Raw genomic sequence first — 70,563 nt, 5'->3', positions numbered from 1 at the left:
GGTGCCACGGACCTGTTCCCGTGCAACTTCTCCAAGAACGATGTGATGCTGAGCGCTGTGGTCATGACTTACTGGACTAACTTCGCAAAGACTGGGTAGGCCTCATGTCACAGTAGTGTAAACTGTACACGTTACTGTATGTTCTCTGATAGCCTTCTAGTCATCTTGAATACTTGAATCTGGGTTGCTAGTTTAATTCCCGTGTGGCTTTGAAGAATTGAACATACTGGTTCACCAAAAGCATCCAGATCCCAGAGCAGCCGGTTGGTCTTAGATAGTTTAAAGGTTGCACAGAGAATGGGCCTCCTGTCTGTATTCAGTGTATTGATGCCACATGTTACTTATAATGGAGACTGAATATAACTTTGAACTGAAACGTTTAACCTTTATGCTCCACCAGGGACCCCAACCTGCCCGTCCCTCAGGACACCGAGTTCATTCATACCAAGCCCAACCGCTTCGAGGAGGTCATCTGGACCAAGTTCAACTGGAAGGACAAGCAGTACCTTCACATCGGTTTGAAACCTCGTGTCAGAGACAACTACAGAGCTAACAAAGTGGCCTTTTGGCTGGAATTAGTCCCTCATCTTCACAGCCTGCACGACGTGCTCTTTCCCACCACTACGCGCTCCCCCGCAGGCCGTGACCCCGGCACCATGAGGCCCAGAAACAACGTTCCTCGAACCACTCGTCATCCTTACCCTACCTTCCCATCAGATCCTGAGCCCGAGGGCTCAGAGCGCCCGCCCCAGGACCTCTTTCCCAGACACACCCGCGACTACTCCACCGAACTGAGCGTGACAGTTGCAGTTGGAGCGTTGCTCTTCTTCCTCAACATCCTGGCCTTCGCCGCCCTTTACTACAAGCGTGACAAGCGGCACGAGATGCGCCGGCACCGGCTGTCCCCTCAGCGGGGCGGCCCCGCCAACGACCTGGCTCACAGCCAGGAGGAGGAGATCATGTCCCTGCAGATGAAGGACTGGGAGCACGACGCTCACCACGACATGGAGCCCCTGCGACCCCACGACATCCTGCGGCCCGCCTGCCCTCCCGACTACACCCTGGCGCTGCGCCGCGCCCCCGACAACGTGCCGCTGATGACGCCATACACCATCACCGTGATCCCCAGCACCATCACCAGCATGCAGCCTCTTCACGCCTTCAACACATTCCCCTCCACCGGCCACAACAACACCCTGCCCCACCCCCACTCCACCACCAGGGTATAGTAGGGACAGGCCCGACACAGCGCCACCTAGGGACCAGGAACACTGGCTCTGCTTCCGCTCTGGAAGGGAGGCCTCTAGACGTGGGCCTTCGTTCTGTCCTCTTATTCTCTTCTTTCTCCAAAAGCAACTACACCTGCTGCGTCATGTGCTGTGAAACTTGGCAGCTCCCTCCACTGGTGGCATGTGGAGGTGCAACTGAAGTGTCCAGCAGCAGATGAGCAGTTTGGGGTGGGTGACTCAGATCTTTCAAAGATACTGTTTTCAAAGACGGTCTGCTGTTTCCAGGCTCAAGACCTCCAACATTTGTCAAAGGGACGAATGCTCTCTCGCTCCTCGCTGTTTTCTCTTTTTTACATCTCTTTTTCCATCTCCTGTGTGTTATGTGCACATTATGCTTCTCTTTTCTACATCCGTGTTTTATTACTGCTCTCTTCCTCTCATTTGACACGCCTCCCTCCTGCTCTTCTCTAAAAATTCCCGATCTGCTGAGCAGTTTGGAGGCGGGAGGCGTACACTAAACATATAACTATGAAAACACTGATATCTTTCATTCGACCAGCATTTTTAGGTGCCAAGTAAGTACTGCTGTGTTTCATTTCTCATCGAGGGAGAAGAAAAACCAAAGAAAAATAGAGTTTCGCTATTTACCGTCAACTAACAGAGTTCTGTCATGTTCTCATGACAAAGTGCCAAACTGGCCTCAGTCGTGATTTTCTTTCTTCCATCTTCTCTCTTTTTGTTGTTTTGTTTGAAGCATTTGTTAAATTGTTGTTTTTTATTGTGTGGAAAGAATTTTTCTGAAAATATAGATATAGAGAAATGATATTATATATAGTTCTATATAAAATGTGTACAAAGGAGAAAGTATATAAAAGGGTTTTCTCAGTGGGGGATCTATGCATGAATTATTTTTAAAGACGCGGGGAAAAGGACACTGTACCTGTCGATGCACGTTTCCCAAAATCTAAACGAGTCATATCGCTCCATGTTTGCTACTTTTGGTTTTTGGTTTTCTCCCGCAGAGTAAGAGCATCGCAGGAGCATCGCAGGAGCATCGCAGGAGCATCGCAGGAGCATTGCAGGAGCTCCTGAAGTCAAACGACGCCTCCCAGCACTCATTTATTAAAACGGAGTCGATGCCAAAAGTCTTAAACGTTAGAATCAAAGCAACAGCTGTGAACTCAGTCATGGTGTCATGTGCAGCCTCCATCTTACTGTCACTACTTTTTCATTTTAGGGTACGTGAGGTAAAGCGTCCGTCGATGTAGCTTGATTGTACAAAATTATTTTTCTACGTTATTAACAAAACAGAGCAGAGACTGATGCTGCTCCTGTCTGACCCCTTTATGTCTGCCACATGTGTATTCTGACTTCATATCATCACTGCTCCCTCCCTCCTCCTCTCTCCATCCTACACCGCCTTTGTTATTTAACACCGACCCCCCCCAAACTGATAATCAGACAAATTCCCAAACAGCTGACTTCACTGTGTCGACACCGTTCCTGACTATTTCTGACCTCAGCTCAGCTCTGCTATTATCCTCACATTAAGGGTTCGTTCACCTGCCTGCAGATGATCTGTGAGCTCGTCGGTTGTAAATTAAACTCTAAGCACACTGAGGGTAACCGGGAGGCGTTCAGGGCCTGCAGTGCAGAGCTGCAACATGAAAAAAAGGGATGGGGGCTCAGATCTCCTGAACAGGGTGGAAACAACACGGTGGGTTTGTGCTGTTTGTGATTCCTGCTCCGTCACTCTGGTGGAGACCACTGCAGCTCAGCAGCGCTCCCTGCTGATCCTCTGATGAAGATGTCAACAGTATGTAAACTGAGCTGATGTGCTGCTGTTTGAGCCCACGTGGTAGCGTACGTCCAGTATGGGAGAACTTAGTCACCGGTGCTGTCTTTGCTTGTGCTCTAGCTTTAGCCTGTTTGATTGTTTGTTTTCTATTTTATTACTGCCTAAAAGGGGAGGTGGGGGAAACACATGCCTGACTTCTCCTGTCAGAGGTTTTGTAAGCTCAGTGGAAGGGAAACGTGCACAAAGTAAATCATAAAACAACTGAGTGGGGCTGTGCTGCAGGTGGATCAGTGCTGTGGACAGTAGTTGTGGAAAAGAGACTGGACAAAGACTCTCAGCCTTAAATACAGGACAGAGGATGATCCGATCATCTTTCAGCTAACAGTGTCGAGCAGAAGGACGGCCGGCTGATGCGTCCGTACGAACCCTTTTGTACTCACTCCTGTGTATAAGGAGGCGGCGAGGGGTTGTGTAGTTAACCTCAGCACCACACAGCTACAGCAGAGGAGAGAACACAAACGAGTCCTTTCATTCGGCTCTGTTCTTTCTCCTTGTCTGTTTTATAAGCTAACACTAGAGGGCGCCATTGTGGCACATTCAGCGCTCACTCTGAGGTCACTGGACAGAGAAGAAAATACCAAACTGGGAGACGGATGGAGTCGAAACATCTGGAAGAAGATCAGAGCTGTACATTTTTAAGTGTAAGAAAAAAAACAGACAAAATATTTGTAAATATTAAGTTTCTTGTTTATTTTGTTTTGTTTTGGGTTTTTTTTGGAGTGAATGAATGATATGCTTATTTTGTGATGACAAAAGACAACAGGTGCAGTTTGTAATGAGAAGAAAAAATGGCCGTTAGCTTGAGGTTTCAAATGAGTTCATCCTTACCACCGATCAGTTTTGTCTTTGTTTTTTCGACATTTATTTGATTTTTGTCATAACGTTGATCGTTATCATGTGACCATCCGGTAGCAGGAAGGTCGCTGTAGCAGAAGTCATCTCCACTGAAGCCCCCTCACAGCAGAGGGCCAGTCATGCTGTTTATTAGGATTTGCTAGTTTTCAGTGAGAGAAAACATTTTCATCAAGTTTTAAATCGTTTCGTTGCTCTTTTCTCTGCGATTGTCATAAAGTCGTCGTCCTCTTTTCAAGCCTTAGCTCGCTTTTATTTTGAAACATGAGTCTTGTGATCAGAGATGAATCTGTGCTGCATGATGTGCGTAACATCAGAGCGATAAAAGCCAGCTTTGCCTTTCAGTGATTCGCAGTAAGGACATAAATGACCTAAACTGAGACTGAAAAAAAGTGCAGTCAGTTAAATGTTAGCTCACCTAACATGTAGCAGTGTTTACATGTAGCCATGTTTGACAGACTCCAGGGCTTTGATACCATAAGATGCCTCATATCCTCACAGACTCATGAGATCACACAGGTGGTCTGACCTGCTCGTGTCACACTGTGCTGTCTGTCTGTCCGTTGTTTTTCTCCTGCAGTGATGTTATGTAGCAGAAAAACAGTTGGATGCTCGAAATGTGCAGAGCGATGGGTGACGTGTGGAGAACATCACAGTCTGTGTGCGTTCAACAGCTGTTAGAGCCACACTTTGTCCTTTCTGTTGTATAATAGGATCCAGTCCGTCGCAGTACGCCAGCATTTACTGCTGTATCGCACCAGAAGCTCAGGAGGGATTAATCCAACAAAACATCGGCTTAGCTTTATACGGGCTAGCGCCGCCCTGCAATCAATGTGCAGGTGGGTTCCCAATTAACCCGATCACCTGATACAAGGAGCGACTGCAGCGGAAAGAGAGCGAGGGTGGTAGAGCGAGCGAGAGAGAATGAGAGAAGAAAAAACGGAAGGCGAGTAGCCCATCTGGCTACATCGGCATGTTGGGTTCTTGTTCCGTCTCCTTTTCAGATTCTTCTGAGGAGGTATCAGTGGCCTGCTGGACAAATGAAACCTCTCCTCCATCAGAATCTGCTTCGTCCATTTTCTGAAGCAAAGCCAAAGCCTGTTGCGCGGAGAGGTTCTTCCTGCGTGGCAGTGATACGGAGGCCATCCTGATGTGCGTTCTCAGAAATGCGAACAAGAAATGATTCTCCCGTCTGGGTCGGTCTGCTTTTATGCACAGCACTGTGCTGTAGTCAAGCAATGCCACTCCCTCACATACACAGTCACAATGGAACAATGGAAGATCTGTGCTGAGAGTCAAGGAAGGTGTGAATGTGTGTCTTTTATATTTGCAGGTCAGTCAATGTGTGGGATATTTTGTATAGATACGGCAGGCATTTCTGAAAGTCGTAACACAGAGGTTTGGCCTGACTTGGATCTGAGCAACTCTGAGTGAGCAAATGCAAATGTGCCAGGCCTCAAGGATAATGGGTGGTTTGCACAACAAAAGCTGGAGGAGAAATGAGCTGACGACCTGTGAAAATCTCAGCAGGGGTGATTAACACCTCGGGACTTGCACCAGAAAATAAAAAAGCCAGTAATTCTAGGGGGTGTTGGGTTTAGGGAAGTTACGCAAATTTGCGCAGGTTTAGTAAATCTAGTGATAAATACGTGGTAGAAATCCCAAAAGGGTGATTCTGTTCACCTGGACGTAGCATTTTCAATGGGAGAAACGCCTCCTGAACTGAATTGTCTCAGTTGATGGCCATGCGGTTGGCCTCCTGAACTGTTTCTTTGGACTGTTTTTCCTCCTCTTCTGAGTTTTCCTTCCTGGAGCTCCAGCACCCACCCAGGTTTGGTGGAAATGTTCTAATTTTAAGAGTTTGATTGCAAAAGAATAAACTGCTGATGTCCGCAGAAGTTTTTAACTTTGGTTGAAAGGACAAACTATGAAAAATAATAGACCTTTGAGGATTTGAGCATACAAACATTATGCAAAGTTCCTCTTAATTGTAAAACACAAATCTGAGGATGTTGGAAGACATGTGTGGTTCTCATCAGCTTTGTGGCATGTAGATGCTCCTTTTATTAATATTCCTAAGTCCGGAAGAATACTCATAAACACTGAGGTCCTGCTATGTGCCAATGTGTATCTGGGCCATTACTAAACAAAGATGTGAAGCAATGTTAATAATTGTTGGTAATTTTTTTTTCATTTCCAGGTTTCAGTTACTGCTGTTGATATGTTAAGAGTAAGAATAAGTTCAGATTCTCTTAAAGATAACAACACTAATATGTTAACAATTGTTGGACTTGTGGAGGTATTTTGAGAACCCTTATAAACATCTGAAGGAAAAATATTCTTTAATCATAGATGCAGACTCATGGAAAAAATATTGATTAATCATTTTATTTGATTTTGTAGAGTTGGAACAAACAGATTGGATTCTCAAAATCAGTCAGTTTCTTGGGGTCTGAAGCAACAACAGAACAGGGCTCTGAATTTTTGGCAGAAGCCCTTTTTTTTCTTCTTTTTCTCCTTGATTTTAATGTTGTCAGACTTCTCTGAATTATTAGTAAAAGAGACAACTGGCTCAGACATGGATAGACATACAGAAGGGAGTTCCTCACTAGGAAGATCATCAGACGTTGCCAGACTTTCAGAAGCAGGCTCTTTAGTAGGAAGAACATCAGCCTTTGATGAACTTTCAAAAAGAGGTTCGGAAGTAGGAAGAACATCTGACTTCAGAACACTTTCCCAAGCAGGTTCTTGAGGTTCTTTAGGAGGAACAACATCTGGCTTCAGCAGATTTTTACAAGCAGGCTCTTTAGTCGGAAGAACATCAGCCTTTGTTGAACTTTCAAAAGGAGGTTCGGAAGTAAGAAGAACATCTGACTTTAGAACACGTTCAGGAGCAGGTTCGTGTGGTTCTTTAGTAGGAAGAACACCTGACTTCAGAACACTTTCACAAGCAGGTTCTTGTGGTTCTTTAGTAGGGAGAATATCTGACTTCAGAACACGTTCACGATCAGGTCCTTTTGGTTCTTTAGTAGGAACAACATCTGACTTCAGCAGATTTTCATGAGCAGGTTCTTTAGCTGGAAGAACATTGGCCTTTGTGGAACTTTCAAAAAGAGGTTCGGAAGTAGGAAGAACATCTGACTTCAGAACACGTTCACGATCAGGTCCTTTTGGTTCTTTAGTAGGAACAACATCTGACTTCAGCAGATTTTCATGAGCAGATTCTTTAGCTGGAAGAACATCAGCCTTTGTTGAACTTTTGGAAGGAGGTTCGTGAGTGGAAAAAATATCAGCAATTCGTGAACTTTCAACTGGAGGTTGGGAAGTGGGAAGAACATCTGACTTCAGCAGACCTTCAGGATGAGGTTCTTTAGTTGGAAGAACATCAGACACTACTGGACTTTCACAAGGGGGCTGGAAGATCTGGCATATGCTCGTCTTTGCTACATCAGAAATTGCCCTGAGTAGTCCTGGTGCAAAGTTTGCAATGTGGCTCAGCAGAATCTTTTCTGAATATTTCTCTCTGACTTCAGACAGGATACTTTGCACCATGTCATCTCTGATGGACCTTGAGAAGATGGCCTGGTTTTCCGTTGTTAGGAGAGATTTGGACACTCGATCCAAAGTGGCCTTTGTCACACTGGTGGAGAGGATGCTCAATTTTTGGGAGGACATGTTCAGTAGGGGGTAAGAAGGAAGCTTCCAGAAGCCATGCAGGACACGGGGAACCACCTCTATCACCACGTCTGTTGCAGTGAACAGTTTGGAGGTTTGTGCGTCCTGCTGCCTCTCTTTAAGGAGGTCAATGTACTTCCTGACATTGCTGAGGAGCTTAGGTGTTCTGCAGAATAAAGTTATAAGAATGATCTTTTACACCTATTTAAAAAAATAACAGAAATTTTGAAATACTGTAGCTGGACTGTTAATGATTTTATGTCAGAGGTGACTCACTGAAATTTAGGAGGTATGGCCTCTGGAAATTCCAGCAGCATCCGGGCTTGAAACTCGATGTCCCTCATTTTATTTATTGTGTTCACTGCCCACACCTGAAACAGAAAGCATGTTTACATTGCAGTTTTGTTGAGAGGTTATGTGATTGTAGTAAAAAAAAAAAAAAAGATCTCCAAATGACTAAAACTCTTGTGAGTTTTCTAGTCTTACCAGTTTCAGAAGAGGTTTGGCTTCTGTTTCTTCCAAACCCTCCAATTCAAACTCCCAAAGTCTTCAAAAGAAAACAAAAGAGAGGTTTTCTCTCAGCATTTACACTTCAGCACAAACAGTTTCAGGTGTGAGGTGGATGGTCTGTAGGTGTCACAGTAACTCACTGCTCTCTGACTGTCTCTTTGCTCCTCTCCACCAAAAGATCTCCCATATCTTCTGCAGTGAGGCTTGATGGTATTTGGTTTTCCTTCTGAAGTCTGAGGAATTCCATCATCATTGCAATCTAAAAATAAAAGGAGACATTTAATCAGCATCAGTCCCAGGTCTTCAGAAATCACCTGACATTTTATCTCAGTTTTGGTTTGGATGGATCTGGGTCTTACCTGAGCCCTGTAACCTGGTAGATACCAGCAGATCTCCACAGCTGTGTTATATATGGGTGTGTTGAACAGCACCTGTCAAAGAAATAAGAAATTACTCATTGTAACTTAAATTGATTCTCAGTTTGTCAGCTTTTTAAAACTACATCAAATTCTTCAAAAATGCAGTAAAAACAAAAAGTGTCACATACCCTGATGGGTTTGTAGATCCCTTTACTGGCTTCCATTAAAACGCTGCTGTTCTATCACAGTTGGGGAAGAGAAACTTTCCAAAACTCTTCAAAACTTGTGTAAGATCAAATGTAGATATGAAAATACTCCTGACTTGATGGTTTTTCTTGCACAGATGAGCTCTTTTTCAAGTCTGATGCAGATTTAAAAATACACAATTCTAAAACAGTCACCATGGAAACATTTGATCCCTGCTTTATGTCATTAAATTAAAAGAAAACACTCTATTTTACACCACATTACACTATATGTTGTTCATTATATAAGTAAATAAGGGTAGGCTACAGCCGTCCTTAGGTCACTCCTGTGAAAAGATGCATACAAACTGGTGAATCAGAAAAGAAAGAAAGCCAACCTGCAGCATTATGTCCTTTTATGTTATTTCAATTCACTTCAGTTTTATTGATACAGCACCAAATCACAACAACAGTCGGCTCAAGGTGCTTTACTTTGTAAGGTAGACTCTAAAATAATATACACAAGGAGAAAAACCCAACAATCATATGACCCCCTATGAGCAAGCACTTTGGCGACAGTGGAAAAAAACTCCCTTTTAACAGGGAGGAAGCGCCGGCAGTAACAGGCTCAGTGAGGGGCGGCCATCTGCCAGGAGTGGTTGGGGTGAGAGAACGAAGATGGGACAAGAGGCATGCTGTGGAAGAGAGACAGAGATTAATAACAAGTGTGATTCAATGCAGAGAGGTCTATTAACACATAGTGAGGGAGAAAGGTGACTGAAGAAGAAATACTCAATGCATCATGGGAATCCCCAGCAGCCTACACCCATTGCAGCATAACTAAGGGAGGATTCAGGGTCACCTGGTCCAGCCCTAACTATATGCTTTAGCAAAAATTAAAGTTTGAACCCTTATCTTAAAAGTAGAGATAGTGTATGTAAATATCTGGTTTCAACTGTGAATATACTGCTGTGTGTTGAAGTTCCTCTTGTTTTGCATAGAAATATACTGAACAACATCCAAGGCATAATATATAAAATAACATCTACCAGAGTTTTTTCTTTGAAAGAAGCTCCTTATGTCCATTCTTGTATATCAGTGCATTACTGAAACCGATTTATTTAGCCGTGGAGGGAAACAACTGAAATATGAAATAAACACACATGTAAGCTAAGACTCTCTAAAGAAACAGCATTGTTGTTGTTCGGCTTTTCATTTCGCCATTTGTTGATTCACTCTAAGAAAGAGAAACGTAATATGGGCCAAGTGATCAGTTTGATATCAATCTTTTGTGATAAACCGTCGTATTTACATTATTTGTACAGTACCAATGATTTGCTTTGGTACCTCCAGTTCTCCTCTGTCTGCCTGGCTGCGCTTCTCCAACAGCGCACTCGCCGGTACCAGCTGCCCCGCCCCCTCGCTCAGTCGCTTAGTGCCTGAGCTCGGATCATACCAATATTAGGGGGGATTTATGCACAGTCGTAAATTCCCACAGTGTGCACTATGTGCTTCGAATATTGTGTGTAGTTTTTGTTTTATAAAGTTGTCAGCCAGGCATCTAACTATGAAAAAATTACACTCCAAAAGACCCCGGGCTTCTGACAAAACAACCCGGGCTTAAGCCCAGTAAGTCACCCCCCCGCTCCGCCACTGATCTACACACAGGGTAGACTCTTGATGGAGTGATGAAGATCGGATATCTGCAGACATACCTAGGGGGTCAGAGGTAGTGATGTGTGATACCACTGATTTTCTTTCCGATCCGATACCAAGTAATATTCAGGGTGGTATCGACGATACTGATCTGATACCAATACTTTGTACAAAAACTTATTTTATTTATTGTATCTCAAATTATAGCGTCATAATGATTACAGGACATCAGATTTCTTGTTCTTATCACTTAATAATGCAGAGTTCATCATATAGAAATAAAAAAACTGAAGTTGTGCGCTGTTTGAACGCCTTGCCTGCCTGCAGCACTAAAGGACTCCGTGAGAGACGTCTGTCTCGCCCTAGCAGCGTCGTCCCTGTCCCTGTCCTCCTCTTCAGTTCGCCTCAACATACGCTCGTTATATTCTGTGATATGATTTACTCTGAGGTGTTTGCAAGGTTAGTGATGTTGCCACAACCATACATGCCAACTGAAGGAAAAAATGTCCATCCCGGTTTTCCCTCCAAGGCACGAGCGATAAGCAGAGTTCTGTCCTTTCCTTCTAAGATTCCTAATTATTTAAAGTAACACTCAGGTATGCCATTCAGCGTGTTAGTACGAGCTCGGGAGCAGCTTGGGAGAACAAGAAAACAGAGACTGCTTTAGGTTGCCTTCCCAATCGACTCAAAGGTTTATTTAGTACATAACAGCTTATATAGAGGAAAAAAAGGTTCGTGTGTCAGCAAGTTCTCAGTTCAAACCGGTACAGACCAAATAAGGAAACGTCTTCCTGCCTTGTGAGCAAAGAAGTATCCTGTGTGTAGTTTATCAGTTCAGCTACAATTTATGATCATCCCAGCAAAATACACTCCTAGACATAGAATACAGAGTTCTTTCATTAGTGAATTCTGAAACAAACCACCTGGCCTTTAACGAGCCTTTTTCTAAGAGATAAAGAAGGGAGGATGGGAGTAAGGAAGTGGTCTCGTCTCTGTGGTCTTTTCGACCTTGGGGTACCAGCCTGTGAGTCTTACACATCAATTCTTGGGTCAGAGAGAAAGAGAAAAACAACTATTAAATGGGCCTTATTGAGTAACTCTTTTCTGTATAATATCACAATAAAACAATATCCTGTAAATGCTACTGTGGTATCAAAATATCACAACAGTTCTCTCCTTTTATCATGAAATGATAACATAGTATAAAGACAGAATGTAATAACATAATATAAAGACAAATCATAACTGTAACTGGTCCTTCGAGCAAGCTTAATATCAAAAATTCTGAGAGCGTATACATGGTATCACACAACAGACAATAATCATCGAAAACATGCTGCAACGGTTACAAAGGCTACAATTAGTTCCTTCCATCTTCCAAACGTGTCCTGTAGCCACTTATCTAGCCACTGACCGTGGCCTGTATTGGCAATTAGTTCTATCTGCAATGCTTCAAGTTTATTCATAGCTTGTGTGAATGGACCGTTAGGAGCGGTATTATTGGGAATGAAAGTACAGCATACATCAACGGTCACTAGACCACAGGTACCGGTCCAATTAACAGGTAAAGCTAATCTAAGGGTATTATTGCACATCCAATAAGCGTGTGGGATTGGTCTGGTCAGGCGCGTGACCATGTGTGATTTAACTAACTCCCCCCAGTCAGTATCATTTAATACACCGTCTGGGGGAACAATGATCGAGTCTCTGCTCGAACTTGAACTGTGTGTGTGTTCCTCCAGATATGATACAACTTCAGCCATAGAGACAGCTAGCCATGTCTCATTACAGCGTGCACCTGGGGAGTCAGAGAAAAATGTGTAGTTATCCTTTGTATAATCTATGTGTGTGTCTGGGCCAGTTAACTTTAGTCTGCGCAGACATATCATACTAGTATTAAAATGGAGAGGGATCTGTCCTAAGGGCAGTGAGGGTTTTAACCTATTCTTAGGGCGTTTCATTGGGGCGCAGGTCCCTGCGGTGTCATTAGATAACTTCAATAATTCGCCTAATGGAGTCTCAGGGTTAGTTGGTGTGTGTGTGTGTCTAAGTAGGCAGTCGAGAGGGCTCAGAGTCAACTGTAAAGTGTCTTTAAGGAGAGCATTATCTCCACCGATTTCCTCTAGTCCCTCAGTGAGGGGGAAACCGGATATGGGGTATCCTACTATAACCTGTTCTGGATTAGCCTTTGAACAGACATAACAGTTACTGTTTCCTAAATCACGAGCGGCTGTTCTGGCATTTACATACCAGGAGTTGACTCCTGCTCTAGAGGGTGCATAAAATGGTTTATTAGTGGCGTCTATGTTGCCATTTACTGATTTTAGGGAACGTGAAGAGTGCATTAAGTAGGTGTCTCGCAAAATAGAGCATGAGGTATCGTCAGCAAAATATGACCTGCAGAAATGTGAACATGGTTGCAGTTTACAATACAAAATAGCAAAGAGAAATCCTAAGGTTAATGCGATAGATATGATAAATAACCTAAATATATAAGAAAGACAGTTCTTCAGTCGTCTCCTGGCCTGGTCCCAGGTTCGAGAGACACAGAATAAGCGTCGTGTGATGACAATGGGCATTTCATTTTCTCCATTATCAGGATGGAATGAGTCTAGCTTTATCAGGTTAGACATCATGTGGTACTTTTGGCTTTCTGTTCCTGCTGGATGTTTGAGTACCTTGTTGTTGTTCTTTCAGACGTTGTGTGTTAATCAGTGATTGCGTGTGTGTATGTACATTGGATCCGGGCGCTGGCTCGCCTGAGATGTCATCTACCCGTGTGTTTATTTGCTCTGGTTCCGGGCGTTGGCCCGCCGGAGATGTCATCTGCTTGATCCGACGCCTGAGATGGTCCGATTGGGCTGGTCTTAACCCTGCTGGCATGAATCCACTGAGGTTGTCCGTCCGTGAGGATGCTGGTTCTTCGTCACTGCCAGTACAGTCTGGGGCTGGAACACGCGCGGCCTCCCAGAGTGTCCTTGGTTTTAGTGACTTCTCCAACACGCATCTCCTTGTCTCCACTGGTGGAACTGTGGAGGGGAAAGGCTGAGAGAGACAAACTTTCTGATAGTTATTATTCAGTTTTTCTACCAGGTTGTGAACATCAGTGGACAATGCAATATACATCACCTTCTACTAGCGGTGCCCCTCTGGAAGCTGACCATGGTGTTGGAAATAATCTTATTTCAAATGGAGATAATTTGGTTACTGCAGATGGAGTCATTCTAATCTCACAGAGGACTTGAGGAAGTAATTTGACCCAGGTCATTAAAGTTTTAGCACACTTTTGAATTACTTCTAATGTGAATGAAGATCCTCTATCACTGTTAATCTGGTGAGGTATTCCGAATCTGGGTATTATTTCATTGCTCAACTTTTGACAGACTACTTCTGCAGTTTCTTTTGAGGTTGGATAAGCTTCTACTCATTTACTAAATTGATCCACTATTACCAGTAAGTACTTGATGCTTCCTTGTGCTGGCATATGTGTAAAATCAATTTGTAATGTATGAAATGGAAAATCTGGTTGTGGTAAATGCTGATGTTTTGCTTTTGATTTTCCTACATTAATTCGTGCACATGTTAGACAGGTTGCTAATATGCTTTTACTGCATGTGATGTTTTCTCAATTACAAATCTTGATTTTATTGCCCCTATTACCCCTCTTTGTCCGACATGACTCACACAGTGAAAATGTCGGGCAAGGACTGGCATCAGGGAATATGGGAGGGCAATCAAACCCTTAAGATTTTGTATAAGCCATCTCTGTCATCTAAGGTACAGTCATTATTCTCCCAATAGGTGTAATCACATGCAGAGGCTTGCTCTTGTATGAATTTTAAATCAACATTTGTGTCTAAATAGTCTGGGAGTGTAACAAGTGGCAGCTGTAGGGGCACAGATAATACTTCCTGCGGAGGTGGGAGCTGTGATGCAGCTGCAGCCTTGGCTGTCACGTCTGCTAAGGCATTACCTGTTGCTTCGTCTGTGTCAGCTGTACTGTGTCCTTTCGTTTTTACAACTGCAACGGCCGATGGTAGCTGTATAGCCTGAAAAAGTCTTTGAACAAAATCAGAATTTAGCAATTTATTTTCCATCAGCAGATCTAAATCCTCTCTGTCTCCACAATGTGCCAAAGTCATGCACAATGCCAAATGCATAGCGGCTGTCTGCGTAAATTGTCATACGCTTATCCAAATGGAGCTCACAGGCGCGTATTAAAGCCATGAGCTCTGCTTTTTGTGCTGAGTGAAATGGTAATGAGTGAGCCTCTAGTATGATGTCAGGCAATGTTACCACTGAATAGCCACAAAGAAATGAGTTGTCACTCGGCCTTGAATAGGACCCGTCCACATAAACCGTGGCTGAGTCTGGGATAGGTGTTTGCTCTAAATCTGGACGTGGTGCTGTGGATTCCTGTATACGTGTCATGCAGTCATGATCGTCAAGCCTGTCTGAGCCATCCTGACGGTCAGAAGAACACAGCATAGGATCAATAAATGTGCTGGCGAATCAGGTGTGCTGCTCGCTTTTATAGTGAGATTTGCATATGTTGTGTAGTTATGTTTGCTAGAATGGTCGTGACCTGGTGATTGGTGTGTAGAATAGTGTCATGTGAGAGTGTAAGCTTCTCGCAGTCCCTTATCATGATAGAGCAAGCTGCTACTGCCCTCAGGCAGGCCGGCATTCCCTGAACAATTCAGGCAGCACCTTTGAGTGGCGGAGGTCAGCACTCCCTTTAATGCATTGAAGGAGGCAGTCATTTCTGTGGACCACAGTATTCGAGGAGGCTTGTCTTTTTTACAACAGTCACGCAGAATGTGGTCATGAAAAGAACAGTCTGGTATCCACTGTCTGCAATAGTTCACCATGCCCAGGAAGGACAACATTTCCTTCTGTGTAGTGGGCCGAGGGACAGAGGTCACAGCTTTGACCCTGTCTGCAGTCATGGAACGTTTTCCGTGAGACAGTGTGAATCCCAAATATTGAACAGAAGTCTGACAGTACTGCATTTTCTTTGCTGATGCTTTGTGGCCAGTCTTTTGGAGGTGCTGGAGAAGCATGTGTGTAGCAGTTTGACATAGTTTTTCACTTTCAGCACAGAGGAGGAGGTCATCCACATGTGGATCAGGGTGCAGCCCTGGAGGAGTGAAGCACCATTGAGAAAGCAGCAGGGCTGTCTATCATGCCTTGAGGCAAACGAGTCCAAGTGTACTGCTTATTTCTATGTGTGAATGCAAATAACGGCTGTGTGTCTTCATGCACAGGTACTGAGAAAAAGGAGCGGAGCATAAATCCACCACGGTAAAATGTGTATGCAATGCATGTCAATATGCTGTGAACATCTGAAACGACAGGTGGCAGAGGAATGTTGACTGCATTAATTTGCCTTAAGTCTTGTATGAAACGCCATACGCCAGGTTTGTTAGGCTTTGGCACAGGATTGACAGGAGTGTGGGCTTTATTACTCCTGTAGTCAATAAATATCCTATCATGACATCTAGGGCTGCGGCTTTTTCGGCAGAAATGGGATGTTGCTTGACATATACTGGCTTGTTGTGTTTTAATAGGTGTACGTGATAAAGTGTACAGTCAATAAATCCTATATCATTCTCACTTTTTGACCATAATGTCATATTCTGGTATTCAGCTGGCAATGTAACTGCAGAAATAGTACAGTGGATAGGGTAGGTTAGATCTATGTGACGACATGGTGTAGTTATGTCATAACCTATGTCTGAGTTATGTGACAAAATCACTGTTTGACCTTAGAGAAACAAAAGTGTGGCTCCCAGTCATGGGATTACCTGGTAGTGGCGTCTGTACACGTTTTTTTTTTTTTTTTTTGGCACAGTGTGTGACATAGAGTACCGGACAAAAAGGATGTTGAGTTCATTCTCTGCTGAGGGTCCAGCTGACACAGAGGATGTTCCTTCTCCATCATGTCGGTACATAGGGCAGAGAAAACATAAGCTGTTATCAGTGTCAGCAAACATTTCACCCTTTATGTTAAATGAAATACACAAATTCATTTTTGCTCTGGGTGTCTGCGGCTGCTGGAAAACTGAGCTAAATTTGCACCTCTAGCTTGTCCAACAGTGCATAAAGCGTTTTATGAATACTAGGATAGATTCATCAGGCTTCTGTTTACACATAGTTACTGCATTTAAGTCAATTTTGTCTCTGGACATTGTTAGCAGGAATTTCTTTAGATTCTTAAAGAAATCGGTGATTTTGTCATTATTTACCCACAAAAACTCTGCAGTTGTGGATGCTTTATCATGCTTTGGGTCTAATTCACCTATCTCTCTTATGAGTTGTGACTCGGTTACTCCAGGAATGCATTGACACAATATGTACCTGTAATCCGGACCACCCAAATGGTGATATCTGGTACTTCTCTGTAGTGCAGAGACAAAGGCTGTAGGATTTTTAAGAGGATCGGGAAGCTCTTTAATAGTTGTCACTAATTCTGAGATTTTAGGGGGCTGAATACAACACTGATCTCCTATTATCATAAAGGGGTAAGTGTCATTGACGTCACTAGATTTTGGTTCTGTTTGTTTACTACCGCGAGTGTTGGCGTGAGGACCTTTGTCATTCCGGCTTTGTTTTTCCTTTTTTCCTTTTAGATAAGTCTTTATTAAAGTTCGGGTAACAGGTATTTCTTTAGCTACCTCTAAACCTCTAGCTACGATATCGTGGCGTTTCATGTGGGTGTCTATCGTGGACACTGCCTGATGCAAACGTTTTTCTTCATAGTCGTCTAAATTGTTTTTCATAAGTTCCTCACATTCTTCTTTCAAAAGTTTTTCTCTTTTTCTATGTTCTGCTAATTCTTCCTTGCGGCGTATATATTGTTTTTCCTGATCTTGTTCAATTAGGTGGCTGAGACCCGTTGCATGTGATTCAGGTTTTTTGTCACTGTCTTTTAAGCTGGTTGGATCAAAGCGCTGACGCTGTTTGCATGCGGCTGCGGCAGCAACTATTAATTCGGTCTCATCTTCGTAAGGCGGCGGGGCTGTAGGCTGAATGGCTGAGCATGCAAGACTAGCTTTTCCCGCAGTAGATTTATTTTCTATGCTGGAGCCTGCACTAGTTTTATTTGATGTTAAAGCATCTACACCTGGTTCCGGTCCCTTTTTCCATAGCGGTAACATTTGATGCATCACGTCGCGGCATTCTATCATGTATTTTCTACAGGACTTTTTAAGCAGACTACTTTTCTTATCACAAATGATATTCAACATTTCTACTGACCTGTTTTCTGGCGATAATCGTTCGGGATAAGGCTCCGGAAATAAATTAGAATGCATTGTACTTACAGTTCTTAAGTTGTAAACAAAGTCAGTCACATAAGCACTTCCGCATGTTCTGGATACGTAATCATGGAAGTCTTCGCCGATTCGTGGACGTGGGTTACACGTAACCGGAAATGGGAGTTGTACTGAGCCGTTATTTGAGACTTTATTTTGTATTTTATTAATTTTTGGTTTTACAGGTACTTTAGATTTTTTATCGGACCTGTCTGTGGTCTTTGAATAATTCTGACCCATGTTCAGTGATTTCCAGAGGGGTTTACACGCTAGGAGGATTTAGGTTAGTATTTTCGCTGCGGCACAGCTGAGGTCACTTTAAATTTATTGCTAGCAATTTTTGTTTGGGTGAGCAACTCTCACTTAACGAGCAACTTCTCGCTTAACGAGCAACTTCTCGTAAAACAACAGGCAACTTCCTGTGTCTTTCTGCTTTTAATTTACTGCTTTTAACCCTTGAGACCCGTTTTTTTTTTTTTTTTTTTTTTTTTAACAAAATTAAAATATTCAAGACAACAGGCAACTTCCTGTGTCACTTTTTGGTGAGCAACTTCTCACTTAACTCTGAGTGAGCAACTTCTCACTTTTTAACGTACGTTTCAAGACAACAGGCAACTTCCTGTGTCTTTCTGAGCGGGTCCACCAACACCACACAAGGGTTAATTTACTTTATTCGGGGACTGAGGAAGTCGTCAGTGTATCTCTCTGGATCACTAAGTGAAACTTCGTCAGCATATCCCGTTTTTTTTATGGATCGATCACTGAGAGAGGTATAATACGGTCTTTATATAAATATGAAAGACGCATATTTACCTTCTGTCAGTCCATCCCACTTCTGACGCCAAATTGAAGGAAAAAATGTCCATCCCGGTTTTCCCTCCAAGGCACGAGCGATAAGCAGAGTTCTGTCCTTTCCTTCTAAGATTCCTAATTATTTAAAGTAACACTCAGGTATGCCATTCAGCGTGTTAGTACGAGCTCGGGAGCAGCTTGGGAGAACAAGAAAACAGAGACTGCTTTAGGTTGCCTTCCCAATCGACTCAAAGGTTTATTTAGTACATAACAGCTTATATAGAGGAAAAAAAGGTTCGTGTGTCAGCAAGTTCTCAGTTCAAACCGGTACAGACCAAATAAGGAAACGTCTTCCTGCCTTGTGAGCAAAGAAGTATCCTGTGTGTAGTTTATCAGTTCAGCTACAATTTATGATCATCCCAGCAAAATACACTCCTAGACATAGAATACAGAGTTCTTTCATTAGTGAATTCTGAAACAAACCACCTGGCCTTTAACGAGCCTTTTTCTAAGAGATAAAGAAAAAGGGAGGATGGGAGTAAGGAAGTGGTCTCGTCTCTGTGGTCTTTTCGACCTTGGGGTACCAGCCTGTGAGTCTTACACATCAATTCTTGGGTCAGAGAGAAAGAGAAAAACAACTATTAAATGGGCCTTATTGAGTAACTCTTTTCTGTATAATATCACAATAAAACAATATCCTGTAAATGCTACCGTGGTATCAAAATATCACAACACCAACCCTCCCGATTTTTCCGGGAGAATCCCAAATTCCAGTGCCCCTCCCGAAAATCTCCCGGAGCCACCATTCTCCCGAATTTCTCCCACCCAGACAACAAAATTGAAAAACCATATCGCAGAATTTATAGCGTGGCCCAGCCAATTCCAGTTTCCAACAATGGCGGCAGTTTTAATATTACTCATATTTCTCTTTCTGGGTCGCAAAAAACTTTTAGCATGTTTTCAGGTGAGAATGTAGCTGTGTAAACGTCAAATATCTGAGCCGACCGACACATCATTTTCAAACCCCCGCGGTCTTTCGCTACTCGGGTTAAACATCATATATAAGTCACTTTGATAACTTAAAAATGTTATTGTTTGGCTTTTTCAGTGTTTTATTTGTTCGTGAGTAAATCGGTTTGGCTGAGATTAAAGTTATTAGATTAGATTAAATTAAATTTTATTAATCCCTCGGGACGGTTCCTCCGGGGTTTTCACACAGCTGAATAAATGTCAAACAGAAAACTGATTAACTCATTCACTGCCAGCCATTTTCAAATCAGGTAACTCCCCACTGCCAGGGTTTTTGAGCATTTTTACTCATTTTTGAAGAGCCACAGAAAACTGTGTGTTATGATCGCTGAACGTTGAACGCTGAACCTACCAAAATGAAGAACAGACTCTCTTCTTTCATCCAAAAAAAAAAGCTTGTTTCTACCATTTTCCATTCTTTAGTAATCAGCTGTAGAAGAGAGGTGGGTTCCACCAAAAATGCCTGTTTTGACCAAAAAAAAGGGAGAAAACGAGCTTTTTGTCAAAAATACATTTCAAGCAGAAATGTATTTTTGACACTAATATTTCTTGCTTTGTGACACCTCTAACATATAAAATAGTTTTTCACTTCTATAAAACAGAAATAACACTGAGAAAGGTTATGTTTTATCAAAACAATTTATTTACAAATATATGAAAAAATAAAATTCACTGACAAGCTGCCCGAGGTTGTATTCTGGCCCCTCCCATTAATGGCAGTGAATGAGTTAAACAGAAGAGTTTCAGTCAGCCCCCGGTTATATTTTAGATAGCAAGGAGCAGACGGCAGTTTCACTCCACCGAGGGAGCTCGTGACGTACTACCCGGCTTTCTACCGCGGTAAAGTGAGCCGTCATTTGTGAGCCGCGGTCAAGCCAGCCGCCTCCTATCCGCCGCATAAATTTCCTTGCGCTTTTACACCAGTCTTTACGGTAGCGCCTTTTCGCTTTATATCCTGATTGAAAGCCTAGACTCACGCACACACGCACTCGCGCACACAAATTACAATGGAACAGCCAATACAGCCATCGTGACAGTCTGGTTGCATATTCAAAAATTCATTAAAAATCATTCTTAAAAGTTGATGCCAAGCTTTCAACACAATCCTCTTCTCGGACACCTACTTTACCTCTGGGCCAGTTTTTACCCAGATTTACTGTAATATTACTCAGAAATCACAGTAAACTCATATTCAGTGCAATACAGTCAATGCACTACAATTATGTTTATTTCAAAAATTCATTAAAAGTCATCCTGAATAGTTGAGGTCCAACTTTCAACACATCCCTCCTCTGGGACACCTACTGTACCTGTGTGCCAAGTTTCATCCAGATTTACTGTAGAATTCCTCAGAAATTAAAGGGTACTTGTATTCAATGCAATACAGTCAATACAATAGAATTATGTCAATTTTCAGAAATTCATTAAAAATCATCCCGAGTAGTTGATGTCCAACTTTCAACACATCCCCCCTCTGGGACACCTACTGTACCTGTGTGCCAAGTTTCATCCAGATTTACTGTAGAATTCCTCAGAAATTAATGGAAACATTTATTCAAGCTAATACAGCCAATACACTACAATTGTGTCAATTTTCAAAAATTCATTAAAAATCATCCTGAGTAGTTGATGTCCAACTTTCAACACATCCCTCCTCTAGGACACCTACTGTACCTGTGTTCCAAGTTTCATCCAGATTTACTGTAGAATTCCTCAGAAATTAAAGGGTACTTGTATTCAATGCAGTCGGCCAATACACTACAATTATGTCAATTTTCAAGAATTCATTAAAAATCATCCTGAGTAGTTGATGTCCAACTTTCAACACATCCCTCCTCTAGGACACCTACTGTACCTGTGTGCCAAGTTTCAGCCAGATTTACTGTAGAATTCCTCAGAAATTAAAGGGTACTTGTATCCAATGCAGTCGGCCAATACAGTAGAATTATGTCAATTTTCAAAAATTCATTAAAAATCATCCTGAGTAGTTGATGTACAACTTTCAACACATCCCCCCTCTGGGACACCTACTGTACCTGTGTGCCAGGTTTCAGCCCGATTTACTGTAGAATTCCTCAGAAATTAAAGGGTACTTGTATCCAATGCAGTCAGCCAATACAATATAATTATGTCAATTTTCAAAAATTCATGAAAAATCATCCTGAGTAGTTGATGTCCAACTTTCAACACATCCCTCCTCTGGGACACCTACTGTACCTGTGTGCCAAGTTTCATCCAGATTTACTGTAGAATTCCTCAGAAATTAATGGAAACATTTATTCAATCTAATACAGCCAATACACTACAATTGTGTCAATTTTCAAAAATTCATTAAAAATCATCCTGAGTAGTTGATGTCCAACTTTCAACACATCCCCCATCTGGGACACCTACTGTACCTGTGTGCCAAGTTTCATCCAGATTTACTGTAGAATTCCTCAGAAATTAATGGAAACATTTATTCAATCTAATACAGCCAATACACTACAATTGTGTCAATTTTCAAAAATTCATTAAAAATCATCCTGAGTAGTTGATGTCCAACTTTCAACACATCCCTCCTCTAGGACACCTACTGTACCTGTGTGCCAAGTTTCATCCAGATTTACTGTAGAATTCCTCAGAAATTAATGGAAACATTTATTCAATCTAATACAGCCAATACACTACAATTGTGTCAATTTTCAAAAATTCATTAAAAATCATCCTGAGTAGTTGATGTCCAACTTTCAACACATCCCCCATCTGGGACACCTACTGTACCTGTGTGACAAGTTTCATCCAGATTTACTGTAGAATTCCTCAGAAATTAATGGAAACATTTATTCAATCTAATACAGCCAATGCACTACAATTATGTCAATTTTCAAAAATTCATTAAAAATCATCCTGAGTAGTTGATGTCCAACTTTCAACAGATTCCTTCTCTGGGACACCTACTGTACCTGTGTGCCAGGTTTCAGCCAGATTTACTGTAGAATTCCTCAGAAATTAAAGGGTACTTGTATTCAATGCAATACAGCCAATACACTATAATTATGTCAATTTTCAGAAATTAATTAAAAATCATCCTGAGTAGTTGATGTCCAACTTTCAACACATCCCCCCTCTGGGACACCTACTGTACCTGTGTGCCAGGTTTCAGCCCGATTTACTGTAGAATTCCTCAGAAATTAATGGAAACATTTATTCAATCTAATACAGTCAGTACAATAGAATTATGTCAATTTTCAGAAATTCATTAAAAATCATCCTGAGTAGTTGAGGTCCAACTTTCAACACATTCCTTCTCTGGGACACCTACTGTACCTGTGTGCCAGGTTTCATCCAGATTCACTGTAAAATTCCTCAGAAATTAAAGGATATTTATATGCAATTCAATACAGCCAATACACTACAATTATGGAAATTTCAAAAATTCATTAAAAATCATCCATAATAGTTGAGGTCCAACTTTCAACACTTTCTTACTCTGGGCGTCCTACCGTACCTCTGGGCCAAGTTACATCTCAATTCACTGTAATCTTTATCAAAAATTGAAAGAACAATTATATGTCAATGCTGGATGTGTGTCCTTTCAAAGTGACACTAAATAACAGAACTCAGGCACATCAGGGAATAATCCAAAAGGCGGATTTATTAAACAAAAACAACATACAAAATATCTCTAACCCATACTACATAACCTAAAAAGAAACAAAGGGACACTTAGAAGCACAAGGAAACAATACTGAAAGGGCAAGAGACACAGTCCAAACATAATCCACAACTAAAATGCCAAAAGAACAAGTCATCCCACATAGCAGACGGGTCTTGCCTGGATCTGGTGTCAAGCCGGCACTGCTGGCTGACTTCTGGCATGGTAAGATGGCACTGTTTATGTGATGGCATGCCACATTTGGCCTGATTGGGTGAATGTGACATGTTGTATAGAGCACTTTGAGTAATATGGGTGAGTAAAAAAGTGCTGTATAAGAATCAGTCCATTCACTGTCTGAACAGAGTTTCGTCATGTTACTTTTGCACTATTATGTTCCAGCACATGTTGTTATTACATGGCTTACATGGCTATGGTACACATTAGGCTGACATCTGGGGCCAGAGCTGAAACTGTTCTGGGCCAGCACAGGGCCAGCAGTGTGTCTGCAACTGGCCTTGTGCTGGCTCATGTGTGGGCCACCTCTGGTAAACCAGATCTGGGCCACCATAGGGCCGTCATTCTTTGCGGTACGCAGGCCATGTGTAAGCACATTGTGTGGGACAGATCCAGGCCATACCAATTTTGCTATGTGGGAGGAATTATGTAAAAATAGAAACATCATAAAAATGAAAATGAACATAAAGTAAAATGTACTGAAAAGAACATCAGTATGGCCATCATTATTTGCTTGGAAAGTCTAAAGTTCCATGGCTTTGAACAGCCAGAGAACGCAATGCCCAGCTTAGAATGACTAAAAGTAACTTCTTTTAACATTCTGTCATTCTGCTTCTATATCAAAAATCCACTAAAAATAGTCATTTGAAAAAAAATATTCGCCACTTTTCATCAGTTTGGGTTCCTCTGTTTATAGCAATTTTTAGAAAAGAACCCAATACCTTTGTCACTATACAGTTGTACAGTGAGATACAGAGCATCTCCTACTCATTGCAAACATGCTGGGAGGGTGGCTCTATCCGCCTTAGTGCAGCTGCTGTACCATACTGTGATGCAGTAAGTTAGTAGGCTCTCAATGGGCGAGTGGTGGAAGGGTGAGCTGTAGTCCACAAAGAGCATTCTGGCGTAGCTCTGCCGCTGTTCTAGGTGACTCAGCACCGAGTGGAGGGTGATGGCATCTTCTGTGAATCTGTTTGCACGGTATGCAAACTGGTGGGGGTCGAATTCTGGGGGGGGGGTAATCCTTGGTGTGCTGAAGGACTAGTCTCTCAAAGCATTTCATGATTACCGGTGTGAGGGCCACAGGGCGGTAATCATTCAGGCTGGTGATGGGAGACTTCTTTGGTACTGGGATGATTGTGGCTGATTTTAGACAGGATGGGATGGCTGCTTCATCCAGTGAGAGGTTGAAGATTCTGGTGGAGATGAGGGTGAGCTGGTGGGCACATGGTCTTAGCACTTTACCACGTATTCCGTCTGGACGCCTTCCTGGGGTTCACTGCTAGGAACACTCATCTGACATCGTGCTCCGTTACAGTGAATGGAGCGGTGCAGGAACCAGGTGAGGATGAGGATGGGAGCAGGGCTGAGGCAGATGAATGCTGCTGTTGTGGTGTTTCAAAGCGGGCAAAGAAGCTGTTTATGTCCTCTGCTAGCTGCACACTCAGGTTTTCTGTTTTCACAGTTCTGCCTCTGTGGTTTATGATGTCTATTATTCCATGCCATGTGTTGTTGCTGGACAGGTGGGACCCCTTTTCAGGTCAGCTCGAGCAGACCTGTACAGAGCTCTGTCAACAGACCTACAGGGAGTGCAGAATTATTAGGCAAGTTGTATTTTTGAGGAATAATTTTATTATTGAACAACAACCATGTTCTCAATGAACCCAAAAACTCATTAATATCAAAGCTGAATGTTTTTGGAAGTAGTTTTTAGTTTGTTTTTAGTTTTAGTTATTTTAGGGGGATATCTGTGTGTGCAGGTGACTATTACTGTGCATAATTATTAGGCAACTTAACAAAAAACAAATATATACCCATTTCAATTATTTATTTTTACCAGTGAAACCAATATAACATCTCCACATTCACAAATATACATCTCAGAATCAGAATCAGAATCAGAATCGTGTTTATTGGCCAAGTATATGTGCAGACACATACAGGGAATTTGGTTCCGGTAGATGGTGGCTCTCAAGCACAGCAATGTAAATCTTACACACACACACACACACACACAACTGTCTATATATACACATTACACATACATACACAAAGCTATGTAAACCAACTATAAATAACGAATCTAAACTTATATACATAAAATACAGAAATGAATGAGGTGGAATGAATACTACAAAATGTACATAAGGTGCAGTTGCAGTCTGGCAGTGGGAGCAGTGTGACAGGTCAACTGTTAAGAAGGGAGATGGCGAGGGGAAAGAAACTGTTCCTGTGTCGGGTGGTCCTGGTCTGCAGGCTTCTGTACCATCTGCCAGAGGGCAGCAGATCAAAAAGTCTGTGTGCAGGGTGTGAGGGGTCTGCGATGATTTTCCCTGCCCGTTTCCTGGTTCTTGAGAGGTACAGATCCTGGATGGAGGGCAGGGGGGCGCTGATGATCCTTTCTGCTGCCCGTACAGTCCGCTGCAGTCTGCTCCTGTCCTGTTTAGTGGCTGCTCCATACCAGACTGTGATGGAGGAGCACAGGACAGACTCAATGACCGCAGTGTAGAACTGGATCAGCAGCTCCTGTGGAAGACTGTACTTCCCCAGTTGTCTCAGGAAGTACATCCTCTGCTGGGTCTTTTTGAGGATGGAGTTGATGTTGGTCTCCCACTTCAGGGCCTGGGAGATGGTTGTACCCAGGAACTTGAAGATCTTCACAGTCGACACAGGGCTGTCTGATATGGTGAGGGGGAGCAGAGTTGAGGGATGTCTCCTGAAGTCCACTGTCATCTCTACAGTCTTAAGAGTGTTCAGCTCCAGATTGTGCTGACTGCACCAGAGTACCAGCCGCTCAACTTCCTGCCGGTATGCAGACTCATCACCATCTTGAATGAGGCCAATGACAGTGGTGTCATCTGCAAACTTTAGGAGTTTGACAGCAGAGTTATTGGAGGTGCAGTCGTTAGTGTAGAGGGAGAACAGTAGTGGTGAGAGGACACATCCTTGAGGGGCACCAATACTGAGGGACCGGGTTTCAGAGGTGATCTCCCCCAGCCTCACTTGTTGCTTTCTGTCTGTCAGGAAGCTGGTGATCCACTGACAGGTAGCTGGTGACACGCTGAGCTGGGAGAGTTTGGAGGAAAGAAGTTCAGGCACAATGGTGTTAAAAGCCGAACTAAAGTCCACAAACAGGACCCTGGCATAAGTTCCCGGGCGGTCAAGGTGTTGCAGGATGTAATGCAGCCCCATGTTCACTGCATCATCCACTGACCTGTTTGCCCGGTAGGCAAACTGCAGAGGGTCCAGCTGGTGGCCTGTAATGTCTTTCAGATGGGCTAACACCAGTCGTTCGAAGGATTTCATGACCACAGACGTCAAGGCGACAGGTCTGTAGTCATTCTGTCCTGTGATGGTGGGTTTCTTGGGAACAGGGATGATGGTGGAGCGTTTGAAGCAGGAGGGAACTTCACACAGCTCCAGGGATCTGTTGAAGATGCGAGTAAAGATGGGAGCCAGCTGTTCAGCACAGGTTTTGAGGCAGGAGGGTGAGACGCCATCTGGTCCGGGGGCTTTCCTGGGCTTCTGTTTCTGGAATAGTCGGCTCACATCCTGAGTGTGTATTCTTAGTTTCAGGGAGGAGGAAAGGGGGGTGAGAGGTGTGGTGGAGGTCGTTGAGTCTGGGTTGGAGAGGGTGGTGGTGGTCGTTGAGTCTGGATTGGGGAGGGTGGGGGTGGTCGTTGAGTCTTGATTGGGGAGGGGCAGGGTGAAGGGGGGAGAGGTGGAAGGTGTGTTGGGGGTCAATGTCTGAAGCAATGTCCCTGGGGAGGGGAGGGTGGGGCGTGGGAGTCTGTCCGTCTCAAACCTGCAATAGAAAGTGTTGAACTCGTTGGCCAGGTCTTTGTTTGCTTCAATAGTGGGTGGGGGGCGTCTGTAGCTGGTGATTTCCTGCAGGCCCTTCCACACTGATGCAGGGTCGTTGGCTGAGAGCCGTTCTTCCAGCTTCTGGGAGTAGATCCCTTTAGCTGCTTTGATCTCCTTGGTCAGTGTGTTCCTGGCTTGCTTGTACAGGACCCTGTCACCACTTCTGTAGGCGTCCTCCTTGGCCTTGCGAAGATGTTGGAGTTTAGGAGTGAACCATGGTTTATTGTTGTTGTATGTGCAAAAGGTCTTTGTTGGCACACACACGTCTTCACAGAAACTGATGTATGATGTCACAGTGTCCGTGAGCTCATCTAGGTTCTCAGATGCAGCTTCAAAAACAGTCCAATCAGTGGAGTCAAAACAGTCCTGCAGTTCATGCTTTGCTGCGTTAGTCCACTTCTTCACAGTTTTGACTACAGGCTTGGCACGTTTGAGTTTTTGCCTATAAACTGGAATAAGATGGACCATGCAGTGATCAGAATGTCCCAAAGCTACCCGAGGCACAGAGCGATAGGCATCTTTTAGAGTGGTGTAGCAGTGATCCAGTATGATGTTGTCCCTGGTGGGGCAGTCTATATGCTGTCTGTATTTAGGGAGTTCGTAGTTTAGGTTTGCTCTGTTAAAATCCCCAAGAATAATTGTAAAGGAATCCGGGAATTTCCTCTCCAGGGTAGTAATCTGGTCAGCCAGCTCGCACAGTGCGTTGTTCGCGTTGGCCTGTGGAGGGATGTAAACTCCGACCAGCATGAAGGAAGAAAACTCCTGCGGTGAATAAAAAGGTTTACAGTTGATGAGAAAACTTTCCAAGTGTGGGCTGCAGTGTTTCTGTAACACTGTGACATCAGTACACCAACCTTCATTAATGTAGAAGCAGACTCCACCACCCTTTGTTTTCCCTGAGAGCTCTGTTTCGCGGTCCGCCTGGTGAAGTTCGAAGCCCGGCAGATTTAAGACAGCGTCTGGGACTCGCTCACTGAGCCAGGTTTCAGTGAAGCAGAGGGCAGCAGAGCGTGCAAAGTCCTTGTTAGTCCGGTTTAAGAGCAGTAATTCGTCGACTTTGTTTGGAAGAGAGCGGAGATTCGCGAGGTGAATGGAGGGGAGTGCCGTGCGGAATCCTCGCCGACATTCAAAAACAAAACAACAACAAATCAGCGACCAATATAGCCACCTTTCTTTGCAAGGACACTCAAAAGCCTGCCATCCATGGATTCTGTCAGTGTTTTGATCTGTTCACCATCAACATTGCGTGCAGCAGCAACCACAGCCTCCCAGACACTGTTCAGAGAGGTGTACTGTTTTCCCTCCTTGTAAATCTCACATTTGATGATGGACCACAGGTTCTCAATGGGGTTCAGATCAGGTGAACAAGGAGGCCATGTCATTAGTTTTTCTTCTTTTATACCCTTTCTTGCCAGCCACGCTGTGGAGTACTTGGACGCGTGTGATGGAGCATTGTCCTGCATGAAAATCATGTTTTTCTTGAAGGATGCAGACTTCTTCCTGTACCACTGCTTGAAGAAGGTGTCTTCGAGAAACTGGCAGTAGGACTGGGAGTTGAGCTCGACTCCATCCTCAACCCGAAAAGGCCCCACAAGCTCATCTTTGATGATACCAGCCCAAACCAGTACTCCACCTCCACCTTGCTGGCGTCTGAGTCGGACTGGAGCTCTCTGCCCTTTACCAATCCAGCCACGGGCCCATCCATCTGGCCCATCAAGACTCACTCTCATTTCATCAGTCCATAAAACCTTAGAAAAACCAGTCTTGAGATATTTCTTGGCCCAGTCTTGACGTTTCAGCTTGTGTGTCTTGTTCAGGGGTGGTCGTCTTTCAGCCTTTCTTGCACTGAACATAAGTTCCCTGCAATTTCTGAAGAATATTACAGTAAATCTGGCTGAAACTTGGCCCAGACGTATAGCAGGTTTCCCGGAGGAGGGATGTGTTGAAAGTTGGACCTCAACTACTCAGGATGATTTTTAATGAATTTCTGAAATTTCCATAATTGTAGTGTATTGGCTGTATTAGATTGAATAAATGTTTCCATTAATTTCTGAGGAATTCTACAGTAAATCTGGATGAAACTTGGCACACAGGTACAGTAGGTGTCCCAGAGGAGGGATGTGTTGAAAGTTGGACATCAACTACTCAGGATGATTTTTAATGAATTTTTGAAAATTGACATAATTATAGTGTATTGGCTGTATTGCATTGAATACAAGTACCCTTTAGTTTCTGAGGAATTCTACAGTAAATCTGGATGAAACTTGGCACACAGGTACAGTAGGTGTCCCAGAGGGGGGATGTGTTGAAAGTTGTACATCAACTACTCAGGATGATTTTTAATGAATTTTTGAAAATTGACATAATTGTAGTGTATTGGCCGACTGCATTGAATACAAGTACCCTTTAATTTCTGAGGAATTCTACAGTAAATCTGGATGAAACTTGGCACACAGGTACAGTAGGTGTCCTAGAGGAGGGATGTGTTGAAAGTTGGACATCAACTACTCAGGATGATTTTTAATGAATTTTTGAAAATTGACACAATTGTAGTGTATTGGCTGTATTAGATTGAATAAATGTTTCCATTAATTTCTGAGGAATTCTACAGTAAATCTGGATGAAACTTGGCACACAGGTACAGTAGGTGTCCCAGAGGGGGGATGTGTTGAAAGTTGGGCATCAACTACTCAGGATGATTTTTAATGAATTTCTGAAAATTGACATAATTCTATTGTATTGACTGTATTGCATTGAATACAAGTACCCTTTAATTTCTGAGGAATTCTACAGTAAATCTGGATGAAAATTGGCACACAGGTACAGTAGGTGTCCCAGAGGAGGGATGTGTTGAAAGTTGGACCTCAACTATTCAGGATGACTTTTAATGAATTTTTGAAATAAACATAATTGTAGTGCATTGACTGTATTGCACTGAATATGAGTTTACTGTGATTTCTGAGTAATATTACAGTAAATCTGGGTAAAAACTGGCCCAGAGGTAAAGTAGGTGTCCGAGAAGAGGATTGTGTTGAAAGCTTGGCATCAACTTTTAAGAATGATTTTTAATGAATTTTTGAATATGCAACCAGACTGTCACGATGGCTGTATTGGGCTGTTCCATTGTAATTTGTGTGCGCGAGTGCGTGTGTGCGCGAGTCTAGGCTTTCAATCAGGATATAAAGCGAAAAGGCGCTACCGTAAAGACTGGTGTAAAAGCGCAAGGAAATTTATGCGGCGGATAGGAGGCGGCTGGCTTGACCGCGGCTCACAAATGACGGCTCATTTTACCGCAGTGGCTTTCTTTAGACCGCGAAGGCCGGGTCCTCAGGTGGAAGCAGCCTCTGAATTTGGACACCCCCGCTGTTTCCGGCCAGCCAATAATAACGGTGACATTTAATGTATTTTACCCGATAAATAAACCCTGTAAAATGTATTTATCACCCCCCCCCCCAACAGCCCTTTTGAATGTCTCCCTTATTCTGAAGTTTCAAGGTTGGCAAGTATGGCCACAACACCTCACTTTTTTTGCCACATGTATTGCTGCACAGTAGTTCTTTGCATCCAGTGCTTCATAGACGTCTTTGAGAACTTTTATCGAAGTTCCAGTACTGTGCAGTTTCCTAAAACCAGACTGGAAGGGAGATAAAATCCTATTTTCATCCAGATAACTTTGAAGTTGATTATTTACCAGCCTTTGAAGAACCTTAGATAAGACACAGAGTTTGCAAATTGGCCTGTAATTACTAACTGTTGAAGAATCACCAGCTTTCAGTGGGGGAGTACAGAGGCACACTTCCACATCTGTGGTAAAGCCTTCTGTTGTAGAGAAAGATTAAAAATATAAGACACTGGCTCAGCTATGATATTTGCAGCCAAGTGCAAGAAGGAAGGAGAACGATTGTGAGGACGAGTTTCTGGTGTTGGGGCTATTCAAAGCCTTACAAACCTCTTCTACTGTGACAGGTGTGAAGGAAAAGGTATCAGTAAGCAGGAACTACGAGCAGAGTTGTGTGCAAGAGGTTTACCATCAGATACTGTGCTGAACAAAGAGCAAGAAGCAACAAAGTGTTTGTTAAAGCAACATTTCAGTTTTGTGTGACACAGGAGTGGAGTCGATATTTAAGTGAGGAGGAAGCTCTGAGGAGTCACAGCTGGCAGAGACACTTTATAGTTTGCCAAAACCTCCTACGGTCGTTTGGACTGTCAGTCGTTAAAGTAAAAAATAGTTACATCTTGATGATGGAGGCAGTAATCCGATTACACAGCTAATGAAAACGTAGCCAATCAGCATCAGAGCCAGACTTCCTGCCCAGGCCTGGTTTCTCTCATGTAGGAGATCGGCCGGTACTGAACCAAACCAGGCCTGTCCCGACCTTTCACCCTGACCTGGCAAAAAGGGGCGTGTCTGTCCACAAAGTAGACACAACTCTCCTGTAAATGTTCCCAAACTGACATTGTCAGCCTGTTTAATACGACCCCAGTTCAAACTGATGCGGGCTCGGAGCGTGAGAGTGTTTCTCACAGCACCAACTATGCAGTGATCACTCAGGTCGTTGGCAAAAACTGCAGATGTGGAAAACTTACGCAGCATATTAGTTTAAAAAGGTCAATGAGAGCAGATTTATCTGGGTGTTTAGGATCAAGGCGTGTGAGGCTTTAAATAATTTGAGTCAGTTTTAAAAACAAGCAGCGTGCCTTAAAATCATCAGACACAGAAGAAAGCCAGTCCCAATGAAAATCATCCATCTGAAAGACGTCATTAAAATGCAGCTCAGATAAAAGTTGAACCAGAGACGGTGATGTGCTGGGGGAAGCAGGTGGAGGCTGATAGCAGCCAACAACAGTCTGATTTCCAAACAGATCAATAGTTAAGGCCAAGATTTCAAATGGCTGAGGTGCAGATGGAGAGAACAAGACTTGAGCAGCAAGACAGAGCTTCACATAAACTTCCAGACCTCCGCCTTTTCTGGGACAGTCTGAGAGCTAAATGTTAAATCCATCAGTTGCTACGTTTTTATCCAGTAAAGATTTGGAAAGTCTCAGAAACAACAACGATACCAGCCCCGCTTGAACAGGCCAGATTCCAATCATATCCATGTTAGGAAGCACACGACGTGATGCACGTGTAACCCAGACAGTTTTTAACATCTGCTGGTGTTTCACATTCAGCCAGAGGCCCAGGGTTAGGTTGGATACCAGACAATAATAGAAGCATCGTTATTAGACTCTAGAGCTCGTTTATAGCTGACACCACATGTAGAGTTTAAGTTCACACAGAGACGATGACATTTTTCTAAAACCAGCAAACAATAAACAAGAAATGTAACAAGAGTTTCAGAAGAAGCTGTTTTACAGAGAAATGATTCCCTGAAGACAAAATTATTATTATCATCTTTATTTCTCCAGGTGAAAATTTAATTGAGATTAAAAATGTGGTTTTCAAGAGAGACCTGGCATCATGGCAGAAAGAGTCAGAAATACATCATAATTCAAACAAATACAAAATAGGAAAAACATCCTACATAAACTTCATAAAGTTTCATTAACAGACTTTGAACAATGGACTTCAAACTTCCCCCCAAAACAACAGAAACACATTTGAAGACAATGAATGACATTTATCCCTCTAAAGAAGGACTTAGACTACGATTTAATATGAATGAGAACATGTTCATAAATGGATGCAACCAAAGATTTCATCAATCCCTGATTTAGAGACAACAGAACATTTGGTTTGATTTCACAAGATAAGAATGACGACTGAGTTGGAAGATTGTTTTATGTTTAGTCAAATCTTTCATACATAAAGTTGGATTACAAAATCATCCCCTAAGTTTGTTGTTTTATTCAAGGAATTGAAATTATAGAGAAAATCTGTGAAATGACTTAAAGAAAACAAACCACAAAAACTCTATGATGCTCTAAACCCCCTGGTTTAGGTCGGACACCTTTCTGATGATGAGTGCATCTAACATTTCCTCAGAAGTCAATGTGCCATATGATTGCATTAGCAATAAATTACACACTATATAGAACCACTTCATAGGATTATATTTGTGCGCAGATGTTTGCAGCTATCAGCGAATATTTATCAGCTATTTTGAAACAAAGAAAGACTTTTTATCCATAACAGCAAATGAACTGTACAACAGAAAATACAAATGCTATTTATGGTCTCCTCACAACAATGATAAGAAAAATAAACTGGGCCAATATGTCATGTTTCTTAATACAGAGACACACATGTTAATGTGATCTCTGGTCTCCTCTGAGTGGGAGTTATTATAACTGACTGTAAAAAGTCAGCACAAGGAAAATAAACTCCACCTAAACTTGGTTTATATCTGACCCAGACAGACTGCAGGTCATAACTTCTTACCTGAAGTTCAGTTCACCTGACACTCGGACCGGCGGCCGCCTCAGGTCTCTGCTCCTCCTGCCTCCCCTTTCCCTCATCCACCTGCTGCCTCTGTGGAAGCTCCGCCAAAGCCACCACCAAACAACTGACTTATTTTTACACATCGACCAGCATCCGGACAATCCGCCATCTTTCATTGTTTATACCGTTACAAAAAAATAAAAAAACATCATTGGCCCATAAAAACGAAAAATCACCATCGGTATGCCCGATGGCCAGTCCAGCTATGGTCGTGCCATCAGTTAACCCTTCACGTGGCAGCTGTGACACGCGTGCCCAGGGTTGCCGACCCCTGCTCTAAAGCATCTGATTTGGATTCCTGAGATCAAATATATTTTCCTTTGTGTTTGTTTTCTTCCCATTTGTGGCTTTAATGTAGTGTTACATCCTGTTTGTTTGCTTCCATCTGTATACATGTCCAGATTCACTGTTATGTTTCTATTCTTACATTGCTGTGTGATCACTGTTCCCTCTGCTGACTGATGTGACCTTTTGTATCTCACACTGATACTTGTCATATTTGTATCTGCGCCTAAAAGATAAAAAGTTTTCCATGCTAAAACACAGCTCCACCTCCTGCAGTTCTCCCTCTGAACCACTAGATGTCTCTGTTATCTAAATGAAGACGTGCAGCACAGCAACCACAGCAGCGCTCAGATCACACGTGTCCTGTTATTATGTATAAAAGCATGAAACAGGTGAGACAGGTGGGATCAATATTAATGTTGTGGAAATATATGAAAAAGCAACAGAAGAGTGAAAACATTTCGTGTTTCTAGAAAGATCTTTCAGCTCACAGCTGCTCACAGACTGTATTTACAAGTGACAAACTGCAACTCTACAGTACATCTACAGTATATATCAAATATATTCTGTATTCAAATCTATTGAGTGATGTTTGAAAGTCTTTCCAGGTGAGTTTGATCCAGGAGAGTCTGAAGCCAGAGTCAGACAGAGACTGTGCAGAGACTGTAGAAGGACAGAGCAGCAGCAGAGCAGTCCAGATACACTGATGATCCTCTGTCAGATCCAGAGGGACACACAGGGATGATGCTGGACTCTACATTGTGTCTGACAGTGGAGCTGTTCTCAGAGCAGTTCACTCTGCAGCACTGACAGTCATCTGCACTTCTTCTCATTCCTCTGTCAGTCACTGCTGGATGAAGCTCTCCTCTCCACCTCCCAGTAACATGGCCCAGTCAGAGCGTCTCTACACACAAGCTGCTGCTGCTTCAACCTCTCTGGATCATCAGGACACAGCTCCTCCTCTCTCAGCACACACACCGTCCTGTTTACCATCATAGCCTCCACCTGCAGAGAGAAGAAGGAAGAGCAGAGGAGATAAACGAGTGTTTCCAGAGACTCTTCATCAGCTGTCAGTCAGTGATGCAGCACATCCAGTATAAAGAGCAGCAGGGACTTCAGTGCTGGGACTGTACTAGGACTCATTGTTGCTTCACTTTTTCTAATCTTTGGATTTTTATTGAAGTTGATGAAAATGTTTTTCCCTCCTAGTTTGAGTTTGGACTTTCATTCATTAGAAGAACCTTGGTGTGTCCACTCTGAGCTCTGTAGGAACCCCAACAACAAGCCCAACAATCCAGATGGACGGTTCCAGCTGTTAACTGGAGGAATTCCATCCAAACATCTGCTCTCACTAAATTCTTCCTCACCTACAGACTGTGTTCTTCACTGCTTTAAACTTGGAAACGAATGCAGTCATTGGTCTGCGTGCTGCTTTGTTCAGAGAGCTGATTGGCTGTTGACAGTGTTTGATCAGAGCGTGTCAGCCGTTACTATGGTGACCATAAAGGTCAGAAACAGGAAGTGTTTGTGTCCAATCCTGAAGCCTGTCACCATTCTCCTCTCACAGCTTCACTGAGAAGCTGCAGCTTTACAGGAAACACTGGATCTTTGTTTCATACTGACTGTGTTTAGTACAATACTGCTGACAGCACCACCCACTCACTCCATCACTCTACTGACCACAGAGTCTCCAGTCTGTAGTCTGGACTCTGCTGAAGGTCAGACAGCTGCTTCACATCTGGATCCTTCAGGTTGTTGTTGTAGCTCAGGTCCAGCTGTCTCAGATGGGAGGGGTTGGACTTCAGTGCTGCTGCCAGATAATCACAGCTGATCTCTGACAAACCACAGTCCCTCAATCTGTATAAAGAATGAAAGATGTAAGTTTATTAGACAAAGTGTGAGCTTGAAATCATTCAGTGTTTCATCATCTGTTCAGAGCTGAAGAAGGTTCAGAATGTAGAAGTTTAGAAAATGGAAACTCCAAACAGCTGACAGAGTTCATACGCCTTTGTCAGGGTCAAATTCAAGCAAGACCATGTGAAAATTAAAACACATCATCCTAGGTGAACTTAAACACCTTTGTTCCCCTTTTGTTAAGACATAGAAAAGTACACCACACAAAAATACTGCAAAAGGAAACGGTCGCCTTATATACATAGTGTATAAACTCAAAATGCACATTTCACTTCAAATTAAGATTAAGGCTTTGAACAGATCACATAGTTCAGTTCAACATATAAGACTTTAAGAATGCACAAGCATCTACTTAAAATCTATTTAATTTATCATCCATGATATTATTTTGTACAATTCCAATGTATTTTGTTCATCTCCCTTAAATAAACAGGCAGTCTTAAAGTATGAAATATTCATATACAAACACATATAAATGTGTGTACTGTCTCAGTGGCTGATAGTACCCCACAGGCCTCAGTGTGAGCTTGAAGACATTTATAATGTTTAAGTAGTTTAATGTGCAGGTGCTGACGATAAACACATTTTGAATGAAAGCCGGGGAACTTTGGTAGCACAGAAACAAGTGGCTATTCTTTGTGACTATATGGATCACTCACAATACCATTATTTCACACAAAGGCACCAAATTAATACTCAAAAAAGCTGCAGCAATACACACAAATATAAACAGTACTTGGTGACAACTTTGCTTTTAGCCTTTAACCCTTCTTGACTACTTTTGATGTGGCCTCTATATTTTACCTTTAAAAACAGTTTATCTTGCCAATCTGTTATTTTCTCATTTTGACCAACTGTATCAGCACAATTTATCTAAATTCAGACAAAATTTAAAATACAAGTAGAAAGTGATATTTTGACTGTAAAAACCACACACATGTTTAACGAATCATCTTCATAACTTGAAATGCAAATAGAGATTGTACATTTTTAAAAATACGCACACGTTTTGCAAACAACAAAGTTATATGGTACTATTTACCAAAAAATGCAGCCAAGGCTCAGACGTTTTTCATATAATCATTTCAAACTATTTACAGAACAATCAGGTGTCAAACAATAGTTTGTGTCACTCTAACACATATGAGAACAGCACAGGGATAAACCTGCAGGTCTGACAGCAGGTGTGTCACTCAGCGTTTACACTGCAATCTGCCTTTGTTGGCTTTAAGGCAGCAACTGTGACGATCACTAGTAGAACTGACACACAAAACAAAACAACAGCTACACACTAAATACACAAGACAACAAACTAACTTGAGACCAAACACGGTAAACATCACAAATCTCTCACGTATCAAAACTCTCTCTCTCTTTCGCTCACTCGCTCTCTCTTGCCGGTCACTCCTAAAACTTCCCCCTTTTGCTAAACAACCAAATGTCATGTTTCCATATCATTTTTGATTGGTCGACATGGTACATTTTCCCACCTATAGGGCTTTGGAGCGTGATGTCACGGGAGATGGGCCATGCCCCCTTCCGCCATGACAGTAGGCCAGCCAAAGGATACCATTTCAGCTATGGATCGTACGTGTTGTGTTGTCGGTTGCAACGTTAGATCACACGATCGTGAAGGCAAGAAGCTGGATAACGGGCTCTCTTTTCATCGTTTTCCATCCTGGAGGCAACGTGAGGGATCCCATGTATCCGATATTACTAAACAAAGACGTCAGGCTTGGATTGCAGCGGTGAGACGAGCGGATATCGAGTTCTCTGCAATCCCCAGCTTTTTGTTGGTTCGCTCACAGCATTTTCTTTCCGGTGAGTTCTAAATTAATTCATATCACTCTTGAAAGGCTTTTAGTGTTATTTTCAATGTGCTGAGGTCATAGATAATGAGATAAAACATGCTAATGTGTGATGCTGCAGAACCACGTCATGTCGACTGAGTAGCTTATGATTTGGCATTATTGCAGGCAAACCAGCATATGAAATGGATGTAACAAATCCAGACTGGGAACCAACACTGCACATGGGGCATGACGACATACCTGTATCAGACTCGGACCGGCACTCAAGGCGTACGCAACGGAAGCGAAAAAGAGCACCCATCGGAGGTAAACAACCCCCCCCCCCTCTAAAAACATACTAAATTGCTATCACTGTACACTAATCCGCACATAACTTCCAGATGAATCACACACCTGTCATTGGAATATTGGTGTACATTTACCTTATGTCTAATTTTATCTTACAGGCTTTCGTTATGCAGCTGCAGAGTCTGAAGGTGTGCCCCGTGCAGAAGTGATTGATGAAGATCTGACAGAAGACCAACAGCAAAATCACAATGTCATGGAGGCAGTGGACAGCAGTTGTGTTGGACAAGTGGAGGTTGAGGTAGCAGCTGCAAATGTGGATATACTGAAGAAATGTAAACCTTTTAAAATGATGACAGATTACAAACTCTCAGCTGTGTCTGTAATCAAACCTCTGTAACTTTGCTTCACTTCAGCAGCATCAGCTCATGTTCACATGTTGATTCATGGTTTGCTTCAGTTTTTGATGGACTGCAGAATATTTTGAAGGTTATCTGCTATAAAAAGCCAGAACAGGAAAATCTGCTTCATGTGTTTCTGTTTGATCCTCAGTGACTTTGACACAAAGGCCTCTGCTGTGATGATCACACCTCTGATCAAGTCTCACAGTGTCAGCTTTGTTTTTATACATATGGATATGTGCTGATAAATGATCAGAGTTATAATATTTCCCACTGCCTGCTGTGTGCCGTGACCTTTGACCTGCTAAAGACAGTCAGCTGTGGATTATTCATTGTTGTGTCTGATACTTAGAACTGTGAGGAAGAACACTACACAGTTAATCAGGGTCCCCTCTCTCTGAATCAGGGAAGGTGGGCAGGCCGCGTGTGGGCCGCGGGCCATACGTTGAGTCTCACTGTTTGAAATGTGAACATTGTTCTGCTGCAGTCAATGGACTAAACCAGAGAAGAAGAAAACAGACTTTACCATGAAGATCCTCAGTGTGGATCAGTATAATATCAGCCTGATGTCTGCAGTTTAGTGTCAGCACAACTTTCACATCATATTCATCTCAGCACAACTAAAACATGCTGACTGACCCCAGAGTTTCAAGTCCACATCCTGGACTCTCCAGGAAACCACACAGATGCTTCACTCCTGAATCCTGCAGCTCGTTCCAGCTCAGCTCCAGCTCTCTCAGATGGGAGGGGTTGGACTTCAGCGCTGCTGCCAGATAATCACAGCTGATCTCTGACAAACCACAGTCCCTCAATCTGTATAAAGAATGAAAGATGTAAGTTTATTAGACAAAGTGTGAGCTTGAAATCATTCAGTGTTTCATCATGTGTTCAGAGCTGAAGAAGGTTCAGAATGTAGAAGTTTAGAAAATGGAAACTCCAAACAGCTGAAGCCAACAGGAAGCAGCTTCAAACAAACACAACAAGAGAAAAAACTCTGAATGTTTCACATTAAAGTCGTACATTTATCACAAAGCTCAATTATGTGACAGACATTTCATCCCATGTCAGTTTGGCCTCATCCTGGGCCGGATTATCCAGCACACACTCTGACCACAGGCCCAGGGGCCACGCACAGCTGGGCTCCATCCAAGAGACAGCAAACAAACCAACACAATAATAAAAAGCACCATGTGATCTTCTTACATCTTCAAGACAAACATAGTAAAAACATGAGCATATTTGTTTCCTGATAAAATGATGTGACAGGTAGAACAGAGTAAAGTGGTGGTGTTACTGTTAAGTCTAATTGTTGAATGTTGCCATTGTGTTTCTTAAATTTGTACAGTCTTAGTTCAAGCAGTAGGATCAAAGCCATTCCTTTGATCCTGACCACCTCTCCAACCACTCTGTGCTGGGGGAGGTTTTATTGTAGATACATCCTATCTGAAAGATCTGTTTCTTTTGATGTAAACTTCCTGGGTTTATGACCCTTTGGTCAGCAGGAGGTAACACACACACACACACACACACACACATAACACACACACACACACACACTTACATACAGTGCCTTGTCTATGTAACCAAAGGGGGGTTGCAAGGGGAGGTGCTTTGTAAACTATTGTTTGAAGATTGTCAATAAAAGGCAGCGAGAGGAGGCCACCATTGGGGTCATTGTCGTGCTGGACACAGACGAGGCCTCCCTTGCGCAAGTAATGGATCGATCGACTGTCTTGTTTTCTTCATGATGAATAAGTCTCTAGAATTAGCGGGGTTTGTGGAAACACAGACCCAACATTTATTTGGTCCTTCGGAGCCGGAGCCTAACACATTGCATCCACCGAGGAGAGGGAGAGGACGCCACCGCAACGTCTGGGATGATTGACGTAAAGCCCTGGTGTTTTTGGCTTGCCACCAGGCCGGGAAGTTTGCTCCTGACCTCCCCTCGGGATGGATGACGATTGACGGGATCCAGAGCCTCTTCCCATGAACGTAAACAAACAGTGAGTACAGAAGGCCTTAGAGAGCGGCTACGGGCTGTGCGTTAAACGTGAGTCCGGGAGCGCGCTAGCCGCGTGAGAGAGACGCAGGCTTCTCCGCCATTTGGGGCGTAGAGAGTTCTCCGCCATTTGGGGTGTGGAGATAACCTAGGTTCGGCGTCTCCGCCGTGAAGGAGTCCGGAATCTCCGCCATTTGGGGCGTTAGAGAGTTTTCAACAGAGAGCGCTAGCTGTGCGTGCAGACGCAAGCGATAGGCCTATGTTGTGTGTGTGTGCGGGCCAGACGTGGTCTGCGTGAGTGTGGCTGATTGTTAATGGAGAATAAAATGTGTAAGTCTGCCTTAGAAGGAGATTTAAAATTTATGGAGAAATTTTTACCAGGCAGTACGCAGTATGTAGGTTGTTGGCGTAAGAAATGTGGATTTGAAGGGACATTAGTGGAAGTTCAGTGTAAAATGCTGGTAGAAAGAATAGCTGTAAGTGTAGCTGGTAAAACAGGTAAAGCGAAGCAGAGGAAGGAATTGCAGTTAGCAATTGCTAAGTTGTGGCTGGAGCAGGTTCAGAAGAGGAGAGAAGCAAGAATGTTAGCAGAAAGTAGAGCCAGAGAAGAGCGTGAGAGAGCAGAGGCTGAGTATGGAGAGACATTGGGAGAAGCATTGAGTCCAAGACAGACTGGGCAGGGTAGGAAACAGAAAGTAAAGTTAGTGAACACAAACGTTACAACTACATATCCATCCCTGACACAAAACAAACAAACAAAAAAAAAAAAAACATATGGTGTTTCTGTAACAGAGTGTGAAGATGAAGAAAGTTTTTCTCCTGATCCAGTCCGTGAGTGTGTCTGACGTCATGGTGTGTGTGAAAGGTATCCAGCTGGGGCAGACGTGATTCTGCAGGTCACCTGCCCAGTGGACAAAAAGAAATAAAATAGTTGTGTGGATGAATGATAGCATGAAGAGTGTTTGGTGTTTCTCAGTCTGAAACAGCTGTAATGCTATTTTCTGTTTTGGAGAAAAGTACAGTTAAAGAAAAAAAAACAGAGAGAGATGTGTGTTGTTTTAAGCAGTGATGAGAATAATGAAAGTGTGATGAGAGAAGAACACAAAAACATACTGAAAATGCATTAACTATACTAACCCTACATGCATTTACACATAAATGATACTCATGAAGACCAGACAGCATCTTAAGCATGAGATTCTGTTTGTCATCTTGTCCAAGTCACTAGTAAGATGAAAGTGATACATAGACTAGTGGACTGAATATTATAGGAGGACAGATGGTTGCATCATAGATGAGAGGTCTTAAATGAGTGAGCTGAGTGAGCTGATTGTGAGTTTCTGGTGTGTGAAGAAGTTTTACCATGGCACACATTTAGTTACATGAGAACTAAAACTTATTATGTGCTAAGACAACAGGGTTATGCTGTATGTTGTGTGTATGGCTGATTGGATGAATGTTTGAGATTAAACTGGCTGTTTGATTTGTCTTTTGTTACTAAGTTGAGCCTGCCAATTGGGTTGTGACGATTTATCCCCCTGGCATGAAGAACACGTGTCATGACTTAAACAAGGCCTTTCTTTCCTTTGATTTCCTTTATTTTCTTTCTTTTATTTTGTTACTTTCATGGTGCACTGAAAGTTTTGTTTGATGATCTCTGTTTGAGCACGATCAGAATCGAAGCGTCGTCGAGAAAACTGTTGCAAAGTGAGCTTCTCCAAAATTAAAATGGGCTCAGGAGAAATCCACTTATTTGAGACAAGTTCCTGTCCAAAAGGATTCAGCGAGAAAATCCAGTCTAAATTATTTTTCTTTTTGAAATGACGTTGTTTTGCTGAGCGTGGAAACGGATGCGACGATAATTTCCACAATTAGCAAAAGAAGGAATCACTGAGTGAATGAGTAAGAGTTTTAAAATAAATGGGAAACTGACTGACTGACAAAAGCTGACAAGACTGACTGACTTAACACCATTGTGTGAAGTCAACCCCCACCTGACAAAGGTGTGGATGTGTCTCTGTGTGTGTCTCTGTTGCAGGAGCAGAAGGAGACCACAGGAGGAAACTTGGGTCACATGACTATGTGAACTCTGAAAATTTAACCTTTTTAGTTTAAATTCTATGTCTGTGAATTTACCATGTGTGTGTCATTCACTACCTTGTGTTGCTCACAGAGATTACTGTGAGAAAGTGTGTACACACCTGCGCAGCGCTAACATTTACATTTCTCTTTACAGCAGATGGTTAATCATGTGATTTGATCATGTGGTTTACAGCAGGACACAACTTAATGATGTTTCTCTACCACAGGATTACTGAGATTTTGTATGAAGAGAACTGTAGTTACAGGCTATATGTTGATGATGAAATTACACTGTGTTTTTGAGAGAATGTTACAGGGAAGAAATGAATGCAGTGTGAGACATACTGTGATGAGACCATTGTTACTTTTTCCACAGCGAGTGTTAACTTTATGACTTTTCACAGCTCCTCTGGAATCTGGATGGCCGACACCTGACAACCGGGATGAACCTTGTGTTTGGCTAATGTTGTTTTTCTTTAAGAGTGCTTGTAAAGGATTCAGCACAGACAGACGAGTGACAATTGAACAGATGTGCAGTGGTTACAGAATAGTTACATCGGGGCCCATTATCTGACCACACTGTTGGGCTCATGGTGAGTAACAAACTTAAGGGACGTCACTGATTACAATGTGGAATGACGGTGAGATGTTAAATAATTTGGAACAAATTATGGGGAAAAGTAGGAGTTTAATGAGTTTAGAATAAACCTGCAATGATACTTGTCTCTGTGATGCTGAATACTTTATTACTCTTATGATCTATAGTTGGTTGCAAATGTGAAGTTGTTTTAATTTTAAGACTTTGTCTTCTAGGATACAGGAGCTGGGAGCTAAACAAGCTGAACATTTCAATGCTGACTAATGTTTTTACACAGGGTTACAGCTTGGAGTGAAGCTGCTCAAAGGGACAAACCTTGGAGATTGTTTTAGGGAGACTGTGCAACACTCTTGTACATGTCTCATTGGGGAGTTGACACATGGCGAAAGCCGTGTGGCGAGAGGAGTGTCATTTTTTAATTTGTAGATATCGTGAGGTGCCATGACGAGAAGGAGTGACTGAGAGGATCGTCCACAAGATGCAAGCTGAGGCCAGGAGAGAGTTTTCAGGAGGATCGGAGATCACCTTCAGCACAGAGAGCTGTGTTACTGGTCTTCCAAAGGATCGTCACGAGGAGACTTTGCACAGCAAATCTTAAATAAGATGAAAGAGTTTCGACGTTGACGTTAAGGAAGACAACTAAGCTGTTTGCGTGTCGAGGAGCCTGTGCCATCACCAGGGAAGTCTCAAATGTCCCAGGAATGGGTGGACCAAAGACCAGCTTTCCAGAGTCATTATTTTGTTTTAGGAGTTTTATTTTTCATTTTGTTAGACATGGCACAGTTGAAAGTAAAAGAAGACCACTCTAATTTGTCATGTGTTGTCATATTTTGATATATTTGATTACTTTTCATTGGTTATATTATATCGGGTAAAAATCACCCGGCATTAGTGATCGTGTTACTATTTATAGCGATAGTGTTCTAGGGTTAAATCTTCAGCAGCGTTGGAAAATGGAACCTGAGGGAGCGTGCCAAGCTCCAGAAAGTGACAGCGCAGAGGAGGTCCAGCGATGGACTTGTGGTTCTGTGAACAGCACAAATGCCAGGTGACTGTAAAATAACTAACAGCACTTTTTCCACAAGTGAAGCCAGTAACTTACTATCCTAAAAGATTAGCTCTAGTTGCTCGTGCTTTACCTCCATGCGTGAGATCAGTATGTGCAGCAGTTTAAGCTGTACAATGTTTCAATAGTTTATTTCACCTTTTGACATTGTTAGTTCCACACGAGGTAGATGTCTACTACTGCAGACTAAACTTACATTTCTGTCACCTACAAGACACTTGTCTTTAATGTTACTCTCACAACCACACATATTACCATAAAGTGGTGCACAATTCTGAATCTGTCCAACCCTTTTTGCCAACGGAGGAGGGCACTTCTCATGAGTGTAGAGAGCGCGAGGAGAAGAAGTGTAAGCTGAGGGATGACTTAATAGATGTGCCACTCGTTGAGGGAAAGGTTTGGTTTGCTGATGGTTTGAGTTTTACAACAGCAGAGGGACAGACTAGAACACGTTTTACTGTAGCAGACAGTGAGAGAGAGTTATCTATGTAGGACAACTAGCATGTTTCATATTTGCTTGAGCAGCAGAGATGCTAGCTTTAACGGAAGTGTGTAAAGCTGTAGAGAGACAATATACACTGATAGGCAGTATACATTTGCTACTGTACATTTCTTTGTAGTGCAGTGAGTGAGACGAGGTGTGACAACCTCTACAGGGAAACCTGCAGAACACACCAAACTCTTGCAAAATCTGCTGGAGGCAGTGTTATTAACCAGTAGAATTGCCGTTTATAAATGTGCAGCACACATGTGAGGGAAAGATCCAGTTGCATTAGGGAAAGTTTTTGCAGATAAGATCACAAAAGAAGCAGCTGTAGTTAAACATGGTGTTAACCTTTTATCAGTACAGCATCAGCAGACATGCAGGCCCACTCACCTACAGCAGGAAAACAGTTGTGACTTACAGAGGGAGCAAGCTTGCAGGATGATGTTTTTTATCTGTGTGATAAACCAGTACTGCCTGATAATTTGTATAAGACTGCTGCTATTTTGAGCCATTGGCTTTGCCATGTCTCAAACAGGAGGGAAATGAGCAGTCGTTATACTCATTCTAGGATTATTAAATACTTTTTAAAAAAAAAAAAACTTTTGCAGGCAGAGAGAACTAATGGAATAGTAAAGTTAAGATTTAGGAAGACAGGCAGGACATGGTTAGACTGTATAGAATAAGTACATGAGGATTACTCCAACAGAGAATGGTCTGACTCTTTGACATTACACATGTTAGAGCATTTAGAGTTCCAGTCTTCTGTAGTGATGATAGAAAAGCAGAAGAGAGAGCGTATTAGCAGATTAGATGCTTGAAAATGTTTAAAAGTAAAGTAGTCATGAGAACAAATGATCTGCCAGATGATTCTGTTTCTCCGCAGGAGCAGAGTCTGAAGTCTGGAGATTGGATGTTGATAAGGCCATGGAGAGGAAGTGCTGGTCCAGTCCATGGTGGGAAGGTCCATATCGGATGCTGCTGACGACGACCACAGCAGTGAAGATTGCTGGAAGGAACACTTGGATATATCAAGCGCACTGCAAGAAGGTGACACACATCCAGGCCAGCTCGGAGTAAGTGGCAGGAAGACCGGGAACAAAGGGGGGGGAAAGCCTCCAGGGCCCCTCGTCTCAATCCGGTGAAGAAACCAACTGAGCCACAGGTACTCATCAGAATGGCTGGGAATGTGCTGTGCATCTTCTTGTGCCTGTGGACCCTGAGTGGGATGACAGGGAGCGCACTGGAACAGAGCAAACCACACCCAGTACCAGCATGGGTTTTCAACAACTACTGGTGGCAGTTTAAGAACACAACCGCTCACATAAAGAATGAGACCAATGGTTATGCTTGTGATGCCACTGGCTACACATTCTTCTGGACTGTGGCCCTATAGCATCACTGAGAGCGAGGCAGTTTGTCTGGTTGCTTTAGCAACACATCCGGGAACACTGCCAACTTTTCAACTGCTCTGAACCTGAATGGAAGGTTGATTCACCAGTAGCTGGGAAGGTGAACTGCTCTGGTGAGACAGACCTGCTCGTCTGACTCAAAGAATATGACTTGCTGCAGGACATTGAACAGCTAAACGAACTGGAAACAGGCCAATTGCCTATGTGTATGAAGGACAATGGATTAGCCCAAGTTGGAGATCAACCATGGAACATGGCAACATCACCTATTCTTTTGTCTTCTGCAAGAAGGATGTAAACAGAGAAGCCTTTTGTCTACATTACATCATGAACACTTGAGGTTTCGAGCCAAGAAGTTCAAAACAGCTTGATCCAATTTCCTTTACAAAGCTTTTTCTGTGGTGACAACAGGACAGGAGAAGAGTTGTAAATGCAGATAATTCACCGGTTGACTCTAACCCCCACAGGATGCCTACAGTGAAAAGATTTGGGGGGTTGATAGGAGTCATAAAGAAGGGTGTTGACCAGGCTGCAGCTTTGAAGTTAGCTGAGAGCCATATGGACAAACAATAAAGTCAACTGATGCGTTTAAATACCTATGTCTGTATACAGTTGGATTGTAGTGACATATGATTTTTGAGAATGATGATTCTTCTTGTTTGACCTTTGACATTCAGTTGTTTACTTGAAGAAATACATAATGAATTGCACGACAGGAGTAGATCCGCCACAAGGCTGGATAGCTTGGTTACCGTCTGGTCCTTGGTGGCATCTTCTTTTGAAAAAATTAATTCCTGTTTTTGGACTGTTGATACTGATTTGCTTATGTATAGGATGTAGTTTACTGTGTATGAATGAAATCTATACTGACACTGTCCAAACAAAGGGTGCATAAGTTGAAATTTAAGAACAATGACAAAAAGGAGGGAAATGTTAAGTCTAATTGTTGAATGTTGCCATTGTGTTTCTTAAATTTGTACAGTCTTAGTTTAAGCAGTAGGATCAAAGCCATTCCTTTGATCCTGGCCACCTTTCCAGCCACTCTGTGCTGGGGGAGGTTTTATTGTAGATACATCCTATCTGAAAGATCTGTTTCTTTTGATGTAAACTTCCTGGGTTTATGACCCTTTGGTCAGCAGGAGGTAACACACACACACACACACACACACACACACACACACACACACACACACTTACATACAGTGCCTTGTCTATGTAACCAAAGGGGGGTTGCAAGGGGAGGTGTTTTGTAAACTATTGTTTGAAGATTGTCAATAAAAGGCAGCGAGAGGAGGCCACCATTGGGGTCATTGTCGTGCTGGACACAGACGAGGCCTCCCTTGCGCAAGTAATGGATCGATCGACTGTCTTGTTTTCTTCATGATGAATAAGTCTCTAGAATTAGCGGGGCTTGTGGAAACACAGACCCAACAGTTACAGCCTTTCTCCCCTCTGCTGCTGAGGCTGTTATTCTCTCCCAAACTCAGCTACAGGACTTCCAAATGAATGAAAGCAGCAGAAGTGGCTTTACAAATGAAAGAGGAAGAGGAGAAGAAGAGGAGAGGGAGGCCACCCTGACCATCACTCCAGCTGAAAACATCACACTTCCATTAAAGTTGGTGAGAAAATGTTGAGCAGGATGAGCTGCTGGCTAATCTGGAGGCTGTAGCAGCAGCTCACAGTCACAGTGGATTTCCACTCATGAAAAAGCTCTGGCTGCTTCATTTCTCATCTCATATCAGAGACTTTAAAGCTTCACTGAAGCTGTACTGTGATGCTTCCATATCCCAGTGAGGCCTCCATAATGATTTCAGCTGTTCTGTACACACACTGTGTGCCCTGTATGGCTCAAAGTCTCTGCAGCCTGTTTTTATCTGCTATCATCAGATCTTCATCATCCTCATTCACATCCCTCACACACTCTACAGCCTCATCAGCACTGACTTCATCTTCACTGACTGATGGAGCACAACATGAACCTGTGGAGGCTGAAACACTGTCCTGTCAAACATCTCCCCGTCACCACTCCACTTCTGTCAGCCTTTAAATGAACCCTGCTCAAGTCTGTCACTTCTGTTTGGAGCCAAAAGGAAAAACTGTTGTTCAGTCGTTTGGAAAGACAACATTTCTGAAAGCACTCAAACTTCTTCACATTTGTCTTCAGACACATCCTGAACATTTAGGAACTAAAGAAAGTTTCAAACATCAAAGACCTGAAATATAGAAAAACAACAACAGCCGCAGTCAGTGAACTCACCTCAGAGTCTCCAGTCGACAGTTTGGACTCTCCAGTCCAGCACACAGAAGCTTCACACCTGAATCCTGCAGCTTGTAGTTGTTACTCATGTCCAGCTCTGTCAGATGGGAGGGGCTGGACTTCAGAGCTGAGGCCACAACTTCACAGTGAGACTCTGAGAGTCCACAGTGAGTCAGTCTGTGATGATAGAAAATATAAAATGTGTTATTATAAAAGCAGAAAATCTGCATTATAAACACAGACTGAATGTATATGAAGACAAAACAGAGTGAGGTCATAATCTGATGAATCTGCTCTTCACATCTGTGCTTCAGCTCCTCTTACTGTGTTTGACATGACACAACGATTGAGTCTCTCTCAGACCTGCAGACTTTTAATGAGAATCTTTGTTTGGCTTTAATCTGCAGATGAAGGAGGAAGATGGTGTCACATTTAGGCTTCCATAATGTCCACAGTCTGTCACTGAGATCTGATCCAGAGTCAGAGTGAAGACACACATTTGGACTGTTTCCTGTTTTGACTCCAGAACATTTTGAATGAGTTCAGCTCAGTGAAGAGTTCCAGCTGGAAAGATGATCTCTGTTTGCTACCTGCTGTCAGGTACGACTGTTCACGTCCACACGCAGGAAAAACCTGCTGACTGTTACCAAACGGAGCAGAAATCTCATCACTGGACAATAATGATGAATGAACTCAGAGCTGCTGATATCAGATCTGATTTCAGGGGAACTAAACACAGAAATGATTGGCTCATTTTAGCTTTCTGAGCCATTATCTGCTGGTGTGTCGCTAGTTGGCAGAAAATGATTTGTATTCCTGTTCAGGGCTTCAGTGTTTATGAGTCCAGATCCAGGTGACAGCAAGTCAAAATGATGTTACCTGTCTGTGTCCAGCAGCAGCCTGTATTCACTTTGAATATTGTTATAACCTGACATGGATCAGTTTGTCTTTGATTGGTTTGTAAATGTCACTGTTTCCATTGGACCTGAGTGACGTACAAAGACAGAGAGGGAGAGAAAGGAGAGAGAGGATGGAGACAGCAAAGAGAGAGCAAACACAAACAGGTGAGAGTGGACAGGTGACCAAGGTCAGCAACCAATCAGAGAGCTTCTGTTTGACCCACAGTCACTGATGATGACTGCACATAACCAAGCAGTGTGTTACTCTGATATCAAATATGGATCCTGCTCTTATAATAATGATCATCAGATGATATTATTGTGTTATTTTGTAGCTGAATACGATGTTTGTGTGATTATCAGTGAAAGAAGCAGTGAGGAGGATGGAGAGAGAGAGAGGACAGAGGCTGAAGTTAGAAACACTAAAAGGATTTTTCATGGATTTCATGGATGATTTGAGTGATTTCCAGCAGGACACTTAAACATGTCAGTGGACGTCCTAAAGAACATATTCACTGATATGAAACGTGTCATTGAACAGGATTAATATCAGTGGAAACATGGTGGAAACAGCTGTGACTGCATGGATGTGACACACTTCAAATCTGTTCTCCACTCTTGGATTTGGGATCCATGGAGCTGCTGCTGAGTCTGTACAATAAAGGAATGGTGTGGAAGGTTGCAGCGTACGGACACAAACACTTTGTGCTTACAATCTGATTTTATTGTCATGGTCCGGGTGAGCACGGGGTTTTTCCACTCCGCTGGGTTCTACCTTCAGGCAGAGACTCCAATCAGCTTCCACACCTGGTTCCAATCAAGTCACCTGCATATAAGACCAGCATTCACAACAGACCTCTGCCAGATCTTCTGCTAACCCATGTCAGTGCTAGGCTGCGAACCCCTTGTGAGAACCCTCAACTACTGCTTTTCCCTCACCGTGTTTTTCTTTGTCATAGGACCCACCTGGCAGTCACGTTTCCCGAACTACTCTCATCTCCGCCTGGACGCTGGTTCTGTCATCTGGTTTCTTCCTCTCCACCATCGGACTACACCTGCCTGCCTCCCTGCCAAGTCCCTCACTCCACGCATATTCTGGATCCTCTCTGGACACTCCTCACCCGGAACCCCCTGGACACCCCTTCCTCGCATGACACTTTAAACCTGCAACGCGTAAGCCCTAACCTCCATAGCCTAATCCTGCAGCTGTGATTCACTGGACTGCCACTGACTACTTGTCTCTTCTCATTATAGTGACTGCGTACCTCCATCCAAGCCGCTGCCCCTTTTTTCCATCCGTGAAATCCAGCACCTAGCCATAGCACTCAGTTTCATGTTCACAGTTTGGCCTCACAGTTCACAGTTCATAGCATTTCATAATTCATAGCATTCATAGTCTCCTGTTGTGTAATTTCACTAGACACTTGTAAATAAAGCACTGTGTTCACGCCCGTTTGCCTCCCTCTGTGTCTGCATTTGAGTCCACACCCACAGCCGGGCCCTCTCGGCCGTAACATTTATTTTCAAAATTAAACTACTAACCTACACTGATCAATGATGTTAATGATCACATCTGGACTCACCCAGCCTTTCTGCAGTTCCTCACAGCTGGAATCAGTCTCTGTCGTCCCCGCTCTGATGTTTTGTACTTCTGCAGGTCCAACTCATCCAGAACCTCCTCTGACATCTGCAGCATGAAGGCCAGAGCTGAGCACTCGATCTCAGAGAGTTTCTTCTCTGATCTGTTCTCTGACTTCAGGAACTCTTGGATCTCCTGAAATAATGAGAGGTGGTTCATCTCCATCAGACAGTGGAAGATGTTGATGCTTCTGTCAGGAGAGATTCCATAACTGTTCATCTCCTTCAGGTTGTTGATGACTCTCTGGATGGTTCCTGGACTGATCTCTGTCTGACCCAGCAGACCTACTAAGAGTCTCTGGTTGGACTCCAGACAGAGGCCATGAAGGAAGCGAACAAACAGGTCCAGGTGGCCATTTTTACTCTGGAGGGATTTATACATGGCTCTGCTCAGGAAATCATCCAGAGAGGACTTGTTGTATTTTTGTCCCAAGAAGTTCTTCAGCACCTTTGTCTTCCTGTTGGTGTGACAGTGGAACATGTAGACAGCAGCCAGAAACTCCTGAATGCTCAGATGAACAAAGCAGTAGACTGGTTTCTGGAAGATCACACACTCTCTTTTGAAGATCTCTGTACAAACTCCTGAGTACACCGAGGCCTCTGTCACATCCAGACCACACTGCTCCAGGTCTTCTTGGTAGAACATGATGTTTCCTTTCTCCAGATGTTCAAACGCCAGCCTCCCCAGCTTCAGAAGAACTTTCCTATCAGCCTTCGTCAGCTCCTGTGGACTCGTCTCACGTCCCTCGTGGTACTTGTTCTTCTTCCTCTTTGTCTGAACCAGCAGGAAGTGTGAGAACATGTCAGTCAGGGTCTTGGGCAGCTCTCCTCTCTGCTCTGTAGTCAACATGCGCTCCAGAACTGTAGCAGTGATCCAGCAGAAGACTGGGATACTACACATGATGTGGAGGCTCCTGGATGTCTTCATGTGGGAGATGATTCTGCTGGACAGCTCTTCATCACTGAATCTCCTCCTGAAGTACTCCTCCTTCTGGGCGTCAGTGAAGCCTCGTACTTCTGTTAGCCTGTCAACACATGTAGGAGGGATCTGATTGGCTGCTGCGGGTCGGGAAGTTATCCAGACGAGAGCCGAGGGAAGCAGATTCCCCTGGATGAGGTTTGTCAGCAGCTGGCTGACTGATGACTTCTGTGTGACATCAGAGAGCAGCTTCCTGTTGGTGAAATCCAATGAAAGTCTGCTTTCATCCAGGCCGTCAAAGATGAACAAAAGCTGAGAGACAGCCAGCTTCTCTGCTGTGACCTTCTGTAATGTTGGATGGAAAACATGGAGCAGCTCCAGAAGACTGTACTGCTCACCTCTGATCAGGTTCAGCTCCCTGAATGAAAGCAGAACCACCACACTGACATGTTGGTTCTCCAAGCCCTCTGCCCAGTCCAGAGTGAACTTCTGCACTGAGAAGGTTTTTCCAACACCAGCCACGCCGTTGGTCAGAACCACTCTGATGGGTCTCTGTTGGTCAGGTAAGGCTTTAAAGATGTCCTGGCACCTGATTGGAGCGTCATGGAGGGCGTCCATCTTGGAAGCTGTCTCCAGCTGCCTCACCTCATGTTGGGTATGAACCTCTTCACTCTGTCCCTCTGTGATGTAGAGCTCAGTGTAGATGGTGTTGAGGAGGGTTCTACTTCCTGTTTCATCACTTCCTTCAGTCACACGTTCACATCTCCTCCTCAGACTGATCTTCTGTTCATCTAAAACCTCCTGCAGACCAACATCTGCTGAAAGAAAGAAAAACAATGAGACTAAAGAGAAAGAAAACTCTTCAATGTCTGAACAACACAAGAAGTCCAGTTTTCAGAAATGAGTCCATCAGCAGACAGATGTTCAGTCTTACTTTGTACACAGCTGCTCTGACTGGCTGTCTGCAGTCCAGCTCTGCTTCTGGATCTTTCTCCACACTGTGCAGAAGCTCTGATGGTGACACAGAAAAGTCAAAGTGGAGATACTTCTGTCCACCTTTGATTAGACTCATTATAAAAAGGAAACAAAGTTTGAACACAGTCATGTTTCCAGTTCACTGACTTACATTTATTCCATGGACACTCACTCTAACCTGAAGCACAGCTACAACCCAACATTGTTGAGGCCTCATCTCCTCCTTTCCTGACTGTAGAGGTTAAATATGCAACAACCAACAAATAAAAGAATTTGGTTCATTTCAAAGAAATTCACACGGTGACCAAGTAAAGTAACCGTAGTAAAGGAGACAACATCCCGTTGATGGTGGGATTATTTGAAAGATTTGCTTTGGTCACGTCACCAAATGCAGTTGAACCACCCGTGGATCCATGTTTGACCATTCTACCACTCTGAGCTCTGCTTTTTAATCATTTTATTATTATCATCATTCATTTATTCATTCTTTGGAGGGGGGCTATTTCCTAATGCCGCCCTAATAAGCTGATGTTCAAGGGGAAATATAACAAACTCTTTCAGTGTTATTCATTAATAAATTAACAGATAAACTGTGAAGAAGAAAAAAACTGAGATTTAAAGGAGAGAGTGAGAAACTTGATCATCCATCCTCATAATACATGTTTATCAGTATCTGCTGTGACCATACTGCAGTAATAACTACAAGTCTACATTTCTGTGACTGTTGATCAATCACAGCAGGAATCTGAGCTCATCTCTGCACACAGAGCAGCTTCAGCTCTGGGATAAACTGCTCGCTTCACGTCCTTCTCAGCTCACAGACACTCATCCTGATATTTTCCTTTAACATTTGATGGTATAATTCATCTGAGTTTACACTTTATCTGCATAAATACAGAAAAACAGACCCAAACACCAGAAACCATCAGTTTCACCATGTAGAATATATTGTTGTTTCCTTGCTTTTAATTCAGAGAAAAACTCTGATTTGGATTTTCTCTGTTCTCTTTGCCACAGCCCATCCCAGCAGCAGCTGAAGCAGCTGACTGTCACAACACTGAATAATACTTTAGGAGGAATTTCAGAGGTCAGTAAAGCTCCAGTTTCAACATCAGTTAATTAATCATAGGTCATCATAAATGTTAACCTGGCTGGCACACATGTTAATGTTAGCCATTTAAATATTAGCAGTTAGCTGAGGCCACAAGAAGAAGAGGCCCTAGAAGAACAATGGATGATAAGATTAGATTTCCAAGACTAGGCAGAGACGTGTTTTCCTTTACTGTCTCTTACAGAGGAGGGAGCAGATACCAGACGAGGTCACGGAGGTACGGGGAGGATTCGCAGCAGACAGCAAGACTGCCACGTCCATGCGAGAGAGCGATGGCTACGATAATCTCTGTTTTTGTCTCCCTATATAATGTTGTACAGCCCATGTGAGGGTTAACACAAACATCAGTCCTTCTACTTCAGTATGTTTGACACTTTGTTTACACCTAAATTAACTTTACTGTTAACGAGTTTTCATGTTTCTGTAATCCACCAGTGTGCTCATGCTTTTTAAGTGAAAACATATTTTTAATGATCAAATATAATTATGTTTGTTATTTGTGGATTTTAAATGTCCTTGACAGAGACAGATGATGATCATTATCCTGCACTGTGGTCTCAGGTTTGGTCGAGCTAGCACAAAGAATGGCTATGTTGAACTTCCTCCTGGGATCTACACTAAGAAGTGAGTCCAACATTAGCAGGGTCTCTTTCCTTTATCTGGATTCACTTTAGCATTCACAGTCACGTGAAGCTTGTTATTAACTCGATAAGTCAACCCAGGGTTTCAGCTGAGCGCTCACATGAAACACATGGTGTTGGCAGCATCTGATCAATCATATTCATGGAGACGTGTATCAGCAACAGAGCAGCTGAGTTTGCAGAAGGAAGTCAAACTAAACCACAGGAACAATATGAGGAGATTACACACATAATAAAATACTAGCAGTAACACAGCTGCTGCAGACAAATCAGTCGTGTGATCGTGTGTGAGAGGAGAAGGACTGTAAAGGAGTTTGGTGTTAAAAGCTCTGTATGAATGTGGGAGACTTTGAAGGGCTTTAAAAAGGCCAATATAAAATAAAAGGCAGCAAAATTGCTGACTGTGAAAGTCACCAGACTTATCAGACCTCTGTGATTAAGACCTGTAAGAACACCTATTTGTACTTGTTGGCATTATATCAAACACACACGTATATTAAGCCTTGTGGACAGTCATAGCCTGCTGCTAGCATGAATGCTAAATGTACTGCTGTGGATGATCAGCTGAAAAACTTGTGGTCAGTTTGACTGTTTGCTGTATTTAAAGTGTTTTTCTCAGTTCATCTGTATTCAAAGTGCATTCGGGGCTTTAGCTGACAGCTCTTTGTGCTAACAAACTAAACTCTCTTAGTTTAAGCCAGCAGACTTTACCAAACACAAAGCCTGCTGCTGCCTCCATGGGTTAGCTTGTGTGACTGGTGTTTGCACCAATGAAATCTAAATCACACTAATGTGTCCTCCGAGGTGTTTGGTGGGAGCACTGAGTGAAACATAAGAGCTCTGGTAAAATAACAAACAGGGCTGTGAGAGCAACTGAAGTGATAAAAATACTGTTTAAAGATAAAAAACACTTTGATGTTCTCTCGTCACCTAACAAAGTCCAAACCCTGTGAACTATTTTAGCTTTAATAATTGTGGATTCAGGTATCCTGAACCCATCTTTGGACATTTGTAATTAAATATTTTAAAACTCCATCAGAGACTCCTGATGTGGCTGTTTGGAGAAGGAAAAGAGGGACAAAGTGGAGCGTTGAGCTGAGGCTTCATTCACTGCAAACCTACAGTTATGTTTCCTTATTTCTGCTGTTTGCATGTTCACAGCTGAAATAAAGCTGCCTCTTTGACTTCATCCTGTTGTGTTTGGGTCCAATCCTGCCTGCCACACAGCGCTACAGGACAAAGTCTAATATTTTTATCTTTTTAATGAATCTTTGGTCATATTTATCCAGGAAAACACAAACATGTAAAGGAGTCATCACAGTTCTCTGACCTCGTTGGTCCAGGTTCAGCACTGAACTCTGGAGGGTAATCTTTGGACCCATCACTCCTTATAGACGGACAGCTGGATCCTGCAGACTGTGACCTCTGACCTCTGCAGACACAAACATGTTTTATTCAATGATCAATTCTCTGATAAAGTGATTGAAGCAGCTGTGATCACACAGACTGCAGATAATGCAGCTGTTTCCTGTCAGTAACAGTCCTCTTAGATTAGAGTTCAGCTTTTTACAGGAAAACAAATGTCCCTGAATGCAACAGTGAGACACAGTCTGCCTGTGTGGCTGTGATAGCTGCCGTTAGGAGCGCTCATGTGTTTGCAGTTAGACGAGGAGATGTTACCATCATGGACACGTTAACAAATCCTGCAGCATCACGTGACACAAACACTTTGTGTTCCTGTCATCTGCAAGCAACAGGAAGTTCATTAATAAAGGCGGGATGGAGACGTGACTGTGATAGTTCTCCTTCATCCAGCTGTTACACACATCTGGGCTCACACGACGAGCCTTTGTCTAATACAGCAGCTGCTCTCTGAACACTTTTCTGAAGAGGAGCTGCACAAACCTTTGTTTGCTTTCTAGAGCAGCGTATCAAAGTCAAACTACCCACTGCTAGCAGCTGTTTCTATCATAGTTTAGGATCCAGATGTGTGAGGTCTAGATTTACACCTCTGATTAAAATACATAGTTAAAAACAGCCAATTGAGTCCAAATGTGTCTTAAAACCAGATAAACTGACAGTTACAGCTGAGCCTGTGTGTCCTTGGAGACACTGCTCTGCTACAGAGATGCATTTTAGAAACCAGGAAACATCAAAATCATGTAAATCAGAGAGTTCTTGTTACTAACAGCTCACCTCTCTGCAGCGAACACAGGCTGGGATTTAAAATTAATGTCTCGACGATTAGACCAGCCACTCTTTAAGGACACAGAGCTGGATGGTTTCTGATTGACGCTAAAAGTAAGTGAACATGAAACATGTGTCACATCCAATGTGACCAATACATTACATAAAAAGTATAAACTATGTAAATAGTATATTATTTAAATCGTTAAATAGTAAAAAGCTGATTAAAATTTCAAACATTTTAACACTGACATGAACTTACTTTTTGTCAGATGACTTTTTTTGCCCTAAATTATGAAAGAAATGCTTCACCCGTTTGCTCTTAGAGGACACAGAGCTGGGTGGAGGTCCAGGCTGGTTCCTGTGAATAATGATGGAGCAGTGATGTGAGTGCTGAGCTGTGACATGGAGAAGAGTCATGGACAGTTAGAGATGGTCATCTCACCTCTGAGCTTTGGTCTGGCTCTCATGTTCCCCACACAGAGTGCTTTTAGAGGGAGGGACTCCCTCCTCTCTGTCCTCACACTGATCCATGCTGCTCAATTCACATCAGCTCACACATACTTTCTACCTTCACCTGCAGAGGAAACACAAATCATTCATGTGCACATCAACTGAGAGCTGCAGAGGTCCTGTCCAATGTGTTGGACTAACAGTCATCTGAGACGCAGCTTTCATCAGTTCACTACAAAAAGTGTCACAGAGCCCATTTCAGCCTCCAAATCCTCCATTGCTGTAGTCCTACAAAGCAGCCGGTCAAACATGGCTGCAGAGAGCAGCTTTATGTCAGTAACCATGTCCAGGACCGAGCTGACTGCTTACAGAGTTCATACTCTAACTGCTAGCTGCTCTGCTACCTAAGCTAACTCAGTAACAGTGACTCTGACAGCAGTTACTGTGGAACAGCAGCCGAGCTCAGGACACATTCAGTGTGTTTAGTCTGAGTCCTGGACTCTGATTCAATGGATTCAATCCAGCTCAGAGTTTCATGTGTTCATCAGAATAAAATACATGTACTAATATAACAGAAGTAATGCTCTGAATGCAGGACTGTAATGGAGGATAAATAAGGTTTTTACAGCCTGAAAGAAACATTCAGTTCATATATTTGTAGACAGTGAAGCAGCTTTTAATACTGCAGCTGTTTCCTTCACCTGTGTGTGTGTGAGCCACACCTTCATGTGCTGCTTTAGAAATATGTGGTCTGACTGCTCAGACTGAGTCTAGGAGGAAAGTTCACACGCTGGAGAAAGTTTTGTTCCTAACTTTGTCAGAGTTCGGCTCCAAAGACAAAGAAGACGGAGCTCACAGTCTGTAGATGGTCCTCAGTGTGTGTGTGAAGCCAAGAGAGCACACAGGAGTGTGTTTATGTCAGCAAATCAGTGTGTGTGAAGAGTCTGAGGGAGTGTGTGAATGAGACTAAACACTGAAACCAACAGTCCAAGAAAAGCGTTTGGATTTCTTTAAGTTTAACTTAAAGAAATCCAGACGCTTTTCTTTTTGTCTCCATAATGTCTCCATAATGCTGCAATGTTATCTGCCCCAGAAACACTGTGCAGAAGCTCTGATGGTGACACAGAAAAGTCAAAGTGGAGATACTTCTGTCCACCTTTGATTAGACTCATTATAAAAAGGAAAACAAAGTTTGAACACAGTCATGTTTCCAGTTCACTGACTTACATTTATTCCATGGACACTCACTCTAACCTGAAGCACAGCTACAACCCAACATTGTTGAGGCCTCATCTCCTCCTTTCCTGACTGTAGAGGTTAAATATGCAACAACCGACAAATAAAAGAATTTGGTTCATTTCAAAGAAATTCACACGGTGACCAAGTAAAGTAACCGTAGTAAAGGAGACAACATCCCGTTGATGGTGGGATTATTTGAAAGATTTGCTTTGGTCACGTCACCAAATGCAGTTGAACCACCCGTGGATCCATGTTTGACCATTCTACCACTCTGAGCTCTGCTTTTTAATCATTTTATTATTATCATCATTCATTTATTCATTCTTTGGAGGGGGGCTATTTCCTAATGCCGCCCTAATAAGCTGATGTTCAAGGGGAAATATAACAAACTCTTTCAGTGTTATTCATTAATAAATTAACAGATAAACTGTGAAGAAGAAAAAAACTGAGATTTAAAGGAGAGAGTGAGAAACTTGATCATCCATCCTCATAATACATGTTTATCAGTATCTGCTGTGACCATACTGCAGTAATAACTACAAGTCTACATTTCTGTGACTGTTGATCAATCACAGCAGGAATCTGAGCTCATCTCTGCACACAGAGCAGCTTCAGCTCTGGGATAAACTGCTCGCTTCACGTCCTTCTCAGCTCACAGACATCTGAAGATTAAACCGCTACATTTTCGGCTAAAAAATATTAAAACGGTATTTGGTGAGACACAAACAGGGTTTTTCAAAGTTCAGTTCTGTTAGTTTCCACATGGCAGTTGTTGGTGTGCAGTAACGCCTTCTAAAAACAATGGCCACCAGGCCAAAGCAATGGTTCTGACTCGATCAGCGTTAACCCCGCCCCCTGGGTTTGATGGGTGAGGTTGACAGATAAAATAAATTTATGGTGAGACATGAAGGAATCAACTGTGCCAAAATGAATTAATTAAATACACCATTAAATAATTATTTAAATGTGGCAATAATTAATTAAAACGTGAAATAAATAAATAATTAATTAAATGTGTCAAAAATTATTTATTTAATTAATTATTTCAAATTAAAATTTATTATTGTCACATTTAATTTATTATTTAATGGTGCATTTAATTAATTCATTATGGCACTCCTGGTATTCCATACTGTGGTTGGGTCGACTTTACTATATAGATGTTTCACATGTTTCCATCTCAGCAGCCCCGTTGACAGATCACAGTATTATTACTTTTAAACTTAACCCTGAAAATAAAACGCAATTTAAAAAAGATTACTGGAAATTAAATGCAGATCTATTAATTGATGACGGGTATGTTAAGATAGTTAAAGAGCTCCTCCATAACATTTACAACAACGTAACAATTGGCAATTACATACATAGATGGGAATTTTTTAATTTAAAGTTAGAGAATTTTCAATTACGTTTAGTAAAATGAAAAGTAGACAACAGAAGGAATTTGAAAGTAAATTACTTTACGATATAAATAACTATTGTAATAGACATTTTATGTCAGAGGCTGATAAGAAATCCCTGTTGTCTTTACTCAATTAGATGATCTATACAAGAAAAAGGCTCATGGAGCTTACATTAGAGCTCGTGCAAAATGGATAGAAGAAGGTGAAAAAGTGCTTCATATTTCTACAATTTGGAGAAACGGAGGCAAGAAAAGAAATCTATTAATACAATAATCGTAAATGGGGAGGAATGCACAAATCATAAGACTATAGCGGAAGAAAAACATAAATTTTACTCAAATTTATACTCCTCGAAATATTTAATCACTGATTCATTAAGTTTTTTGATCAGATTGAACCTTATACTCCAAAAATCGATTCTGTATTCAGAGAAATTTGTGATTCTGATATATCACTGCATGACTGAGATCAAGCCTTAAACAAACTGAAAATGGACAAAGCTCCTGGTCAGGGTGGCTTGACTGAAATCTTTTATAAATTCTTCTGGAAAGAAATAAAAGAATTTTTCTTCAAAACTATTACTGAAATCATTAGTAATGAAATGTTGGCAACGACAATGAAACAATAATTCAAACGGTATTTTGGTTTTATTTCCCCAAAATAATTTTCGAGAAGCTCTGAATTTCTTTTAAAGTGCGACTTTGAAATTTCCAAATTAAATTATCCAATTTTCACAAACAGGTTCACCAGTACTGGAAAAAGATATTAGCATATTTTTTCTCCACATACAAATTCGATTTGGAACAACAGATGTATACGATAAAAGAAAATCCATATTTTATAAGGATTGGATGGATCATGGAATTTGGACGGTTTTACACCTTTTAGACAATGACGGAAATGTGTTAACATATAACAAATTCATAGATAATTATGGCATATCATGTACTCAGAGTAAATTCATTAAAGTTGTGAAAGCCATTCCCCCTGCAATGATTCAGATGTCTTCCCCCGACTGAACAACAACCCGTCAACAACATGCTGTGACTCTTCTTCCCTCTAAAGTCCTGGTGTTAACACTCACCCTGCATCAGCTTCACCTTTTTTTTAATTGTTTTTACTTTTCAAACCGACGGATCATTTGAAGCCAACCATCCAAAAACTGCTTCAGCTGTGTTTGATGTTTATGCTACAGCCTGTTTAGAATGTGTTACATACTTAAAAGGATAAATCAATATGAAGAACATGAAAGTAATTTGGGCTAAATGTGGAAGGAAAAATCGTCATTGACATTTAGTAGTGCTGTATATTGCTGATTATCCTGATTTGTTGTTTAGTTTTGCATTGTTACATAAAGATACATGTTAGAGGGATTTTTGGGTTGTTGGCGCCCTCTTGTAAGAATAATTACATTGCAGATAGGGGGCAGGTGCTGAGAAGAATTTTTTCTTCTTCCTGTTCCTTTTCACCCATGGGTGCAGTGTTATATTAATGGGAAGGAGGATCTGTATGTAGGAAACAAAACACTGTTGAACCACATGTGAAATAAATAAAGAAATGAAATATAATCAATATCAGATATCAGAGCAACAGAAACCTCGGTGATCAGGACGCTGGGACTGAGAACAGGAAGTGGCTCAAACGTCACAGTTTCATAACGTCACCCTGAACTCCACTCACGGAGTTTCTGTCGCCATTGTAGTTTTTAAAGTCCCGTGATAAAGGCGGGTCTTTCTGTGAATCCGCACACTCATTGGCTAATAGCTCGAGATTGACACATCGTTATCCAATGAGCGTGCGGGAACTTCCGACATAAAGTTGTTTCCTTTGAAAAACCAAAGTCTGATTATTTTTGCCTCCACTGACGGAGCCTGTTGTTCCCGCCACAGAGACACAGTAATGTCAGAGCGGTGTTAACACTCACCCTGCCTCAGCACAGCTCTCACTCTCCTCCTGCTCTCTCACACTAAACGGAGGCTCAGCTAAACTCACTTCCTCTCTACTTACAGGAAACCAGCGCTCAGAGGAGCCGACCGGCCTCACATTTCACCCACAGACACGAACAGCGTGGAATTATTTTATGTCATAAGAAGAAACATATTCATGTTAACACTCACCTGCCTCAGCTCCACCTTCCTCCTCCTGCTTTCACTTTCACTGCTGCTCCCTAAACACAGAGGATGCTGGGACTTGTAGTTTTTTCCTTCCGGTGCGGTCTTCCTCTTTGTTTGTTTTTGTTTGTGTTCAAGTTATTTCGATCATGTAAACATCAACAGAACACGTGAAGCCACACAGAGTTTGTATGTCGAGGTGGGTAGGAGGGTTTGAGGGTTTGGGGAGGGGTCAGAGGGAAGAGGTCTCGCCAGTTGCAGGATCTCTAACATTAGAATCTAAAAATGTGTCTTATATAGGTGTTATTTTGGTACTTTACACGTCACACAGTTTCAACAACTCCTTATATGGTACAAGTTCCTCTTTTCTGTCTGGCTTCCTGTATTTATTAATATGCTTGTATATTTCTACACTAACTTCCTGTTTTTCAGTCTGGCTGAGCACTTAGTTTGTGAGTCAAAAGTGGCCTTGCTTTACTAACCTTCATTATTAAAGTACATAAAACTATATAATCAGAAAATAAGCACTAAGAATATATTAATTACATGACAGTTCTTCCCTTTTCGTGTTTGCTAAGAAACACGACATAATTCCTAATTTATCCCATTAAGTTTACCTGCATGTTAAAAGGCTAAAATATAACAAAAGAGATTATGCTAAACAAAATGAAACCTTTCAATTGCCCAACCCTATCTGTCCCCTCAACGGGTTGTATGTTTTCAATGTTTCCTTATTATTCCGTCATAATTACTTCTATCCACAACAAATAAATCAAGCTCTAAGACAGCACCTGTGAAATGTGAAATGTCCTAAATCTACTTCCTACACCCCCTTTTTTACCCAGAATCCCAATTTAAACCCACTCCTGACTTCCCTCAGTGCTCACTGTAAACTCCAAACAGATACAATCAGCTTTTCTGGTAAAAGGCCCTAGATTATTTTGTCAATCTTTGGAAACATCCTCCATAGAGTTAGCCCATTTCATCTTCCAAACTTAGTCCTGGTTTCTTTGCCCCCTTTAACGTGTAGAGCATATCCGGCCTGAATACTGTGTTTGGGCAATTTACATAACATAGAAATCCTGCAACTGTTCCTAAAGTCCCTCTCATTACTCTTCATTACTTTTATGCTCACATTTAACCTGTGTCTAACGAGCTTTTAATCTCCTAAACAACACATTTTCTGGAACTATGGTTCTCTGTGCTCTGTGCTTCTTTTGGTTCCCCTTTCTCTGGTTGGTTCCGTTCGGTCTGGAGCTTCCAGGATTCTCGCCACCCCTGTAGTCGCTGTGGTCCTGAAATCTTCTCCTGTAAAGGATAGAAAACAAAACGCCTCTCTCTGCTACACCTCAATAATCTACTGTGTGCATCTATTGTTCCCTTAATTATTCAAAGTTGGTTCAAGATATCATGTTCTGGGCTCTGTCCTTTATATTAACTTTACTTAATCTTTAATTAATCTTAATTTACTTGATCTCAATGTTCTTTATGTGTGTGAGCAACACTTTTAATTTTATTAAACACACCCAGGGTCAGATATACACCATCACCATATCAGCATAAAAACAGACAGAGACGTTCCTCTTTCTGTCACATTCTTCCATACATGACAATTTGTTTCACCTTCCAGATGATTCCTGGGGACTTACAATTTCTTGACTCTTCTTCTGTCACTTGTTACTAGGCAGCTCAAATGCAGTTAGAAGCAAAATGAATTCCAGGCCCTCGACCTGGCCTATGTTTAAATCATTTGTGTTTGTAAGCGTGTATGCGGTTTAACCTTCTGCTGCTCCAAGTCACTTACACAATAGATCATCGGGACATCGTGCCCAACGAAGCTTAAGACCTTGAATAGACTGAGCATCAACTCTGTCATGAGTACAATATGCAATGTGTGTATACAATGATTATAGCTGCACCTTTAATAAAAGTTTTAGTCTAATGCCAGTAGCTTTAATAAACATTTTAATGCAATGTTAATGATGAAGGCTATATTGTAGCAGTAAAGTATTTTCTTTATTCCCACATTCCCTCTCTTGACCTTTGTGGGGATGAACAGAAAAGTATTTGACCAGCATAATATAATCTGCAGTATGATCATTGTTTTAACAATGTAACAGATAGCTTTAAGATGGCCTTAAGATGTTTATGATGATGTTAACTTTGTATTTCAGGTGCAGTTATAACTATTTTATACATATTGCATATCTGTGCTTATTTGAGTTGATGTTCAGGTTCATTAATGGTTTTGAGCTTCATCTAGTGAGAGTGTCTAGGTGATACATGCTGAGGGAAAACTAGAACATAGAAGGAATTGCAATACATGCTTACAAAACACTTATATCAGGTCATTTTATATTAAGGTTTTAGTAGAGGTTCTTGGTTAAAACATTTATTTGGTAGAAGACATACACATAGTCTCAGTGAGCTTCTGGTCTAGTGAAAGGTCAGAAGTGCAACAGGTGAATTGAGAAAGAGCATTTGAGGATGAGACACAGACAGTAGGAGGTGAAGAGGTGACACAAAGAGCATGTGAGGTCAACACGTACACACACATTAGTTAAGATTTATTTAGAGGAGAGATTAGTTAGGTCTAGACAAGAAAGAGGAACAATTCATTTTAAGACAAGAACGGAAAGTACAAGCCATGAAAATAGAAGATGATTTTCTGGGTGAAAAGTCATGATGATGTTGATCTGATCTATGTATAAAATGTACCGGTGACGCATGAAGGGGCGTCAGTAAACAAACCCTGATGTTATAAAATAATTGTTTGTGCCTTAGTAAGTCGAAGATCAATTGCTGTTTTCAGTGATCTTCCCACGTGTGAATTAAAATCTTCGTTTGACTTCACCCGGCCGGACCAGTGTGGTTATTTTTCGATCACCTCTTGTACCCTTTCTCAATTCTTGAATCTTAACATTTGGGGGCTTCGTCCGGTGGTTGAGTAAGGGAGAAAAGTGGAGGTGTGAGCGGTGGTCCGAGGTGGTCAGACGGGCAGACTTGGCCAGTGGTCAAAAGTGAGTGGACGCACGCCGGCGCATCATATTTAAAAAGGTAAGACACTACCTGTTGAATTATTTCCAAAGTGTGTCAAATTGGGCTGTGAAAATTAAAAGTCCGCTCACTGAAATTACTGGTGGATGTCTGTTTTGATTTTGATAAGAGTCGGAGGATCTAAAGCAGTTGGACTGCTGGTAATGATTGAATGCGGTTGGACCGCTTAAAGGATTTAATACGGTTGGACCGTGGGAAGCAGTGGACTGCTTAATGATTTTAGTATGTTAGGGAATTTGCTTATTTTTTGGTTATAAGGTTGGACCTGCTTCAGTTATACACTTGTTTTGGGTGTTGATTGTTGTTTCAAAGTATTATAAATTATTTTAGAACGGAACCGTGGGGGTTCTAGGAAGCGCAGAGCCCGGAGGTTACGCTCCCTCCTTGTCGTGGATGCGCGACATTGACCTCTCGGCGAAGAGGGATAGTTCAGTGTGGCTTAACTGTGGGGTACAGGGCATCCTGGAATTAAGCTAGGAGTTAGAGTCTCCTTACCGTTTGGAACGGTATCTGCGCTTTTTTGGGCAGCAAAGGTTGGACCTTGGGTGTTGGACACTTTTAAATTGAGTTAGGGAGTTTAGAGATGAGGCCAGAAACTGTTGGACAGATACTGGTGAATTGATCGCAAAAAACTCAGGGAGTTTATCCGCTGGGCGGTTATTTTTAAATTTGTCGAAATTGTGTAGGAGCTAAAGCTGACAGATCTGACAGTGGTTGTAAATATAAGACGTCGTTGTAATATAGAATAAGAAAATTTGGTGTGAGAGATCTCTGTGGGTCGAGTCAGCAATGCACTGACTTCCTGCTGCTATTCTTAGATGAAGAGTGTGTGTGCATGCAAATGAGGCAGCTGATGCAGAGCGCATGAGAGGACTATGCTTTCGGTTTTGTGTGATTATTCAGCCCTATAACTATTGTTTGCAAATGTGGATAAATGTCTGCGATTAAAATGCTGGCTTAGTAAATAATAACATTGTAAATATATGAATGGTGACAGCGTTTCAAAATAGAATATAAGAATTGTTTGTGTTTAAAACCAACGTTTAGGTAAGAAGATTTAAGGTGGATTTGAAGGCATAAACAAAAAATAAAAGGGTTACAGTCTGCAAGTGTTGTTAATTCATGAGCTGACTGGATGCAGAGTAAGTGGAGTGGTCATCCTGAGAGGATTGAATGATGCTCTAACTCTGTGGTCAAGTCAGACATAGGCTTTAAGCAACCATGAGCCACTAATAAGCGTGACAGATTAATGAGTATGTGTAAATTGAACTTGTTAAATAGCCTTAATAGAAGTAACTCAATGAACACGCAATAAAGTGGACTTTTTAGGGGTAGTTTACCACTGATACCATAAAAAGCAACTCAATTAGTAGTTCAATAACAAATTTTAAAGATAACCTTTGTTATTTGATAAGAGAGAGAAAAATTCAGGTTACATATAATAAATAAATAAGGGAATGTTAATCTCTGCGTCATTCCACACTGAAATTTCAATTGTAGGGGATCATTTGGAGGTGAATTGTGTAGGACACGGGGAGACAGAAGAATCTCCCCATGAGTTTTCGGTGTGCATAGAAATTGAGGAGGCTGAACTGGAAGCCTGCCTGGGTCGTTGTTTTTGTTTATTTGAGGGTCTGCTGGAAATTTGTGAGAACGACCACCTTGATATGTGGGAGCCTTCTCGGGCAGCGATTTTTTTGTTAAACCTGTGGCAGGCTGTGCAAAATGGAGAAAGCTTTGACATAATGACATAAAGGTGATTTCTTGTTTTTAGATTTATTAGTACGGGACAAGTTGAGGGACCCTTGAGGGTGTGTTGCTGTAAAGTATATAAGGGACGCGCAGCGCCGTTAATGGGTTTAAAATAAATGAAAAAACGAAAAAACACTAATCCGAGGAACTATTGGAGAGGTAAGTATACGGAGGTGAGCGCGTTGCGCATAAGGGTTGCTGGTGTCATATATTAACACTTTGAGGGCGAATAATTTTGATTGAGTGTCAACGCTTGAGAACGCGAGGACAGCGTCTAAAGTGCTGGGTTAAACTTTGTGTGTCACCGAGCAGGGGAAGAGGAGCCAGTGGTTGCGAGAACAGCGAGACGAAGACTGAAACCGAAAGTTAAGCGTGTCTGGGTGACCTAGACCTAGAAGGTGGAGTCGACCAACGCCATTGGAAGAGGTAAGTCTGTGTTTCAGAGAATGGCTGACAGCTCGGGTGTGACACCTAGTGGGAAAAGGGGATGCAAACCTCTGAAGGATCAGCTTGAACAGCTTAAGAAAGCTATTCGTTTGGCTTCCCCTGGAGCATTAAAAGCAGCAGAGAAAGAGTGCCAAGCAATGGAGGTTGAGGTAAGCAAACTTATTACATCCCAACAGAAAGGGCTGGGTGATAAAATAGCTCTGAGCCTGGTGTTAAAAACTGAAGGAGAGAGATGTGAACAGAAATTGAAACAATTAGAAGAGGAGTCTAAGGGACATTCAGTGAACAGGAAAGCCAGAGGAGAAATTAAGGACCTAAAAGAAACTCATGACAGGTGCTGTAAGTGGCTGTTCCTGTGGAGGGCAGCCTCTTCCTGGATGACAGAAGAGGATGACACAGGAAAATCAGGAGACATGGTGAGTATAATGGAGTCTTTGAAACATTTGAAGGAGGAAAATAAAAAGCTAGAGGACCAAGTGAAGGACTTGACTCCGAAGGTAGAAGAGGCTAACAGGTATTACACACCGAAACTATATCCTTGGGCCGAATTGGCACGTTGTGCACCACCACCACCATATGTCATGCCTGTAATGACCCTTGGAGGGGGACAAGTTCGTGGTCCTGATGGACAGACTGGAGTTGTCCTTGGCGGAATAGCAGATGTTGAATATACTACTACTCCCCTGAATATCCCCGAAGAAGGGATAAGGGCAGTGGAATGTCAGTCCCAAGATATGGGAGGGAGAATGATAGCCTCAGCTGCAGATGAAGGCTCGACCTCGCCTCCCAGTTTGGTGGATAGTGGAAACATCATACGGGCCGAAGTGTCTACAGTGGAACAGCCAAAGCAGGACGGGGAGGCCAAAAGGACCCCTAGAATCAAGGACAAAATACCACAAGGAGTGATAACCAAGGGAGAACATTGGGAAGGAGAAGTGTACGGACAAATGCATGAGCCCCCACGTGCATTAATAGAGGCATTAACGGCATTGGAGGTTATAAAGCAGAGAGTAATGCAGGGAGGGCCAGAAGAGGAGAATGAAGACCGTGCGAGGTCATCAGAAGAAGAGGACGATGAGGAGGACGAAGATGGAGGAGCTGAGCCCCAACCAAGTACAAGCCTAATTTTGAGGAAAAGAAGTGTGAAGAGAGATCAAGCACAGAGACGGCCCATATTTAAGAGCTCAAAGGGAAAAGAAAAGTTGAGGAAGAGTAGAAAAGTGAGTTTTGAACAAGGAGCTCCTGACCCTGGTTTAAATCTGCCTCTAATAGCAGGTCCAAAGAACGAACCAGTTTATCGCGCCTATAAGGTGAGAGATTTGGAAGCATTGGTTAAACAACTCCCACCAATAACTGAGGGAGGAGCTAGCTGGTTGAGAAGGCTGGGCGCGTTGACCGAAGGAGAAGAATTAGCGCTGGGCGATTTTCGCGCTTTGGCCGGACGTTGTATGCTGGGTGGTGGGTTAGCAGATGTAGAGCAGATAGCTCAAACAACCAGATATGCAAATGACCTACAATACCATGAGGTGCAGAATGACTTAGCAGATGCAGTCCGGGAGAAGTACCCAACTCCTAACTCTGGAGCCATTCCAAAAATTATTTGGGATCCTAAAAACACACCCAGAGAGTTTTTAGCTAAAGCAAAGGAACAATGGTTGTTAGAAACAGGAATACATCCGGGGAAGGAGGGTGAAAGTAGAGCGTGGTTTCGTTCGGCAGTGCTGGCAGGGCTGCCCAACCAGGTTGCAGTTGACTTGGAAAAGAACCCAGATTTTGCCGTTGCAGACTCGGTGCAGTGGGAGAGACATGTGACCCACAGACTTCAGCAGGAACAGGATTTGGCAAACAAACAAAAGAAAGAGTTGGAGGAGGCACAGGCGCAACTGGTAAAGATACAGCTGACGGAGGCGAGAAACAAGGCAGGAGACAGAAAGAAAGAGGATAAAGAGAGCGCAAGGAAAATAATGGTGGCAAGGCCCCAGCCTGATCCTGTGCCTGACTGGCCAAATCAGGATCCAGGTCTCTACCCTGACGATCGTTGGCCCGCCAATGCACCAAGGCAGCGTCAACCAGTGGGGAATTGGGGGACCGGTGGACCGCAGAGAGGGCGTGGTGGATCCGTGAGGGGAGGACAAAGGGCTCGGAATCCGGGGAATCCTGGCAGTGTGTCTTGGACTGCGTGTCTGAGATGTGGAGCAGAAGGACACTGGGCCCGAGATTGCCCTGAACCGCCGCAGAACTATCAGGGGCGAGGCTATCGATCCCAGGCACGAGGAGGCCCAAGACAAAGAGCTGCTTACGGGGGAGCACATCAAGCTCCAAACCCGAATGCAGCACCAGCCGCTCAGTACCCAGTAGCTGACTGGGGCTGGGAGAGGGAGCAATACTGACGGAGCCCGGAGGAACCGAACAGCGTGGGGACGGCAGAACCCATGCTGTCAATGACCGTGGAAGGCACTGAATTGCCCTTCCTGGTGGATACTGGAGCAACATACTCAACACTGAAAGACACACCAGACAGTGCGACACTCTCCTGTCACACAGTTAATGTGGTAGGCTTTTCCGGGATTCCAATGACACTGCCATTGACGGTTCCAGCATTGACACAGCTGGGAAAACAGACTTTGAAACACCAATATGTGGTGTCCTCACAGGTGCCTGCAAATCTTATGGGCAGGGACCTGCTTGTGAAACTGGGAGCCACAATCATGTGCTCACCAGATGGACTGATTGTTACTCTGCCTGGAGGAAAAGAATTCCCGTGCCTGGGATCACCTTCAAAGACTCAATATCTAGTCCAGAACTCTGAACAACCCACTGCCGAAATCTACTGGGGGAGGCTGGTGGAAGAAGGCATTCTGAGACATTATCAGCTATGGAAACCCTGGATAATGAGCCTGGCCGTCTATTCCCCCCCGCGAGATCCTTTCCACGTTACACTCTTTTATGATAGGGAAGATAACGATATCTATCGGGAACAGTTCCAGTCTGATCTTGAGGGACAGACGTGGAATGTGCGAACACATAACATTTATGTTGGACCAGAAGGTGTGGCCGCGGCTGTGAAATTTACTGATGAACAACTGCCTTGGTACAATGTGGGAGAGGATTCAGCCCCTCACATTACATTGGCGGTCCACGAGGGTCATGGGCCAAGAGATCTGGGACCAATGGTCAAGCGGGCGCTGGACAACGCATGCTGGCAAACCACCCAAATTCCAAATGTCTGGTATGCACCAAAATGTGAAATATATCGCATAACTTGTTTGTCCAACGATGCAGTGATCTTAGAACATAAAGAAATCTCCAGAATACATGGCAGGGAAAGAATGGATCATCCTGATGCAGTAGCTGAGCTCTCAAAATTGCCTGATACTTTGTGGTCCGCAGGGCCCACAGATGTAGGTTTAGCTAACTGTTCGCCTGTCCTGTTCCAGCTGAAGTCTGACATACCAATTAACAGACCACAATATAAGCACAAAACTGAAGCAGAAGA

General features: G+C 42.7%; 6 protein-coding genes across 6 annotated transcripts in view; 2 read left to right on the top strand and 4 right to left on the bottom strand.

The window, feature by feature from the left end:
* LOC147336440 (neuroligin-2-like) overlaps positions 1-1,563 on the top strand; it is a 4,265-nt gene extending 2,702 nt beyond the window's left edge. Inside the window, exons 3-4 of the mRNA XM_086286193.1 lie at positions 1-95; positions 401-1,563. The exon at positions 1-95 is cut by the window's left edge and continues 219 nt beyond it. Of these exons, the coding sequence (XP_086142319.1) occupies positions 1-95; positions 401-1,229 (924 nt within the window). The 3' untranslated portion in view covers positions 1,230-1,563. The remainder of the gene's footprint in view (positions 96-400) is intronic.
* Positions 1,564-6,351: 4,788 nt separating this feature from the next.
* Positions 6,352-9,414, bottom strand: LOC147336439 (uncharacterized). The gene is made up of 6 exons (XM_086287053.1): positions 8,672-9,414; positions 8,484-8,555; positions 8,265-8,383; positions 8,101-8,161; positions 7,891-7,985; positions 6,352-7,780 (listed from the first exon to the last, which is right to left on the bottom strand). The coding sequence occupies exons 1-6, from the start codon at positions 8,705-8,707 to the stop codon at positions 6,373-6,375; spliced, it is 1,791 nt and encodes a 596-aa protein (XP_086143179.1). The 5' UTR covers positions 8,708-9,414; the 3' UTR covers positions 6,352-6,372.
* Positions 9,415-13,250: 3,836 nt separating this feature from the next.
* On the bottom strand, positions 13,251-28,112 carry LOC147336438 (uncharacterized). Its single transcript, XM_086286192.1, has 4 exons — positions 27,141-28,112; positions 24,405-24,531; positions 24,159-24,325; positions 13,251-13,353 (listed from the first exon to the last, which is right to left on the bottom strand). The coding sequence occupies exons 1-4, from the start codon at positions 27,944-27,946 to the stop codon at positions 13,251-13,253; spliced, it is 1,203 nt and encodes a 400-aa protein (XP_086142318.1). The 5' UTR covers positions 27,947-28,112.
* A 7,481-nt stretch (positions 28,113-35,593) lies between these two features.
* On the bottom strand, positions 35,594-40,530 carry LOC147336437 (ribonuclease inhibitor-like). Its single transcript, XM_086265207.1, has 3 exons — positions 40,424-40,530; positions 38,977-39,150; positions 35,594-35,783 (listed from the first exon to the last, which is right to left on the bottom strand). The coding sequence occupies exons 1-3, from the start codon at positions 40,528-40,530 to the stop codon at positions 35,594-35,596; spliced, it is 471 nt and encodes a 156-aa protein (XP_086121333.1).
* A 7,562-nt stretch (positions 40,531-48,092) lies between these two features.
* Positions 48,093-57,176, bottom strand: LOC147336436 (protein NLRC3-like). The gene is made up of 6 exons (XM_086287799.1): positions 57,051-57,176; positions 56,868-56,966; positions 56,615-56,713; positions 55,207-55,258; positions 50,718-52,444; positions 48,093-48,412 (listed from the first exon to the last, which is right to left on the bottom strand). Exons 1-6 carry the CDS (start codon positions 57,137-57,139, stop codon positions 48,232-48,234), a joined length of 2,247 nt encoding a protein of 748 aa, XP_086143925.1. The 5' UTR covers positions 57,140-57,176; the 3' UTR covers positions 48,093-48,231.
* A 9,890-nt stretch (positions 57,177-67,066) lies between these two features.
* Positions 67,067-69,457, top strand: LOC147336435 (uncharacterized). Its single transcript, XM_086287797.1, has one exon. It carries the CDS (start codon positions 67,067-67,069, stop codon positions 69,455-69,457), a length of 2,391 nt encoding a protein of 796 aa, XP_086143923.1.
* Positions 69,458-70,563: the final 1,106 nt, after the last annotated feature.

The sequence above is a fragment of the Aulonocara sp. 'chitande type north' Nkhata Bay genome, linkage group LG3, assembly GCF_057382095.1.
Source record: "Aulonocara sp. 'chitande type north' Nkhata Bay isolate Kocher_YH1m ecotype deep benthic linkage group LG3, A_spYH_male_GT1.1, whole genome shotgun sequence".
Classification (NCBI taxonomy): domain Eukaryota; kingdom Metazoa; phylum Chordata; class Actinopteri; order Cichliformes; family Cichlidae; genus Aulonocara; species Aulonocara sp. 'chitande type north' Nkhata Bay.
Note: the sequence above shows the minus strand (reverse complement) of the source record. Positions and strands in the feature narration are given on the sequence as shown.

Excerpts from the sequence above, each read along its gene's own strand:
- LOC147336439 (XM_086287053.1), bottom strand. The coding sequence starts at position 8,707 with ATGGAAGCCAGTAAAGGGATCTACAAACCCATCAGG. Across the intron at positions 8,162-8,264 it reads AAAGAGACAGTCAGAGAGCA|ACTTTGGGAGTTTGAATTGG; the intron begins GTGAGTTACTGT and ends TTTCTTTTGAAG. Across the intron at positions 7,781-7,890 it reads GCCATACCTCCTAAATTTCA|AACACCTAAGCTCCTCAGCA; the intron begins GTGAGTCACCTC and ends TTTATTCTGCAG.
- LOC147336438 (XM_086286192.1), bottom strand. The coding sequence starts at position 27,946 with ATGCTGGTCGGAGTTTACATCCCTCCACAGGCCAACGCGAACAACGCA. Across the intron at positions 24,532-27,140 it reads TTCAACACTTTCTATTGCAG|AATCTTCAACCTCTCACTGG; the intron begins GTTTGAGACGGA and ends CATCTCCACCAG. Across the intron at positions 13,354-24,158 it reads ACTTACTGCATCACAGTATG|TTCCACCAGTGGAGACAAGG; the intron begins GTACAGCAGCTG and ends TCCCCTCCACAG.
- LOC147336437 (XM_086265207.1), bottom strand. The coding sequence starts at position 40,530 with ATGGCGGAGATTCCGGACTCCTTCACGGCGGAGACGCCGAACCTAGGT. Across the intron at positions 39,151-40,423 it reads CAAATGGCGGAGAAGCCTGC|ATTGAGGGACTGTGGTTTGT; the intron begins GTCTCTCTCACG and ends TTCTTTATACAG. Across the intron at positions 35,784-38,976 it reads TGTGGACTTGAAACTCTGGG|ATTGAGGGACTGTGGTTTGT; the intron begins GTCAGTCAGCAT and ends TTCTTTATACAG.
- LOC147336436 (XM_086287799.1), bottom strand. The coding sequence starts at position 57,139 with ATGGATCAGTGTGAGGACAGAGAGGAGGGAGTCCCTCCCTCTAAAAGC. Across the intron at positions 56,714-56,867 it reads AAAAAGTCATCTGACAAAAA|CGTCAATCAGAAACCATCCA; the intron begins GTAAGTTCATGT and ends ACTTACTTTTAG. Across the intron at positions 52,445-55,206 it reads ACACCTCGGAGGACACATTA|GTGACTGAAGGAAGTGATGA; the intron begins GTGTGATTTAGA and ends AGATGTGAACGT.
- LOC147336435 (XM_086287797.1), top strand. The coding sequence starts at position 67,067 with ATGGCTGACAGCTCGGGTGTGACACCTAGTGGGAAAAGGGGATGCAAA.